This window comes from Malania oleifera, chromosome 11 (genome assembly GCF_029873635.1).
Source record: "Malania oleifera isolate guangnan ecotype guangnan chromosome 11, ASM2987363v1, whole genome shotgun sequence".
NCBI lineage: Eukaryota > Viridiplantae > Streptophyta > Magnoliopsida > Santalales > Ximeniaceae > Malania > Malania oleifera.
In genome coordinates, this window is record NC_080427.1 from 11,005,201 (window position 1) to 11,077,289 (window position 72,089).

General features: G+C 36.3%; 1 protein-coding gene across 4 annotated transcripts; it reads left to right on the plus strand.

Moving 5' to 3' along the window:
- Window positions 1–10,546: 10,546 nt before the first annotated feature.
- On the plus strand, window positions 10,547–57,548 carry LOC131167963 (carotene epsilon-monooxygenase, chloroplastic). 4 transcript variants are annotated; one of them, XM_058127062.1, is made up of 10 exons: window positions 10,547–11,128; window positions 35,020–35,316; window positions 35,396–35,593; window positions 50,299–50,400; window positions 52,710–52,850; window positions 52,965–53,072; window positions 55,261–55,343; window positions 55,529–55,691; window positions 56,396–56,458; window positions 57,270–57,548. In XM_058127062.1, exons 1-9 carry the CDS (start codon window positions 10,625–10,627, stop codon window positions 56,456–56,458), a joined length of 1,659 nt encoding a protein of 552 aa, XP_057983045.1. In that variant the 5' UTR covers window positions 10,547–10,624; the 3' UTR covers window positions 57,270–57,548. The 4 variants fall into 4 exon arrangements, with proteins under 4 accessions (XP_057983045.1, XP_057983046.1, XP_057983047.1 ...); XM_058127063.1 differs by lacking the exons at window positions 50,299–50,400; window positions 57,270–57,548 and having other exon boundaries at window positions 56,396–56,640; XM_058127064.1 differs by lacking the exons at window positions 56,396–56,458; window positions 57,270–57,548 and having other exon boundaries at window positions 52,965–53,047; window positions 55,529–55,686.
- Window positions 57,549–72,089: the final 14,541 nt, after the last annotated feature.

Sequence of the window (72,089 nt, forward strand, 5' to 3'; positions counted from 1 at the left end):
AAGAAAGAAAGAAAGAAAGAAAGAGTATTAAGGAATTACACTGACTTATTCCATGATAACACTGACATATACCCTTCACATACTTGCATATAACCTAAAAATTACACACTCGAGCCATTTATGTGTAGTTTCTCTTTATATGACTTTGTAACTTTATGAAGAATTTATTGGTAGTACACTCGTGTTAATCTGGCTATATAATCTCTTGTATCTACACGGCATTTCATGAGACTGAATAGACACATTCATGTGATTCATTGCACTTAGGGTTCCTTGTAAGCGCTGAGAGAACACCCGTGACGACTATAACACCTTGTGAGATATCCTTGAGCTATTTATCGTCCCTTTAAGTGTTAACATCAAATCAAAGTTCATGAAACTCAATTCTCTTTTCTTCAGGATGATTCTTTGCATACTAGTCTCGGTTTTTTACTTGCTAGCCTAAAGGTGACATCTATTGGGGATATAGAAACCTAAGTCTTGTAGCCTACTCAAGATGTGAAGACTGAACCACCCCTAGAGATAGACTTAGTTCATGGACTACTGTTCGAACTTAATTCTCATTGGTGGTATGAAGATAATGAAAGAAGTGTAATGATTGTCCTAATTGACCAAGAAAAGACAGAAATTGAAGAATGAGTAAAAGAAAGAATAAGAAATAGGAATGCACATGAAATAATGCCTGCTCCATAGAAATACCACAAAAAGTCAAGGACACAACACATGTTCTCCATGTATGAAGATTCTTCAACCGTTTAATGTCTCAAATGTATTCACGTCAAGTTTGTGAATAAGTTGATCTAGGGTGGTCTCAGTTGGACATTGCGAGTAGGTGAGAAGATGTAAGGATGAAGGACCTGACACCTCACAAATAGGCTAGATCTTTTTCAGACTAGTCCACTCCATACATTTAGCGTTTATTCCTTACAATATGTGGGATGTTTAATCGCGACACTCCTCCTCACATATGACGAGCGAACCCATTCCTTTTGAGTGTTTTTGAGGATATACCAGTTAGGTCGAGTCAAAACGAATGTTCTGTAGGTGTCCATTGGTATCCTGGGTGTAATGAGTCATACACATCACACATTTCTTGAGATTTCACCTGTTTATACTCGAACTTATATGACCGCATTAACTCTGGATTGTACCGCTGGTTAACTTCATGTGAGTATATTGTTCTTAAATGCTATATAATGATGAAACTTGCATGAGTGGCGTGCTTCGGAGTTGTGTGCATTGAATATGAACGAGCTTGTGTCTAATTCTGTTATATTCTTGTATGTGAAATGGAATGATTGTGTTGCATGGGTATAAAATTCATTTTTGCTAGAGTTAGTAATTATAGATAACACCCTGCAATTCATTCGCGTTATTTGCTAGAGACTAGCAAAACGTTAGTTGGGTGGTGTGATTACGTGCTTAAACTGCATAATTAGGTGCTTTAATTCGTGCATTGGGGCTTATATTTTTAATTCAATACCTAATTACTCTCAATATTTTAACATGGTGTCCTATTTATAATATTTAGGTTTCATTGAGTAATTTATGAATTTTTGGCATTTTTTTATCGTAGAAAAATTATTAGAAGCTAAAACTGGCACCAACTCATAATTCGTACATAATTTTTCTATCCGAGTTTTGATCGAGATGATTCAAATTTTTGGAGAAATATGAGAAGATTATCTACAACTTCTGTGTTTAGAGTTTGGAGAGAAACGAGCTTCAGAAGGGTCAAAATCACCCTTGTTCGTCAAGAAATAAGAAGAAGGAAAAGAAAAATAATGAAAATCTTACCTTAACGTGACCCGGCTATACAGCCGGGTCAGGTCTCCCTTGTCCGGGTCTCGTGGCTGGGCGTCAGGCATTCCCCCCTCCTTTATAATTTTTTTTCTCATTCAAAGGCAACCCCGGCAGAACCCCTTCTCCTTCCTTTCTATCCTCTTCTCCCTCTTCCCTATCTCCTCTCTGCCATAGCCTCGCACCCCCTATCTTTCTCCCTTTCCCTCTAACTCTCTCCTTCCTTCTTCCCTTCTTCCTTTCCCTTCTCTTCCCTTTCTCCTTCCCATCCTGTTGTCAACCAAAACTTCTCCTTCTCTTCTCCCTCTTCCTCTAGCTCTCTCTTTCTCCTGCAACCAATAGCCACTGCCAGCCACCCCGAGGGTCTTCCCCTGCCGCTGCTAGCCACCCTAGCTGAGAACTCTACTGCTGTGGCTGCTGCACCTGCTGCCGCCGTGAAGAATCCCTCCAGATGCTCCAATGACCTCCTACTATTTTCTTCTCCTTCTTCTTCTTCTTCTTCCATCACTACTGCTACAACGAACTCCCCCTCTTTACCTGTTGCTCTTCTTTTCCCTGTGTGTTGTGCCTACTGGTCCCGACAGGGAAGCCGACCAGAGCCTCCAGCTCAACCGTGCTTAGTGTTGCCGTGAAGACCTTCTATTGGAGGTGCAGCCAGACAACCTGAAGGCCTACTATGGGCTTGCCTCTCTCTCTCTCACTCTCTCTCTTTCTCTCTCTCTCTCTCTCTCTCCCTCTCTCTCTCTCTCTCTCTCTCTCTCTCTCTCTTCTTCTCTTCCTATTCCTTTCTTTCTTCTTTCTTCTTTCTTCTTTCTTCCCTTTTCTTTTTGTCTTATCTGTTCTTGCTTTTAATTGATTGAATAATTGTAATTTTTTTAGGTGGAATTTTATTTAAAGTTTTAATCTTTGAAGTTCGATTGGGTGTTATGTTTATTTAAAGTTTTAATTTCTAAAGTTTTTTTGGGTGCTATTATTTAAATTAGTTATTTTCTTCTTCTTATAAATTAAGATTAGCATTAGATTTAAATTTGTTTACTTGCGTTAATTTTTAATCGATTAGGATTCAGTTTAGTTTATTGAAAAAAAAAAAGAAGAGAAAAATAAGAAAAAGAGGAAAAAAAAAAAGTCTTCTTAGGATTTAAATTTTGCTTGAGTTCGATTTAGTTTAATATTATAAAGTCCTATTTTTTCGTGTTCCGTTTATGGTTTAGTTCTTGAAGTCTTGGATTCCTGTTTCAATTCTTGATTGCACTTAAATTAGTGTTATTCAAAATTGTGATTAATTGCGTTCTCAGTCTTGCATGTTTTAATTAAGTAGGGAAATTCTCGCCTTTAGTTTTTATCTCAAAGTTCAATGCGTGTTTCAATGTCTACTTGATTTGACACAGGATTTCCATTTCTTGTTATTTTATTCAGTTCATGTTAGGGTTTAGAGTTTAAATTGCATGTTTATTTACTTTTTCAAAAGAAAATCTTAAATAAATCCAGAAAACTAGAATCTGAACTAAGTTCAGTAACTTTTTATTTTCGAATGGAAATATGTAAAATTTGATATTAAACCGCATTCCCCGAGGAGAAAATCTGGCCTTTAGGCCGAATATTACATGACAGAACTCCTATACTTGGGATAGCTTTCGAGCTGCTCATTTTTAGAGTGAGTCAGACGAAATCCCTTTATTAGTTTGTCAGTAAATCCCTTGTATTCATCGACGAACCCCTTTACTTAATGAATGTAAACTGTTGGAATTGGTTTGATTCCAAGAGGGGGGGGGGGTGAATTTTGTTTTAAGTATTTTTGCTAAATTAAACATTTACGCTGATTCACCCTATATCATATCTCATTCAATATAATAATGTGTATGAAAAAAATGATTGAGTTATAAGTGTGAACATACACATGCAGCATATCTCATTTAAATAAAAGTGTGCATGTAAATAATTATAACCATAAATGAACAAGTATATACATGCTGAATTTAAAGGGCATAAATTAAATGAGATAAGGAGAGAGCGACACACGATATTTGTTATCGAGGTTCGGCCAAACCAGCCTTTGTCCCCACCTTGGCCATACCCCCTAATGATTCCACTAAACCCGCTCACTTAAATAGGTGGAGCCGAAGCCGTTACAACCTCTCCTTACGGGGCAAGATAAACCCCAGCTCAATTATAAGGCCGAGCCCAACTTGTCTCACTTACAAGACTAAGACTCCCCAGTTCAATTTTTGGGTTGAACCGAACTGGCCTCACTTACAGGACTGAGACTCCCCAGTTCAATTTTGAGTTGAATCCAACTGGTACAATAAAACATTTTTGTACATAAAATATGTTTCTAAAATACAAGCAGAGATGTACACATTAAAGCTCAAATATATGCACTCTCTAATGATAAGCATTATGCTCATTAGAGTAAGGGTGCTATCAAATAATTTTGCACAAATAAAATGTATATGAAAAATGAGTATTATTGTTCTCCTATAAATATTTTTTCAAATAAAAAATATTTGGAGAATCTAAGAATTTAAGCTCAAGAAAATATTTGTGCAGTAAATAATTTTCTCCCCAAAAATATTTATCAAAGAAATAACCAAGAGAAAACCTAAGCAATACTCTCAAAAATAATTTTCAGGAAATAAATAACAAGTGAGAGTATATGTAAATAAAATGCCCTAAATAAAATACTCTCTTCAAAAATTATTTTGAAATAACAACATGAAAGAGAGTCGGAGAGATTTGTGTAAAAGATTTTGCCCCAAAAGAATGATTTTAGCAATAAAAACCGTTTTGGGAGAACTTTGATTAACAATGGTTTAGAGAGAAAATTTGGGTTAATCAAAGTTGCTAATTAGGAGTAATGAGGGGGGTATTTATAGATTTTCCGAAAATTATGACCGTTGGGGACACGCTTGGTGTTTTGAAAAAATTTAATTAAAAGTTAATGATGTTTTAGCACTTTTAAAAAATTCGAACTTGAGAGTTTTGGTCAACTGTGTTTTAAATTTGGTAAACTATATTAATTAGTACGGTCGATCAAGACACTTTTGAACTACAAATATAGTTGACTGAATTAAAGCGATTTTGAAAACGTTCGAGGTTCGGTCGACTATATTTAGATTCGGTCGGCTACTCATTATGTTCAATCGACCCAATCTAAAAATGACCTATGAGTTTGATCAACTAAGTTGTTGGGGGTCAGACACATGCTGGTTTGGTCGATTGTGGAAGATACGTTCATAATACATTCGGTTGACTAAACCTTGGTCAAACTGTTGACCCCTGAATGGTTCGGTCGACTGAGCTGAATATAACCAACCGGGTTCAGTCGACTAAGTGACTTTTAGTTATTATTTTAGGTCATGATTTTGAGTATAGTTTACCCCTGTTTGCATAGTTATGATTTTTGTGTTATAGGGGACTTTTCATGTGATGTTTAGGGACCTAAAGTCAATCTATGACCTTGAGCATTAAGTCCAAAAAATCCGACGTTGGTCGACCGAAGGTGATCCCTAAGGTCAAATTATGGTCAATATGAGCATTTAGACACATCATGCAGATGCATGCATTATTGCAGACCAAAATAATAAAACTTAAATGCATTACAAATAAAAATCAAATATGTCTTCTTCTTTTGCTCTGAAGACTCCATGGAATATGCCAAGTTTTATGCGCTTTAAGTCCTCGCTTGGCATCCACTTCCTATCCCTTATGTGTGTATTGAATAATGACCTGTTCAACTACTAAGTACACACATAAGACACTTGTGTTTGTCAACATCAAAATAGAGATTGGATTCAAAAAGCCAACATAAACACATTCAAGATTGGTTTTCGTTCAAGTAAAGGTTCCATCTTGTCTAGAATTAATTTTTACCAATTTCAAGGTGTCTTGGTTTGATAAAATACGTTTGAAAGCCATTTTGACATCTTATGCAGTTTAAGTGACTCAACATGCATGTGTGAACTCAGAATCATGTTCTAACCTATTATAAACTATATGCATGTGTGATTTGCTCGTCCCTTGCAAGATACTCATGAATATACCATATGTACAGGAGTTACAATATCAATCTGATATGCATAATCCAACACATATATGTAATGTAGAAATCATAAGTGCTTTGCTTGAGTGGTTGAGTTCTGGATGTGCCGCATGTTGGACTTTGTTGATGGTCGTTTGCTCTTTGCTTGTTCAATACATGTTTGACCCTTATGCTTGCCTTGGAATTTTCCTATATATCTGAAGTGAGATTGAGAAAAAATGTTTGCATACTTTAAGAACTACTAATGGGTTGTTGTCATCAAAACAAGTTGGAATGAAAACCCTTAGCCACTAGGGCTAACACTTTTCATTCAGATAATGCCATGGAATACAAGGATAAGTCGTTTCTTAGGCTCTTACAGCTAAATGAGATAGTCTCTCACCATTCTTGTCCATACACCTCACAACAAAATGGTCTAGAAGAACGTAAACATCGTCACATTCTGGATACGGTAAGAGCACTTCTAATCTTTGCTTCTCTTCCATAACATTTTTGGGGTGAAGCTGCTTTTACTGCTGTTTACACCATCAATCGTGTTCCCTCATCTACTATACACAATAAAACTCCGTTTGAGCTTCTTCATGGTAAGGTCCCTAACTATTCATTACTTCGAGTTTTTGGTTGTGTTTGTTTTGTCACTCTTCCTACACACGAACGCACTAAACTTGAACCGTGATCTAGACTCTGTTGTCTTCTTGGTTATGGTCTCACTCAAAAAGGTTATCGTTACTATGATCCCATAGCCAAGCGTCTTCGTATTTCTTGTTATGTGAAGTTTTGGGAACATAAGATGTCTATGAGTATTTCTCCTTTTCCATGATACTCTTCTAGTTATGTTCCTATTTTTATTAACCCATCTATTGCTTTAGCCCCTAACTCTGCAAAGATCCTAAGCTCCTCAGACGTTCCTTCTTCGACTGTTCCTGAGTCATCTAACACGTATGCTGATACTCCTGATACATCAACTACACCCGAGCCCATCCAGATACCTCCACTCCGTCAATCCACTAGGGTAAGAGCCCCTCCTTCTCATTTTCAATGTTATCATTGTTATTATGCCCTTACTACTTTTCACGAACCTCACAGTTATTGTGAGGCTAGTGCTGACCCTCTTTGGCAAAAAGCTATGTCTGATGAACTAGATGCTCTCACTAAAACTCATACTTGGGACCTGGTGGATTTGCCTTCTGGGAAGTCTGTGGTTGGATGTAAGTGGGTCTCAAAAATCAAGACTCGATCAGATGGATCAGTGGAATGATACAAAGTTCACCTTGTTACAAAGGTTTTCTCTCAGGAGTATGGTATTGACTATGAGGAAACTTTTGCTCTTATTGCTCATCTTACCTTTGTTCGATATTTTCTTGCAGTAGTTGTTGTGTGTCATTGGAAACTGTTTCAGATGGATGTCAAAAATGCATTCTTGAACGGTGACCTTGTTGAGGAAGTTTATATTGTTAAGCGTCCCAACCCGAGAGTATATAGAGTCAGAGGGGGGGGTGAATAGACTCTTTTTGTATATTTTTGCTTTCTCTACAAAATAAAACTCTAGAAAAGATTCAAGCAATTAAATCACAATAAATGAAATGTAAATCATGCACAAAACATAAAATAAAAGAGTGAAGGGAAATCTCTCTAGTATTTGCGATCTTCAGCACTTTTTGAGTTAGAATTTTGAGATGAAGGACTTAGGGCAGCTTAACTACTTTCTTGGTCTTGAGGTTACTTCTAGTTTAGATGGTTATTATCTCTCTCAGGCTAAGTATGCATCTAAATTGCTTTCCAAAGCAAGCTTGAGTGATAGCAAAACATGTACTTCTCAACTCGAGCCTAATATTAGGCTTCTTCCTACTAATGGTGAATCTCTTTCAGATGCTACTCTGTATAGACAATTGGTCAGTAGTCTTATCTATCTCACTTGGTCAGCCAGTTTATGAGTGCACCTCGCTTTACTCACTATGCTGCTGTTCTTCGTATCTTACACTATGTCAAGGGGACTTTGTTTCATGGCCTTCAATTTTCTTCGCACTCATCTCTTGAGCTCCGCTCTTATTCTGATGCTGACTGGGTTGGTGACCCTACCGATCGTCACTCCACTATGGGTTATTGTTTCTTACTCGGCACCTCACTCGTTTCTTGGCGTACTAAGAAGCATACTACTGTTGTTGCCTGATCCAGTACTGAGGTTGAGTTTCGTCCCCTTGCTGATACTACAATTGAATTTTTGTGGTTACGATGGCTTTTGACAAATATGGGTGCTCCTCAGGCGACTAGTTCCCCTCTTTATTGTGATAATTGGAGTGCCATCCAAATCGCTCACAATGATGTCTTTCATAAGCACACCAAGCATATTGAAATTGATTGTGACTTCATTACGCACCACCTTCAGCAGGGCACCCTATATCTTCGATCTATCTCCTCCGAAGATCAACTTGCTGATATTTTCATGAAGTCTCATCCCCTTAGTCAGCTACGTGATCTTGTTTCCAAACTCAAGTTGACCTCATCATCTCGAGTTTAAGGGGGGTGTTAGAATATTCTGATTTTATGCTTATTTTTTTTTCTAATTTGATTCTTTGTATTTATTATCTTTCTATTATAGTTTGGCTTCATTCACATATAAATAAACCCTCTATTGTACTGTTTAGATATACAGAAATATACATAATTTCTCTCCACAGTTTCTTTTTTCAATAGAAATTTTTGTGGCCTTATATAGTCTATTTATAAAATCCAAACTAAATGAATATCATAAATTTTAGGAGCATAGAATTAATGGATCTTATGATAAGTTATCATCATATTATGGTTATGAGCCTAAATCACTAGTCCATGAGATTTTAGTATATGTGGAACTTTGCACAAGGAGATGAGTAGGGTTTCCTTGTGATGGTATTTAAGCAACAAGGAGTGATCTTGCCCTTAACCTAATTTAGTCTGGTTATTTATCAAGTCACGCATCAAGAGAAGAGAATAGAAGAGGATAGTAAGCTCTCCTTGGACATCACAGAACCCTTTAAACATTAACAATGAAATTCATGGTGCAAAGTACACATCCAAAAATCCATTTATGTTTCATGTTCATGTGCTTATGATTGATTTGGAAATCATGATTGTTATTTGAGAAATTATTGTATTGTTCTAAAAATTATTTCATCACTTAATGGCAAGTTAATTTGAATAAGCTAGAAATGAACTTGTTAAAATCAATCTAATAGTGGTTTTGGGAATTATGTGTAGGCATGCTTTTGGATTCATGATGTGAGGACAACATTTCTTTATATAGGACTATCCAATATTTAAAAAATGGTAAAGAAAGACCAAAGTATTGATCCGTTGAATTTCAAGGTAATCTTATGCTAATTAGGTGCTATTTATAAAATGGGTGTAAGGAACGCTAGTACCTCCCTTTTACATAATTGTACTCCCAAACTTGACTATGGTAATGCATATCGTAATTATTGGTTCCTTAGCCTTAGGTTTAACTTAGAGACTAATTAATAAGTAGTAATTAAGCGATCTAACCACACTTAGGCAATATAAAAAGTTAGTGGCAAATTCATAGATTTTAGTGGCCCCATTTATAGTCATTATTCCCCATCTGAACTTTGTAATTTTCATATCATATTGTCATTCCTCAAGTTGAGGAGATTGACCCTTCCTTAGGTTTGAATGTTTCGATAGTACTTTGAATGCCACTAGAGCTTAGCATCCCCATTCAATTACATAGGCTTCCTCCAAGTCAGCCTTAATCGCACAAAATATTGCTCCATGTCAAACAACAAGCTCTCCATCTCCCTAGCATCCCAAACACCACTATATGTTCTTGGTTTCAACACCACATCTCTCCCATATTCTACCCCTATAGAACTGGCATTCTTTAGAACATGAGCCAATACGTTCATCTTGTGAGTAAGTTCACACATCTCATGTCATAGTAGTGTACCAAGGAAATCTTCAGATAGTTTATTAATGGAACAACTTTACTATTTTTGGGATTCCTCTAATAAAATAACACACATCATAATATAGGCCACCCTATATAGCCACATGGTTGACAATCAAAATCTGTGCCTTTGCTCTCAGTTCAGTGTATAGCTTGGTTTCTCTTACTGGTGCTTTCCCACAACTAGAATTGAATCATAAAGCAATAATTAACCAAGTTTTAATACTAACCATCACAAGCCGAACACTTCGCTTCGTGTGGAGGGTCATGTGGAGCTAATTGCAACACATAAGTTTAATTAGTTGATGAAAAATAAACTGTAGTTTCACCTTTGGAACAATTTCACAAGTATCGAATACAAATGAAATGGAAATAGTAAGCAAACATGAAAGGAAATGAGAGTTGCGTGAGAAATTATAAAGTAGAGCAATCCATTGATCACATGTCCATATGCAAATGTATATTTAGCGAGAGAGGTAACTAGCCTAAGCATGTTAATAATAGTTAGTGAATTTTTAATATTAATGAACATCCATCCATTTTTCAAAAATTTTCTATACAATTTCTTCTCTAATACTAAGAAATATTTTTTGACTAAGAAACATTTTTGAGTGATAATGCATACTCGTAATTTTTCAGTAAGTCAATATTATATTCAAATAATAAACTTATATTCGTATTTATATTGTTATTACCTAAGCTCAAGACGACGTCGTTCGCGTATTACCGTTATCCGGACTCGCGGGCATCGCGCACGATGCCAGCGCAAGCAGCGGAGTGCTTCTCCTCTGCCTATGGTGGGAAGACACACTGCGCTGTTGTAAGCTTTCATTCCCCCAACAATGGCTTCCTCGCTCTCTATCTCTTCTCTCTCTCTCCTCGCAAAGTCCACCCACCCTCTGAAGCCTACCTCCTTCACTCCAAGAACCCCATCTCACTCTGCCTCCATCAAATCCTCCGTGGACAGAGACTCCACCAGCAAGACCAAACTCACCAACAATGGCAGAACCGGCTCCTGGGTCAGCCCGGACTGGCTCACCTCCGTTGCCCGGTCCCTGAACTCTGGCCGTGACGATTCCGGCATACCCATTGCCAGCGCTAAACTGGAAGACGTGTCTGACCTTTTGGGCGGGGCACTCTTCCTCCCTCTCTTCAAATGGATGAGGGAGTACGGACCCATCTACCGCCTCGCCGCTGGGCCTCGGAATTTCGTGGTGGTCAGCGATCCTGCCATTGCTAAGCATGTTTTGAGGAATTACGGGAAGTATGCTAAGGGTCTGGTGTCTGAGGTTTCTGAGTTCTTGTTTGGTTCAGGTTTCGCCATTGCCGAAGGCCCGCTTTGGACGGTAATGCCTAGGTTCTCGCCTCTGTATTTGTTGAATTAATACGAAAATTTTCTGTTTATTGTCGTGTATGTGTGTGTGTGTGTGTGCGTGTAAATCTTGAAAATATCTTTTGAATTTGATTTGTGGTTCAGGTTGTCCATGGTTAGCTTAATTGAACTTGCTATGGAAATATTGTTTGTAGAATTTAAAAATCCTGCTTTGTTTTAGACTTATTTTGTGTATTTGGGGCTGTGCGCTTGAAATAAAGTTCCAAGTTTGTTGGTAAATTGAAGTGTGTAATTGAAACTGAGGCCTCTTATTCCAGTTAAATGCTCTGATTTCATGCTACCAAACCGAATGTTGCTGAAATGATTGTTGCGAATAAGGTGGGCTATTGCTTTCATTATGCTAGTGATGACTAGTTGAAATTTTAAAAGATCCTCAGAATTGTTCATGCAAAAATGGGATGACAGAAAGGAAAATTCTTAAAGAATGAGTTAGGGCACATCACAATTATCCTCTCAGAATCCCAAGTGGGAGGAAAAACTGTGTCTCCAACTGATGACCATCAATAGAATGATCACAACTGGCCAAGAAATTTGTAGCTCTATTAGCTTCTCCATATCTGTGATTAATTTCAATGGGGTGAAAAATGATGAATAAGCCTCTGATATATCCTAGAAGAGTTGACAACTTTTAAGGAACCTTGCATCTATCATGATGACCAGCTTTGAGTCTCCTTCAATGTGGAGAGTTAAGCCTCTTAACTTTAGCCTCGGGGAAAGTTGCACGTTGCACTTTATGTCTCAGTCTCACATTTCATGGTTCATAACTTGTCTATGAGGCACTGTAGGCACATGATTGAAGCATTGGAAGGGTGCTTAAGCACATAGATGCATTGGATGGATCATGAAAGAGCAATGGATTTGTTCATGGAGGTGTCATAGATGAACCTTGGGTACCAATGTGGCCTAGTAACGTCTCCGTGTCCGTATTTGTATGATATTCTTGCAAGAAACTGAGCATATAGGAGATGTCTTGATTTTTATTCTTTTCAAAGTGTGGATGGCACAAAGAGCTCCATATAGGAGATAACACTGGTGAGCTTCGTGCCATCATGAGGTGGGCACTAAGTGAACACCCTAAGGAGGGCTTGGGGGTGGGCTCTTGGCATTCATGAGGGGTTCTTGGAACTTTCATGATGGATTGGGAACTGTAGGGGGTGTCACAATGGAATATTGTATCATGCTTCACTCTCTGGTGAGCGGTTGATAGTCTGAGACACGTAAATACTATATTCTTGATGATTACACCATGTTCTATCCTTTTGTATTGTTTGGGTTGTCTAGGGAACTCCGGTTCTTCTTATTCCTTTCTCATGTAGTTTAGTGCTTCTTTATGGAGGGCTTTGATGTATGGAAGTTTAATGGTGTATATGCTTAGGGTGGGGATGATAGTGGCCCATAGTGCTTGTTGGGAAAAAAAAAGCGTGACCACTTGATCATTTGGGATTTGTTTCCTCCGAGACCATTTTAGTTGGACAAGAGTTGCTCCATGGATTAAGTTGGATGACTAAGTTGATCCATGAGTGTGTTTATGCATTCGGATGGGTGATGGGGCTGTCTCCCCCCCAAAAAAAAAAATGGTGGGGCTGGACTTGCGTGCTTTCCTTTCGATATCCCCAAGTCCGCTTTCCTTGTGATATCTTTGTAGATCTTGGCAAGTAGAATCCTTATGGCCATTAAATTCTGCCGGCCCGTGACACTTTGTATTAAATTGGGTCACTCCCTTTGATGGTGAAATTAAACACTTATGTTATCAACTCTATGGTTGAAGTTCAAAGGGTGCCATAAAGTGGGAATGATCAATCCTATTTTGGTGTGTATTAGTCATTTTATTCCTCTTATTTGTGTTATTACTTTTGTTTATATTTGGTCGAGATATGCATTTATTGTTGCTACTTTGAGGAAATTAGGATGCTTGAGACTATTTAATATTCGAGACACGGATATGAGATAACATTGCATGATTTGTGCTGTTTTGTTGGCATTTTAGTTGTGATTTGGAGATAAGCATGACATTCATGTTTCATAGATAGATGTTGTGCAAATTAATGCGCAGTAGAAATAAACAATCTCACAATGCAGCACTTAACAATGAAATATACAGAAAACACAATCATGCAGATTATAATGAAAGCAATAAAACAATGACACGAAGAATTATGTAGTTTGGCAATGCCTACATTTACGAGAGCAAATGATAGTGAATTTTTACTATCTTGTATCCAAAGACACCGAGTTATGTCATACAACATGTATATGTAACTTTTCCGGAGGTTTTCCCTTTAAAACCCAACTTATTCAACTTCCCAATTCAAAATTTGAAAACCAACGTTGAGTAACCGAGCCAAACTATCGACAATTTCAGACATACTGTCGACGGTTTGAAGCTGAGACTAAACAATCGATGTAACATCACCAAAAGTAGTTGAATGTTTCTCTGTACCTAGTAAAACCGTCGATGGTTTGCTTCTGCAAACCAACATCTATTGTTTTCTATCATGTTTTCTCTTTGTACATGCATCTCACTCAACATATGAGCCACATATTACAACAATCTCCACCTTGGCAAATATACGCCTCTTAGTAGAAAATCGGAAACATAACCCGTTGCTCCACCTTAGGACAATAGGTTGGGACCGCCTCCCGTCTAGCAACTGGAGACATTCAGTAAGTCCAAGCAATGCTTGAACTTATCCATGGTAATCGACTTTGTCAAGATATCTGTTGCGTTCTCAGAAGTGTCATTTTTCTTAAGCATAAATTCACCTGAAGAAACCAACTCCCGGATCCTGTGGAACCTCACATCTATATGTTTGGTTCTTGCATGTTACACTTGGTTCTTTGCCAAATAGATAGCACTCTGATTGTCACAACACAATTGAACTCCACCTTGCCGTATACCCAGCTCCTTGACTAAACTTGTAAGTCACAACGCTTCCTTGGCAGCTTCGGCGACTGCTATATACTCTGACTCAGTTGTTGATAATGCAACCAAAGATTGTACCATGGACCTCCAACAAATAGGTCATCCCTCAAGGTTGAAAACATACCCTTTTATAGACCTCCTGTCATCCAAATCCCTTGCATAATTTGCATCAACATATCCCACAATTGACGGATCACTCTGTTGCCTGCCGAACATGATGCCATGGTGAGAAGTACCCCGTAAGTATTTGAAAATCCATTTGACGGCATCCCAATGTTGTCTATTTAGATTTGAAAGAAACTTACTTACCACACTGGTAGTTTGTGCCAAGCCCGGTCTTGTATATATCATAGCATACATTAAAGACCCCACTGCACTAGCATAGGGAACCTTTGACATGTGACGGCCGACCTTGGGCACTGAGTAGTAGAAAATTTGAAATGATTCGCTAATGGTGTACTTACCGGTTTCGCATTAACCATGCTAAATCTCTCTAACCACAATCTCCTTGCAATTCTGTCTCAGCGAATCTCCATATTAAGAATTTTCTTGGTTGCACCCAAATCTTTCATTTCAAACTCTTTATTCAATAGAGTTTTCAACTGATTTATCTCAGTCATATCCTTCGCAACAATTAGCACGTCACCAACATAAAGCAACAGAAAAATAAGAGAACCATCATCAAGACTCTTAACATACATGTAGCAATCATACTCGCACCTCTTGTAGCCTATCCGGATCATATAGGAGTCAAAAAGTTTGTACCTTTGCCTAGGAGACTGTTTCATCCCGTAAAGTGACTTCTTCAGTTTAAAAATCAAATGCTTTTGTCTAGGTTGACTGAACCCTTCTGGCCGTACCATGTAATCTGCTCATCCAAATCACCATGGAGAAATGTTGTCTTTACATCCATTTGCTCCAATCACATATCGTAATGCGCCACTAATCCTAACACTACCCTGATGGAAGTGTGCCTTACCACAAGGGAGAAGATCTCATCACAATCTACCCCTTTCTTTTGTGAGTATCCCTTTGCTACTAACCGAGCCTTGAACCTCTCTCCTTCCTTTTTTGATACCGCTTCCTTCTTCCTATACACCCACTTGCAACCTATCGCTCTCTTCCCTTTTGAAAGCTCCACCAAATCTCAAGTTTGGTTCTTATGCAATGACTCTATTTCCTCCACTATAGCACCTATCCATCTACTTTTCTCTTGATTGTGCACCGCCTCTTGAAAAGCAATTGTATCCTTGCAACTGGTAATGAGAGCATAAGACATCCGATCATCAAATCCATACTTGGGTGGTGGCCTAATAGTGCGTCTGGGTTTGCCTATAGTGATACTATCATCTTGCTGGTTTCCCGATCTAGAACTCCCTACATTTTGAACACGGTCATCATTGCCCTGAGTCTTTAACTCTACCTGCATCACATTCTCATCTCTACTCCAGTTTTCTAGCACCTGTTTCTCTTCATCTTCCTCCTGAGTACGCTTCATCATGACTTTCTCATCGAAAACCATGTCTCTACTGATCACACCCTTGTTTGCCATTGGATCCCACAGCTTGAACCCTTTCACACCATTATGATGCCTAGAAAAATGTAACGTTTAGACTTTGCATCAAGCTTTGATCTCTTTTTACTAGAAATGTGCACATAGGTTGGACAACCAAACAATCAAACCGGAGTAGTCTACCGCATTACCTGTCCATACTTCCTTTGCAACTTTCCCCTCTAGTGATGCCCTTGGCGATCGGCTAACCATGAAACCCGCCATACTCATTGCCTCGGCCCAAAAGTTCTTTGCTAGCCCTGCATTCAACCTAAGACACCGAGCTCTTTCAGTTAGAGTTCGGTTCATCATTTCCGCCACACCATTTTGTTGTGGTGTCCAACATACTGTAAAATGTATCCTTATGCCATGTTGCTCGCAAAATTCCATGAACCTCAAATCAGCGTACGCGGTTCCATTGTCTGACCTGAGGCATTTAATTCTCCTCGCAGTTTTCCACCTTTTCCATAATTTAAACCTAGCAAACGTCTTTGACTTGTGCCGCATGAAGTACACCCAGATCTTTCGTGAGTAATCATTGATAAACTCATGAAGTACATATGTTTACTCTGTGATGCTACTCTCATTGACCCTCAAACATTTGAATGAATGTAGTTAAAAATACCCTCCGTCTTGTGAGTGGCTATTTTGAAATGCACCCTGTTATGTTTTCCAAGAACACAATACTTGCAGAAATTCAGCTTGTATGTTTTAATACCCTTCAAAAGATTCCTTTATGAAGTTCCTTCATCCCATGCTCGCTCATATGCCTTAACCGCATATGCTACAAAACAATATTATCTAACTCAGAATCTACGGCTACAGCTCCACCTACAATTGTAATACCCAGCAGTGCATAGATATTTCCCGCTAACTTCTGTCCCTTCATCACCGTTAGAACGCCTTTACACACCTTCATCACCTCACTTTCAGACTTATAACTAAACTCGTTACAATTAAAAGTGTCCAATGAAATTAAATTCTTTTGTAAATTCGGTATGTGCCTTACATCACATAATGTTATTACAACACCATCATGCATTTTAATTCTGACGTTTCCTATTCCAACTATTTTGCATAAAACATCATTTCCCATCATAACAGAACTAGAATTAACTGACCTGTAGGTGTTGAACCATTCTTTATTTGGTGTCACGTGATAAGAGCACGCCGAATCTAGGATCCAAGAACCCGTAAGACGATTTAACCCCGATGAAATAGATAGCATATCACCATTACTGCTTTCTAAGCCTCCTTAAACTACATTTGTTGATTTTGAAGAACCCTCTTGATTTTTAGAATTCCCCTTCTTCCTTTCTGGACACTCTAGTTTTATGTGCCCCTTTTTCATGCACTTAAAACACCTTATGTCCTTCTTCTTCTTGGACTGCGACCGAGACTTATTATAACTTGATCTGCTTCGAAATTTGCTTCTCCCACGTTCCTGATTACCCTTTACGACAAGCCTTTCACCTTGTGAAATCTCATTGCTGGCCTTCTTTCTTTGATGAAAACCCAACAGAGCGCTTGTTGCCTCTTCCAAATTCAGGGTTTCTTTTCCCCATCTCAGAGTAGTAACCAAATTTTCATACGTATGAGACGTTGGTAGGGAATTCAATAGCACCAGCGCCTTGTCTTCTTTCTCGAACTTCACATCAATCTACATCAAATCGCTGATTTTTTGATTGAATACATTGATGTGTTGGTTCAAATCTGAACCCTCCGCCATCTTAAGGCAATACAACTTCTGCTTAAAATACAATTTGTTCATTAGAGACTTAGAATATACCGGCTTTCAAGTTTCTGCCAAACAGCCGTAGGAGATTCCTCATCCATGACGTGATACAACACGTCATCGGCCAGACAAAGCTTGATAGTCGCCACAGTCTTCGTTTCCAATTCCTTTCAACTTGTTTCATCCATGCCTTCTGGTTGACCTCCGTATAAAGCCTTCACCATACCTTGCTGCACTAACAAATCTTTAACCCTTCTCTGCCTTAGTCCAAAGTTTCTCGTTCCATCGAACTTAACAACATCAAACTTTGTAGAAGAAATTCCAGAAGCCATTACAACAATGCTCTGGTACCAATTTGTTGTGCAAATTAGTGCGCAATGTAAATAAACGATCTCACAATGCAGCACTTGACAGTGACATTTACAAAAAACACAATCACGCAGATTATAATGAAAGCAATAAAACAATGACATGAAGAATTACGTGGTTCGGCAATGCCTACATCCACGAGAGAAAACGACAATGAATTTTTACTATCTTGTGTCAAAGACACCGAGCTACATCATACAACATGGATATATAATTTTCCCGGAGGTTTTCCCTCCAAAACCCAACCTATCCAACTTCTCAATTCAAAATTTGAAAACTAACGCTGAGTAACCGAGCCAAATTGTTGACGGTTTGAAGCCGAGACCAAACAATCGATGTAACAACACAAAAAACAGTAGACTGTTTCTTTGTCCATGGCAAAACCGTCAATGGTTTTAGGGAAACCGTCGACGGTTTGCTCCTTCAAATCAACATCTATTGTTTTCTACCATGTTTTATCTTTGTACATGCATCCCACTCAACATATGAGCCACATATTACAACAATAGATATGAAATTCTTGGACCTAGAGAAATTGTTGAAACATGTTGGATATTTTTTTTAATCTTAAGAATTTGTATTTAATAGTTAGAGATGATGTTCTTGGATCTATGTAAAGCGGAAAATTGCTAAAGAATTTTCCAAGGATATCTTCATCAATGAAGTGCCGCACGAAAGGAGCTCAGTGATTATTATTTTGTCATTTGGAATCCTCTAGGATGCTGACTAAAAAGGCCACAGTTGTTCATTCAAACTTGTGTGAACTTTATGATTTATATTCTTGTTTGTATACAATGTAAGAACCTAACTATGAGGAGTTAACAAGACATTTTTCTGTATTATGACTAGGGAGTCCTCAATTATCTTTGCCGAAGGGCATTAGAATCTGGCTTCTAGAGGGCACTAAAATTGTGTTGGTGAAAGGGCCTTGCATTATTTTGATAGGCGGCCACTATACAACTTTTCCACCGGGCACTAGATTCAAAGTTCAATTGAGGACACCTATGTATGGGCTTGGAAATAGTGACTTGTGTGTGAGTTTTGAATATGGGCTTGCAAGTTGAAATTCCTAAGGTTGCTAGATAATTGAGGTGTTGAGTTGATCTTTTAGTTTTTGAGTGTTGTAGATAGAGTTCAATACTTTAATTGGTATATAGGATGGAAGTATTAGCAACAAGTGCATTGGCACAAAGGGGTGAAACTGTCACTAAGATGGTTCTTGAGTACACAGGTGGATTCAGAATTGAGTTCCTTGTGTGGGAATTGAGAGAACCATTCATTTGAGTTGCTAGCGTAGGAGAACAAGATAAAGATTGTGTTATGGTGAGCCATCATTCAAAGGGCATACAAAATGGAGTTCTTAATGGGTTGAAAATTGTGTGATCATGATTGATTTTGTGGGCTTGAGTGCTGCAAATGGGAAGTTGTTTGCTCATTTGAGTTGAAGATTACTTCATGCATGAAATTTCATCTACTTAAGCTTGTTAGGGGAGTCCCCAATATTAATCGGCGTGGAGGAAATAGATATCTGTATTCAAGACTTCCTCTATTGAGATGATGTGAATGTGTTGTAGTTCAAAATTGATTTGGCTAACTTCTTTGAGGAGCATTAGATTCAAGCTATGTTTTTTTAAGGGACATGAGTCTCATTTTGGAAGTTGTTAGGTAATTTTTGAGTTTGGTTTTAGGTTGCTCAAAGGAGTGTCTTTAGAGTTTATCTTCTTTGAGGAACTTCAGTTTAAGCCTGGAAGAGTGATGTTGATAGTGAGTTTGTTTAGAGGAGTTGGAATTGGAGAGCCTTTACGATACGTGCGCACAACTTATTTTGAGAGTATGTACTTAAAGAGCATATGGCTTTCAATCGACTAGGACATTTGAGATGGAGTGGGAGAGAGTATAATGGTCTCACGTTCCCTTGTTGGTGACTCACATGGGAGGCACATGATTCAAGCCTTGATTGGGCATTAGAAAACATGTGGATGTGCCATGGACTGTTGAAGGTTGATTAATGGATTTGGTCATTGGAGGGTGTTATGCATGAACCTTAGTTGCCAATGTAGCCTAGTACTGTTTTCATACATATATCCGAATGGCATTCTTGTAAGTAAGTTGAGTATGACTCCTCAGACATATTAATGTTTCCTCCTATTAGAGTGAGGATTGTGCTGAAAGAAACTACAGGAAGTGGGGGCACACTTACTGCTCCTATTGCAATTGTGGGCACCCCAAGAAGTGTGTCAAGTAGGTTCTTGGCATCCATGAGGGATGCTTGGTTTTCATGAGGGATTGGGAGCCCCATGGACGGCAATGTGTAATATTATGTCATGTGTCATTCTCGAGACATGCATCTGTTATGTCCCTTGGATTATTATTGTATGTTGTCTTTTACTGATTGGGCTATCAATGGACTGCTAGATCTTTGTATGGCTTTCTAACGTACTGTTATGTGTCAGCATTTCAGCCTATGGAAGTGCAGTGGCACATATGCTTACTTAAGGACTGTGTTTTGGGAGTGAGAGCGGCTCTCTGTGCTTCTGGGAAATGAGCACAATCCCTTGATCATTTGAGATATATTTTCTTAGGGTGCATTTATTTTGGTGGCTTGGCTAGATTAGGCTAGGCTAAGCACCCTTAGCCTATGCTTTGGTGCAACAATGGTGTGGGATAGGATTGGCCAAGAGGGAAGGCCTTAAGCCCATTTACATAGTAGAAGGATGGTCAGTCCCTCCCCATGGGCTAGGAGTGGCTAAGCAACAAAAGGATTAGACCGTCTTTATGTTTATTGTGTTTTTTCGTTTATATTATTCTTTCCATTAGTGTTCCATTTAGATCAAGTATATTTTTTGAGGAAAGGAGGAAAGGAAGATAATAAGGAAATTAATTTTCAATTGTATTTTATCTCTATATCAAGCATTCTTAAAAATGAAAATTTGTTCAAATATGATTAAAAATTAAGAAAAGTCAAATGCTAATGATAAGTAAAACCTAAATTTTCTCATTGATTTACTATGTATTATTTTCTTTCTCACTTTTCTCAATAATCAAAAATAGAAAAAAAAAATTCCTTCCTATTTTCCTTTCTTTGAGGAAAGGAGGAAAGGAAAATAATAAGGAAATTAATTTTCAATTGTATTTTATCTCTGTCGCGACGTCCCGGGAGCGCGGGTGCCCCGGGCGGCGAAATTAAAATGTGTTTTAAATTTTCAAGGAAAATATCGAATGTCGGAGTCGCCACTAACCTTTAGTGTGGTTAGAACACGTGATGATTACCCCGTTAGGGGTAAAATAGGTCTACATTACCAGAGTTAGGCTCGAGAGTTCGGTTACGCGAGGGGAAGGTACGAGCACCCCCTACGCGCCCGTTCTTACGAACGGTACCTAATTAATTTGAAATTATCCCTAAGTTAATCTAATAAGTCTTTAAATTACTCCTTTTTATGAATTTATAAATACATATGAAACATAAATAACTAAATAAATAAATAAATATATACATATATATATATATATATATATATATATATATATTCCCTCAGAGCTTAAAGGTACGTGAAGCCCGAAGGCTAATACCCCCCGCAATAATAGCGTAGGGATAAAATCGAAAATAATTTACAAAATACACTTCCAAATTTTAAAAATTTTCTAGGGTTTTTCTGTATTAAAAATACTAGTTTGGGAGGTTTCAATATAGGTTAATGGGATAACCAGCTAAAATATTAAACTACCATAATACGCACAATAATTATAAGAATACATATCTACTACAATATTGTGAATATCATAATAGGTAATAAAATACTATATACCATATATATACATTAAGATACTAAAGATACTAAAAAGTAATACCATAAAAATTAGAATATTAACAAATATCTACTAAATAATAAATATAACCATAATAATAATACGTAACATAGAATGTAATACTAAAAATGACACAATATTAAACTATAACCATATTCTTGATATAGACACTAAATATGAATTACAAGAACCCTAAACTCTAATATTGGATATAACCCTAATGTGAACATTACATATAACATACCTAAATACACAAATATTAGACAATAACCCCCTTTAAGAAAATAAGTTATAATAACAACCATTCTAAATATATAAATATTAAATATGCAATAATAGCAAAAACGACCTTAAATTTGACTATCAAAAATAGTTGTAACAATAATAAAACCTACAACATGAATACTAGACACATGATCGCACATTATAACATTAAGGATTATACAATAATAATTCAATGAATACAAAAGAGTAAACTTTAAACATCAAAACAAATTCTCGCCATAAAAATTCCACAACAACACTAGTAAAACAATTAACCTATATAATAAATGCAACAAAAAAAAAACTTACCCTGACTATTAAATATTAAAATAAATATAACTATAAAAACCCTGCAGTTTGATATAATAAACACAACCTCAACATCAATATTAGACTTACCTGCATATACAATGAAAACCCAAACATCAGAATAAATCAAAACAATAAAATGAAATAATAATAATAATAATAATAATAATACAAATAGTAATAAAAAGGAATCTGTGTGCACGTGTGTGGTGATAGAAAGAGAAGGACTTTACCTGTGGGCTGTGAACGTGGGGGGAAGACGTTGTTATGGTCTGGTGTTGAAGCAGGTTCTGGTATGGCCGGAGTAGCTGTTGGTGGCCGTGGGGAGTGCTGGAGGTCGCAAGAGGAAGAAGCTGGGTTGCTGTATTGCGGCTGGCAGTGGCTGGAGCTGGAGGTATCGGCTGTGGCTGGAGGTCTCGGCCATGGCTGGCCGCAGAGCTAGGCTTCTCAAGTGTGGCTGAACCTTCTCGGGTTGGTCGGAGTTGCGGTGGAGAGGGAGACCGGAGTTGCAGCAGAGTGGGGCTGCTCGTGGTGGCTGGTGGCTCACGAAGAGCAGCAGAGTAAGGTGGAGTCTTGGTGTTGGCCGGAGCTGGGTTGCTGCGGCTATGGCGTGGACTGAGAGACAGAGAGGAGAATGGAGATGGGTGACGGCTGATGGAGAGAAAGAGAGGCCCTTTTTTCTGTAGGTCTGTGCGCGCTCCTCCGGCTCCGTTTGGAGAGAAGCCAAAAGGGTCATTATATAAAAAAAATTTAGAAACCCTAACTCTCTCTTTTCCTTTTTGGTTTATTGTATTTTTATTATATTTTTTCTTTTGGAAACAATATATATGAGTGTAATTACTATCATGGTAATAAGGATATAATAATAATAATAATAATAAATAAATAAATAATAGTGATAGGAAAATAATAAAATAATAGTAATAATGACAAATTACTTATATCAATATAGGAAAATAAATAATAATAATAATAATAAAATAATAGTAGTAATAATAATAACAAAGTAATAATAAAAATATATGAAAATAATAATAATAATAATTGTAGTAATAGAAAATTTAAGAAAAATAATAATAAAGTAATTACAATAATATATGAAAATAATAATAATAATAATAATAATAATAATAATAGTGAAAATAATAGTAGTGATAATAGATAATAATAATAGTAAAAATCATAATAGTAATAATAATAAAGTATTAACACTAATAATATATACGATAGTAATAGTAAAATAAATAAATAAATAAAAATAAAAATAAAAATAAAAATAAAAATAATATATTGGGCATTGGGCAAAAATAGGGTGTCTACAGATGCCCCTCTTTGTAGGCTTTATTGCTTCAAAGTAAAAGTAGGAACTCTCCTACGTTATTTGTAGCAACAAACCTGCAAAGACAAAAGACGCTGATTTTGGACCAGGCCAATGCATCAAAAGAGATCAAAGTGTGACTTCCCAAAAATGTCCAGCGAAGGATCAACATGAGTGAGACCGCAAAAGGGTTAATAGGAGTGGATCGCGAAGGGTCAATAAAAGAGGACCGCAAAGGGTCAATAAAAGTGGACCGTGATGGGTCAATAAAAGTGGGACCGCGAATGGTCAATAAGAGTGGGACCGCAAAGGGTTAATAAGGTGGGACCGCGAAGGGTCAATAAGGTGGGACCGTGACGGGTCAATAAGGTGGGACCACGAAGCGTCAATAAAAGTGGACCGCAATGGGTCAATAAGAGTGGACCGCGATGGGTCAATAAGAGTGGACCGCAAAGAGTCAATAAGAATGGGACCGCGATAGGTCAATAAGAATGGACCGCAATGGGTCAATAAGAGTGGGACCGTGAAGGGCCAATAAGAGTGGACCGCGATGGGTCAATAAGAATGGACCGCGATGGGTCAATAAGAATGGACCGCGATGGGTCAATAAGAGTGAGACCGTGATGGGTCAATAAGAATGGACCGTGATGGGTCAATAAGAGTGGGACCGTGAAAGGTTAATACGAATGGGACCGCGATGGATCAATAAGGTGGGACCGCGAAGGGTCAATAAGAGTGGACCGCGATGGGTCAATAAGAGTGGACTGCAATGGGTCAATAAGAGTGGACCGCGATAGGACAATAAAAGTGGACCGCAATGGGTCAATAAGAGTGGACCGCGATAGGTCAATAAAAGTGGACTGCAATGGGTCAATAAGAGTGGGACCGCGATAGGTCAATAAGAATGGACCGCAATGGGTCAATAAAAGTGGATCGCAATGGGTCAATAAGAGTGAGACCGTGATGGGTCAATAAGAATAGACCGTAATGGGTCAATAAGAGTGGGACCGTGAAAGGTCAATATGAATGGGACCGCGATGGATCAATAAGGTGGGACCGCGAAGGGTCAATAAGAGTGGACCGCGATGGGTCAATAAGAGTGGACCGCGATGGGTCAATAAAAGTGGACCACAATGGGTCAATAAGAGTGGACCGCGATGCGTCAATAAAAGTGGACTGCAATGGGTCAATAAGAGTGGGACCGCGATGGGTCAATAAGAATGGACCGCAATGGGTCAATAAGAGTGGATAAGATGATCAAAACAATTTGGATGAAACTACTCGCATGAACGAGATAATCAAGAAAACTTTGAGGTGATCCAACACCTCGGTGTGATCATGAACAACACCATTTTTGGATATGAGGACCGATGCCTTAATTTCAATGTAGATGGCTCAATTAGGACCAAGGAAATGGTTACCCTGTATGGGTGAGGATGAATCGGGTACGAAGTCTTGAGATTTTCTGGAAAGTGTCCTCAAGCATAAGGTTCTAAGTCCTGAAAATTTGCTCCACTGAGGATGATTAATCGAGTGCAAGATCCCGAGACTCTTTGAAGGATAAGCTCATATGGGTTTTAAGTCCTGAAAAATTCTTCACTAAGGATGATCAATTAGGTGCCAAGTCCTGAGATCTTTTGGACGATCAGTATTTTGGAAAATGGTTACTCTAGTGAGGGTGATCAATCGGGTGCGAGACCGTAAGATTCTTCTGGAAAATGTCCTCAAGTGTAGGGTTCAGAATTATTCTACCGGGGATTATCGATCGGGAACAAAAACCCGAGCTTCTTTGGCTATCCATAGATCACCCTCTTTGAGACTCAACAACCAATGCATCAATTGCTTCCTGGGGTCAACTGCCACAGTTTTAAAGTATGTCAATCTGTGCATGGGGGCCAGCTGCCCCAGTTTCAAAATATGTCTAGATAAGAATGGCTCAGTCAATGATGCAAAAGAATTATTCAGAAGTTTATTCAACCAAGCAAGTATGAGTGAATGGTGCTCTATTGCTATATGTATGCATGTTGCTACCTAAGATGCAAAAATGCAGTGATATGTTGTTATGTGTGCATAATGATGCATGAATGCAAAGATGTATGCATGTTGCATGAGATGTCCTTCGTATTTCCTTTATTATGCATTGCATGGGATGTATGGTAATACATGAATTTTTTCTCCTTCCAACGTGCTTGTAATCAACAACCCAATCTCTGATCTCGAGTGTGCCTTCAAATTCCAAGTTGCCGCTGATTCTGGCCATGCTTCAAATTCCAAAAGGCGCTCAAAATCTGCCTCAGTGTTTACATGCCACTGGTCATGACCCTGCTTTTGACTTTGATTCTGTCTTGAAAGCTCTTGAATTTGCTCCAATGAACTCAAAATTTGCCTAGTTTCGATCCTCATCCACTGATCTTGGCTATGTTTTCATCATGCACTCTGATATGACGGCATCAAAATTAGTCCAAACAAAACTCAACCCAAAATCTGCCCCAGTTACCATCGTTTGTTACTGATATTGGCTTCAAACTTGACTTTGACACGAAGGCACCCCAAATCAGCGTCACTAGAACTCAACACGGAGTTTGCATCAAATTAAGTGCATCTGTAACTATTCTTGACCATTTTACCTGTCTTTCACAAGGATCCTCTTTTGGCGAATGTGTCAGTAATTAAGCCCTTTTGACCATCCGTCCTCCTTTTGGAGCTTTTGAAGAATGGAATTTTTTTATTTTATTTTTCTTTTTTTTTTGGATGGAGGAATGAATGATGAATGATCATGTATTTATGACATCAACTTGCTAAATCAAAAGGTCATATGCACAAAATAGATGTTTTACTGAGTTCACCTGCTATTTCAATGGAAAAAATTCATACCAGTATTCGAGAGCCCTAATGATGATGGTGCTAACTTTTCGAATTGAATAACTGATTTTCTTCTTTCACCAATTGCCCCAGTTTCATTGGGGGACTATTCTTCTACCTTGTTTTGCTGTGAAACCATTGAGAACCTCTTGTTTAATGGTTGCCCCTAGTTCAGCCAAGTCCGACCAATGTTTTGATCTCAAGATGGTCTTTAAGACTCGAGACGAAACGTAGGCTGAGGGATACAGGTTTTCAGAATAAAAGGGAAATTAAGGCTCAAAAAATCCCATCCCATAATGATGTTTTATGCTCCAAGTTTGAATTGAGGCACTTGCAAGATATTGACCGAACTTGTCATTTGGACAAGTTGCCTACGTACCCTTTCAGGATCAGGTCATTACGTAGTTCAGACACAATATTGCGTCTGACAAATCATTTGATACAACAATGTATACCAATCTAGTCAGGACTTTCATTTGGACTGTAATGCAGGCTAGGGTTTGGGTTAAAGAAGAAAAGAGTTAAATAAGGCTCAAAATCGTCGAGTTTATCAAGGGTAATTTGGTCAAAGATCACATGTGTAGTATGTCCCTTATTTTTCTTTCTTCTTCCTTCTCTTTTATCGCAACTTTTGCTTTTCCTTTTATGAAGGAATCTTAACTTCATTTTCATTTGAATTCCCTTTGGGACTGATTTTTTTTTTAAACTGCCCCAGTGTGGGGTGTGATCCTTTGACGGGTTAATCAATAAATGAATTTTTCAGGCTCAAAAGGGCTTGCAAGAGATTTCTTCTTTGAATTTCTTTTGGGTAGCAGAAAAAGGGCCTGCCATCATTTCGATAGCCCATTGTTGTCTCATATGACTTGTCAAACGCTAGGAGACCCAACCCAGGTTAACTTTTTGGTGAACTGGTTTTTAAGAAAAGACTAGTTTAACATTCAGGCTCAACTTGGTTAACAATTGGTAAATCAATATTTGGTTCTTTTTAGGGATAACTGGTCGGCCAAAGATGGCCATCTATCATTCGATCAAAACTTGATTAGCGGACTGACATGAGATTCATGGAACCAACATATATTTTACTGAGGCTTTTAGAACTTCTTCGCAGTATTTGAACTCATCAAGTGACGAACATTGTTTCATCTTCCTTTATTTTCGTCTTGTAGCTTGAATTTTTCATAACTAACACTTGCTTTTGGTTCATGAATATTGGTATTTTATTTTCCTTATCTTAGCAAGAAACACGAGTAAACAAAATTTTGGACATTGAACTCTCGATGCAAGTGATATACGAAAATGCATAATTTCATTTCTTTGATAGAAAAGGAAATTTCAGAGACAAAACCTTTAATAAATTGCAACAAAAGAAAGAAGAAAACAAAATAAAATAAAAGCATCCCTGAGGGGGCGAACAATCAAAAGCTTGCCACTTGTATTTCTCTGTTTCCATGGTCAATAAGTAAACCGATTTATTCAGACTATATGCGGAATATCTCTGGTTCAAAACTTGTTGTACTTCTCTGACTGATCTGAACTTCAAAATATTCTTTTAATGTTGCACAACAAGCTCCTCCACATCAATTGCCAATAGACCCAAATCTCTTAAGGTTTGTACTTTATGCTTGAAATGCCAACATTTTTCGATTGAATGACCTATTGCCCCAGAATGATACTCGCATCGAGCATTTGGGTCGTACCACCTTGGGAAAGGGGATTGTAGCAACAATCCTGGTATTGGTGCAACCATTTGGATTTCCACCAATTGCGGGAACAATTCTGCATAAGTCATCGGAATAGGTTGAACTTCTTTTGTCTTTCTTTCCATTAGGGGGCTCCCTCCCGTGTCCTGAACATTCAGCTGCCTTGAAATAGGCTTAGGTCCGAAGGAAACTACTTGGGGTTGCGCACCTGAATGCACTATCTGGTGGACTGTGGACTTGTAAGCAAAATTTTTATTTGTCCACCGGGTTTTACCCTCTTGGTAATGATGCCCCTGAATCATCTGTGCTTCCTCATCTTTCTTCCTCTTACTCGGGTCAGTTTCTGCATCACCACTTTTGGTTCTTCAGACTTTGATGGCCGTTTCAATTCTCTCTCCAGTAGAAACAATATCCATAAAGTCATGTGGGGTTGCCCCTAGGAGATGTCCGAAGTAGGGATCTTTCAATGTATTCACGAATAGGGAGATAGCCTCCCTATCTTCCACTGAAGGGCTCACTTGGATGGACATGTCCCTCCATCTATATGCATATTCTCTGAATGTTTCGTTAGGTTTCATTTGCATGCTTTGTAGGGTTATGCGATCAGGTGTCATTTCTATCACGTGGCGGTACTGAGCTATGAAGGAATTTGCCAGATCTTTCCAAGTACGGATTCGAGCTTGATCCTGCTGAATGTACCATCTGATAGCTGCTCCAGTCAAACTATCTTGAAAGCAATGCATCATCAACCTCTCATCATCGGTGTGTGCAGCCATTTTCTGGCAATAAAGGCGCAAATGGGTTCGAGGACAGTGGGTTCCATCAAATTTTTCAAAATCTGGCATCTTGAATTTTGGCGGCAGAGTGACTTTTGGCACCAGGCAAAGGTCATTAGGATCAACGGAGTCAAATGTATTATACCCTTCAATTGCTTTCAAACGCTCCTCCAATACGTCACAACGACGCTCAGACTCAAATCTATTTATCCCCATATCAGGAGTTGCTAAGGGGGAAGTCTCTGCCACTGGAAACCCCTGTGTTGGCACAGTTGGGATGAACGGAGGTATATTTGGCATTGGATCCCCCATGACGCCCGGTGGTGGAGCTGATGTTTGTCCATGATTTAGGGTGAACCCTGGAGGGTGAATAGGGTCCGTATCTGTCTTAGGATCATTCTGTACCGCTTTTCCTTTGTTCACCAACAATTCCATAATTTTGCTCATTTTTTTCAATCAATTCTTCTTGTCCTTGTTCTATGCCCAGGACCCTATTTTCTAACTGTTCGCTCATTTCTCTTGCCTTTCTTCGGGTATTGTACCGATGTGTAGTGGTCTCAATTATTGCTTTTTGCTACTCAAACGACTTCTTTCCTTGAGAGAGTTGTGGACCAAAACTTCCTTTTTAGAACTGAATGCATGATTATGTAAAGCATAAATGTGTGAGTATTTAATGCATGACCATGGGATGCAATAAATGTTTGTGCATGGATGTAACTAGTGCAATTACTCATACAAATAGAGATATGAACATGCATGTGACCTATCGTGGATGATTATGTGTGAAATTATGCATGAAAGCATGGATGCAATGAATGTTTGTGCATGGATGTAACTAGTGCAATTACACATACAAATAGAGATATGACCATGCATGTGACCTATCGTGCATGATTATGTGTGAAATTATGCATGAATGCATGGATGCAATGTAATCTAACTAACTACTTTGTCAGCATTCTAGGAAAAGTCCCACTAATGAGAGATTTCAAGATTAAGACAATCATTGATGGGCCACAATTTCAATTCAATTCTTCCCTCAATCATTCTTTTCCTTGACGACGGTCCATGTACCTTAGATTCTATAAAAGGTCAAATTATGATATGAGGTTGGGGTTGACCCAGGTTAGTCAACCCACTGGATTTGTTCAATACGAGCTTGTGGACTTTAGTGTGCACTAGAGCCTCAAGTATATTAAAATATGGGCTCTAATATATTTCATGATGGGATCAAGCCCTAATTTTAAAAGGACTTGGGCTTGGATTGCTTATAAAATATCGGCTCGGATCTTGGGGTAACAGGGCTGAAGTCCGTTTTTGGAAATCGGGGTTTGACCCTTTTTGAAAATCAGGCTTGGGCCGAATTTTTACTTAGGAAAAGGTCGGGCCTTAGTTTGTTTTTGAAGAATCGGGCCGGAATTATTTGAAAAGGGTTGGGCCGACCCATATTTTAAAAATGCTTAGGCCAAGTTCTTCATTCTTTGAAAGGATGGGCCATGGTCTCATTATTGGGCTTTTCCAAAATACTGGCTAAGTAGTATGTATGTTTAAAATGGATGTCAAATGCATGATATAATTCAAAGTCTCTCACATATATACAACATATTATACATGGAGAAGGATGTGGATCCTGTCTCGACCTAGGGTAGGTATGTATATATAAGGTTTTTCATGGCTCTATCCTAGTTAAGGGAAAACTATGGACAAGTGCGTGTGGGTAGGCTCTAATTCCTATTAACAAAAAGGTCCCCAATTTGAAATTTCATCCTCCCCCATAGGGGTCCGGACAAAACTCGCATTGAGCGGGGTGGTTCGCGGGTCCCATTAAGCTTAAGCTACGAAGGGACAAACGCTATTACACCCCTATCTAATCTTAGCAGGTAAAGCTCGGGTATAGAGCGTGAAAGTGTATGAATTTAAATTTAACCTAATCCCACTATCCCCACATTTATTCACATGCTATAAACAATATGGAAACAAGATATCTACAATTAATATATATATTCAAAAGATAAGGAAACACAATATATGCAATTAATATGTTCATTCAAAAAATTTGGAAATAAGGAAACAAAATATTTACGATTAGTATACAAAATATCTATAATTAATATACTTATTCAAAATATCTTACAATTAATATGCTTTATTCAGAATAGTTGGAAACAAAATACCTACAATTAATATTCACAAAATTAGGAAACAAAATATTTTTAATTAATTTTGGTTATTTACAAATTATGGAAGTAAAATATTTTCAATTAATCAAAATTATTTACAAATTACAACATTCACAAAATAAGGAGTAATTAAAAGATTTAATAAATTTAAACTTGGGATAATTTCTAATTAATTAATGGCTCGACTCTCTAAGGTCCCCAGCGGAGTCGCCAAGCTGTTGCGACGTCCCGGGAGCGCGGGTGCCATGGGCGGCGAAATTAAAATGTATTTTAAATTTTCAAGGAAAATATCGAATGTCGGAGTCGCCACTAACCTTTAGTGTGGTTAGAACACGTGATGATTGCCCCGTTAGGGGTAAAATAGGTCTACATTACCAGAGTTAGGTTCGGGAGTTCGGTTACGCGAGGGGAAGGTACGAGCACCCCCTACGCGCCCGTTCTTACGAACGGTACCTAATTAATTTGAAATTATCCCTAAGTTAATCTAATAAGTCTTTAAATTACTCCTTTTTATGAATTTATAAATACATATGAAACATAAATAACTAAATAAATAAATAAATATATACATATATATATATATATATATATATATATATATATTCCCTCAGAGCTTAAAGGTACGTGAAGCCCGAAGGCTAATACCCCCCGCAATAAAATCGTAGGGATAAAATCGAAAATAATTTACAAAATACACTTCCAAATTTTGAAAATTTTCTAGGGTTTTTCTGTATTAAAAATACTAGTTTGGGAGGTTTCAATATAGGTTAATGGGATAATAAGCTAAAATATTAAACTACCATAATACGCACAATAATTATAAGAATACATATCTACTACAATATTGTGAATATCATAATAGGTAATAAAATACTATATACCATATATATACATTAAGATACTAAAGATACTAAAAATTTATACCATAAAAATTAGAATATTAACAAATATCTACTAAATAATAAATATAACCATAATAATAATACGTAACATAGAATGTAATACTAAAAATGACACAATATTAAACTATAACCATATTCTCAATATAGACACTAAATATGAATTACAAGAACCCTAAACTCTAATATTGGATATAACCCTAATGTGAACATTACATATAACATACCTAAATACACAAATATTAGACAATAACCCCCTTTAAGAAAATAAGTTATAATAACAACCATTCTAAATATATAAATATTAAATATGCAATAATAGCAAAAACGACCTTAAATTTGACTATTGAACATCAAAAATAGTTGTAACAATAATAAAACCTACAACATGAATACTAGACACATGATCGCACATTATAACATTAAGGATTATACAATAATAATTCAATGAATACAAAAGAGTAAACTTTAAATATCAAAACAAATTCTCGCCATAAAAATTCCACAACAACACTAGTAAAACAATTAACCTATATAATAAATGCAACAAAAAAAAAACTTACCCTGACTATTAAATATTAAAATAAATATAATAACTATAAAAACCCTGCAGTTTGATATAATAAACACAACCTCAACATCAATATTAGACTTACCTGCATATACAATGAAAACCCAAACATCAGAATAAATCATAACAATAAAATGAAAAAATAATAATAATAATAATAATAATACAAATAGTAATAAAAAGGAATCTGTGTGCACGTGTGTGGTGATAGAAAGAGAAGGACTTTACCTGTGGGCTGTGAACGTGGGGGGAAGACGTTGTTATGGTCTGGTGTTGAAGCAGGTTCTGGTATGGCCGGAGTAGCTGTTGGTGGCCGTGGGGAGTGCTGGAGGTCGCAAGAGGAAGAAGCTGGGTTGCTGTACTGCGGCTGGCAGTGGCTGGAGCTGGAGGTATCGGCTGTGGCTGGAGGTCTCGGCCATGGCTGGCCGCAGAGCTGGGCTTCTCAGGTGTGGCTGAACCTTCTCGGGTTGGTCGGAGTTGCGGTGGAGAGGGAGACCGGAGTTGCAGCAGAGTGGGGCTGCTCGTGGTGGCTGGTGGCTCACGAAGAGCAGCAGAGTAAGGTGGAGTCTTGGTGTTGGCCGGAGCTGGGTTGCTGCGGCTATGGCGTGGACTGAGAGACAGAGAGGAGAATGGAGATGGGTGACGGCTGATGGAGAGAAAGAGAGGCCCTTTTTTCTATAGGTCTATGCGCGCTCCTCCGGCTCCGTTTGGAGAGAAGCCAAAAGGGTCATTATATAAAAAAAATTTAGAAACCCTAACTCTCTCTTTTCCTTTTTGGTTTATTGTATTTTTATTATATTTTTTCTTTTGGAAACAATATATATGAGTATAATTACTATCATGGTAATAAGGATATAATAATAATAATAATAATAATAATAAATAAATAAATAATAGTGATAGGAAAATAATAAAATAATAGTAATAATGACAAATTACTTATATCAATATAGGAAAATAAATAATAATAATAATAATAATAATAAAATAATAATAACAAAGTAATAATAAAAATATATGAAAATAATAATAATAATAATTGTAATAATAGAAAATTAATAAAAATAATAATAAAGTAATTACAATAATATATGAAAATAATAATAATAATAATAATAATAATAGTGAAAATAATAGTAGTGATAATAGATAATAATAACAATAAAAATCATAATAGTAATAATAATAAAGTATTAACACTAATAATATATACGATAGTAATAGTAAAATAAATAAATAAATAAAAATAAAAATAAAAATAAAAATAAAAATAATATAATGGGCATTGGGCAAAAATAGGGTGTCTACAATCTCTATGTCAAGCATTCGTAAAAATGAAAATTTGTTCAAATATGATTAAAAATTAAGAAAAGTCAAATGCTAATGATAAGTAAAACCTAAATTTTGCTCATTGATTTACTATGTATTATTTTCTTTCTCACTTTTCTCAATAATCAAAAATAGAAATAAAAGATTCCTTCATATTTTCCTTTCTTTTGCCCAATGGTTTCCAAGTTCCAAATGGGGCCGAAGGAGTATTTTGGTGTTTTAAATGAATAGGATAACTATTATCGCCAGTCCCATCCAATCTCATAAACCTCAGCCATAAAAAAAAAAAGCGCACCCTTAGGGCCCCATTCTAGTTGGTACAAGAGTCACCATGTCAATTTGACTTGGTCCACTGAATGGATCCATGAGTATTACATTTCATACGAGCATGGCTGGACAGGACTTGGTGAAGTCATGATGCCTTACTGGCATGCTTCTGTTGCTACATCTAGGCAGACAGGCAAAATGGGATCCTTTTGGCTATGGATTTCTGTCACCCCATGACACTTTGCACTCCATTGCACGACCGAAGCATTAACTGCTTTCCAAGAACCTGCGCAAATGACCTACCTGTGCCGACTCTAATAATAAAAGCCATCACCATATAAGAACTGCCAGATTTCACTGTACCATAAAAATTAATTTTAATAGGGGAATTGAGAGAAGGTTTCCAATTTCGCTTGTAGTATTATTATTAATATCATTGCCAACAACACTGCCACTACAAGGCCCTGAACTATCATTCTGAAGAAATCCATGAAAAACTTTGGCCAGCTTCTTGGAAGATTTTTTCAGAATAAAGGATCTGGAGCACAATCCTGAAAACCACGATATTCATCTGTCTGCAAATATACCTTAACAAAACCACAACTTTCTCTAAGAAACAGTACATCCATATTTGATATTTCTTTATACCATTAATCTAATCAACAATCTTATTAATATTGGGAACTGGAACTGGACACACCTCAATAATCAACTTACAAATAACTTTGTTAAAAGGACAGTGATTTATTTAATCTTTTTTTTTTCTTTCCTAATTTTGAAGTTCAAGATTCAGTTTAACCCAATTTAATTCAATGCTGAGCTTTGCCTGTTGATTGTTGACTGCGTGCATTTTGTAGCCTTTGTCTTGGTAATAAAATTTTTACGTTTGTTTGTGAATATTAATGTGTGATAATTATTCTTGTCTTATTCTAATCCATTTAATTTTGCCATTGACTTGTGTAAAATTTTCTAAATTGTTATAGGTGAGACGCAGAGCTGTGGTTCCATCTCTTCACAAGAAGTACTTGTCTTTGATAGTTGACAGGGTATTTTGCAAATGTGCTCAGAGATTGGTGGAAAAGCTTATACCTGATGCACTCAATGGCACTGCTGTAAACATGGAGGAAAAATTTTCTCAATTAACTCTGGATGTTATTGGTCTATCGGTTTTCAATTATAATTTTGATTCTCTAACTGCCGATAGTCCTGTTATTGATGCAGTTTACACTGCATTGAAAGAAGCAGAGGCTCGTTCAACTGATCTTTTACCATATTGGAAGGCAGGTTCTAACATGTAGCTTTTGTTGTATTTGTTTCTTTATTTTGATGATAACTACATCTCCGACTCTTGTTTTGCAGGTTAAAGCCTTGTGTAAGATAATCCCAAGACAAGTAAAAGCTGAAAAAGCAGTTTCAGTTATCAGAAGAACTGTTGAAGAGCTTATTTCTAAGTGCAAAGAGATTGTAGAGTGTGAGGGTGAGAGGATTGATGAGGAGGAATATATAAATGACACAGATCCAAGCATACTACGTTTTCTTCTTGCTAGCAGAGAAAAGGTATGTTAGAACTATTGTTATTTACTTTTTAATCTGGTGATTTTTTGGCTGTTGTATTGTGCTGTGACATTAATATCTTGAAAGCACATACTTATTTATGTGGAATAATGGATGTAATGTGTCATTTATTCATAGAGTTAGGCATTACCACGTGAGAATGTTTTCACAGAAACATGATGACAGAGATCTGAACTAAGTAAGTTGCTTTCACTTCGCTTGTTTTCACTTGTGGAAGTACTAGTATATGTCAAATATACCACTTTATGTAGTTGCACCTGCTATGTACACAAATGGTTACCTACTAAAACTTGAGACATGTCCTGCATCCCCGACACGCTGGATGACGGAATGCCTGCCTATGGATAATTCTAGGCAACCATCTTCTTCTCAGAGATTTAGAAACCAGGGATCTGTCTTTGGGAAATTTGACATTTTAGGAATTTTAGTTAATATAGGATTTTATTTATTTTGGCTTTTAATTTTGACATTTAATTACTTTGGGGCTATTTTTATAATTTTTTACTCCTTTGGGGATATTTTGTAACTTTTGATTATTTTATATTTTGGGTAAGGCTTCTTATTTTCGTAAAAGTAAATCTTCGGAATGTAAAAAATGGAACCCTGAATCTCCACCATCAGCATTTTATTGTCCTAAAGTTCAATTTCAATTTGAACAAAAGAAAAAGAGTTCATTGTTGCTGTGACCGGAAAGAAAGAATAGCAGAGGCAAAATAAAATAAAATAAAAAAATATGAAAAAACATTACTGATATTGGTTCCTGAAATTAGGATGTATTCCCAAGAGGGGGGTTGAATTGGGTTCTTTAAAAAATATTTTCGGAATTTATTATTTACTTTTACCATTTCCAATACAAATCCTATTTCTATTAGCTATTGTACTATATCAATGGGAAGTATTAAATGTGAATGTAAGATCAACACAAGATCTGAATTTACAATATTAACACATTCAGTTAACCACTTAGTCAAAATATAACGTACAGTTTGAATAAATAAAATTGCAACAATATAATCAAGAAGAATGAATTCAGTGATTCAGCATATATCTCAATGAAATGATCAATATTAAGTTCAGATTCTCAGCAAGGATAATATTTCCCTTCAAAAACAATTTCAAAAAAAAAAAAAAACTCTTGATTAACTTCAGCACTTAAGCTTTCCTTTGAAGATTAATTAACAACTAATTAATCTCAGATAATTTACTAATGAAATCAAAGTTGTAATCTTTTCTGAGTTTTCAAATCAGCTCCTTGATCAAATAATCTGATATATATTTTATCACAAAAGTATGTTCAGCAAGTTCACAACTTTCAGCACTATTTTCCTTTTCAACAAATTCTTAAACACAATTTTAAATATCCAACAAAGTTTAGTATTCAGCAAGACATGATATTCAGCAAGTTCTTATGAAAATAAACATCAAGCACGCAGGTTATATCTTGCAGAAAATAAAAGTGTAGGGAAGAAGAAGCTGTACACCGTTGTTTTTACAAGGTTCGGCCGCAGCCTACGTCCTTGCCCCAAGTAACCCACTGTGAGGATTTCCTTTACCAACTTCGTTACCAGGTGAAGTTACAACCTCTCTCCCTCAAAGGTGGAGTTCGCCTCTCTAACGAGAATCCCCCTTCGCTAGGCAACGATTCAATCCTTGACCCGTCAAAAATACAACAAACAGCAAAAGCATGCTTGTACAATAAAAAGCTCCTCAAACGAGCATATTAGTACACGTTAGATTCAAAAATAATACTTCAAAATAACAATATGAAAGTTGAAGCTCGAAGTATTATCACCAGAACTGATTAAAGATGTGAGTTTTCAAAGATCAAATCAGTTTCTCGAAGTGAAACAACCAAGAACACGGCAGTCGCCTATCAGACAAGAGTATACAGAAGTATGTGCGTGCCGTTTACTTTTTCAATCGGTGTTCTTTCCCTAATGTGCGAGAGTAATACATTTAAATAGCGCACTAGGGTTTCAAAAACTTTCCTTTTAATTTTCTCTCAATTTGGAAACCATTCACGCAAGATTTGGAAACAAGATCAGCGCTGTTAAATGTTTAATCACACACATCAGTCGCCTGCCCTCAAAGGGTCAGTCGCCTGTGCTCTTTTAAAATCAGCTTATTTTGAAAGTTAGAATGGGGTTTGTCGACTGTGCCCGATAGGTCAGTCGCCTGTGCCTATTCTGTTTGAATATTTTCAAACACAGAAGCACCACAGTTGCCTGATGACTTAACATCAGTCGCCTGCCTTTCAGCAAAGCTTGTTTTTCCATATTTTTGGTTCCAAACTTGATTCTTATATTTGAAAACTCAATTTGGACTTTGAGAAAATATTTTCCATGATTAAAATCAGGTATCTAAGTCCAATGACATATCCTAGGAGCTTTAGTCAATCAATATTGAGTTTTGAAGTACTTACATGAGACTTTCTTATGATTTTCCTATCTTAGTGTCTAGGTCTTCATGTTGTGAAACTTCCACTAAGAAGCCGCCCTTCACTAAGCTTCTCATTTGGTTTTAGGTATGTTTGTGAGAGGGAACTGGTTTGTTCATGAGAGAGACCTACAGTAGTTTCAGATAATTGATTGCAGCTCAAGCGCTCACGTCATTTGAGTCCACTAGTCAATGCTCCCCAACCACCCATCATCATATCACTAAGCTTCTCATTTGATTTTAGGTCTATTTGTGAAAGAGAACTGGTTTATTTTCAAGAGAGATCCACAGTTGTTTCAGATAATTGATTGTGTCTCTGCAAGTTCCTAAACCACTTTATTTCCTGAAGCAACCCAATTGCTATACCCAATTAACCTAATATCCATGTCTACCCTGCCTGTTTACCCATATGCTTGCCCAACCTCAGTTTCTTTTTTTTTTTTTTTCAATAATCAGAGGGGATTTAGACTAGACACTGGGGAGGTTCAAATCAAGCCAGAGAATTGGGTTCTGTCTTTGATCTTTTGACCCTGAGCCATGATATTCAGATCCTGAGAGCAGTATTTTGGCTGCTTCTGTGATATTTTAACTGCATCAAAGGAGAATTGGATGCTGCTGTGAGACTACGAAGATAACTGAAAAGAAAGTGCATCTGTTCAGTGAGAATTTGAATTTTTGTTGTGATATTTTTAGAATTCGAAAGAGAAATAAGTCCTACCAGCATCCACTTCAGTTTTCTCCCTTGAAAATTAGAATACTATTACAAGAAATTTTTTTTGCTGCAATAGTTTCAAAATGCATAAGAGTTGTTCCTGTCAATATATTTTCAGGTTTTCTGTTGCAATTTTTTGGAGTTCTCTACGAGAAATTGACTGTTAGCTATGCAAAATTGGATGGATTTCTGAAATTTTTTTGAAAAGATGACCTAGAGTTGAAAGCATACATCTATGCACTAGGTAATGCTACAAGGATCTGAGCTTTGTGCTTCTACTCTTTTGGGAATTAATTTACTGTTGCTTATCTAATTGGTATGCTTGTTAATTTTCACGTCTGTACTTTTCAGTGTTCCCCATTATTGTTCTCATAAAAATATCTAACTAATAAAAAAATTGTTGCCTTGCTCACATGCATCATATCTAAATTTTGTTTTCTTCATTCGTATGCTTACAAACCCATCCTTCATTTATTCCAACAGAAAACAAAATGGGTCATTTTGACGCATATCAAGTAGTTAGCAGTTCCTAACAATTGAATAAACATACACGCCCTTCTGGTTTTTATAGTTGTGCAAACCCTTGCTATTTTTTACATTGGTTAGTTGACCTAGAGAGCTATTTTGATTGGGATAGATTTTATGATTGGTGGTGTATCCAATTCACTAAATCTAGACTTATTGAATTGGCTAAAGAATGTTGACAAAATATTGAAAGATGCAGAATATTTTGGAGCACCACATTTTACCACTTGGTCTAAAGTAAATACCTTTTGAGAGAGAAATATGTTCCTCCTTGTTATTGGGGATAATTATTAGACGAATTGTACTACATTAAGCAATTGTCTTCTAAAGCATCTAAATATTTTACTAAGTTTAACTAAGTTTTTAGGTGTGTAAAGAAATAGAAGAGAGAAAGTGTTTGAAAGATTTCTATATTTCTCATTGATTTGTTTGTCTCTTACATGCGGTATATATACACACATTTACAACTGATTTCCTAATATTCAAATTCAAATTCAAATCCAAATCCAAATTCAAATTCAAATTTGAAGTCCTCAGAATCTTATCTCCTCACCCTAAACTTCAGCAAGTATTTTGGTATTCATTTACTGCATCATTATCGGTTACATCGATCAATTCTCCCAATCTTCAGCAGTGATTTCAGTTGAAATCACTTGATCTTCTACACACCCCCTCAATCTGAAAGGGAGATCACAAACATTCATATTGGATTGAACATCTCGGAACTTATTTGGTGGTAATGGTTTTGTTAGTGCATCTACTAGCTAATCACGACTAGAGATGAACAAAACTATTAATTATTTGTGGTGGACTTAATCTTGAACAAAATGAAAGTCAATTTCCATGTGCTTCGTTCTTGCATGAAACACAAGATTGGATGTAAGATAAGTGGCACCAATGTTGTCGCACCAAAAACAGGTGGTTGTCGAATAGAAATTCCGAGTTTAGTTAGAATTGACTTGATCCACATTAGCTCAGCTGCTGTGTTTGCCAGTGCCTTGTATTCAGCCTCAGTGCTGCTACGAGCCACTGTTGGCTGCTATTTACAGCTCCAGGAGATCAAGTTAGGACCCTGATAAATAAAATAAGCACCCATAGATCTTCTATCATCCCTATCTGCTGCCCAATTTGAGTATGAGAATGCATGAAGTTTGAAGCCTGCAGCTTTAGAGATTAGCAAGCCTGTTGAAACCGAATGTTTAAGATAACGAGGTATTCTCTTTACGACTAGCCAGTGTGATTCAAGAGGATTATGCATAAACTTGCTGACTTTGTGGACTGCAAAAGCCAAATCAGGCCGTGTAAAGGCAAGGTATTGCATGCTGCCAACAATACTTCTGTAAAGGCTTGCATCAGCACACGGTTTGCCATCTGTTGAAGTGAGATTTCTAGTGGAAGCCATCAGGCTACTATATGGTTTTCCCTGATCCATGTCAGTCTTTTTGAGCAAATCGACTATATATTTGTGTAGAGTAAGATAAAGACCTTCACTGCATCTAAGTGCTTCTACACCAAGGAAAAAGTGAAGAGGGCCCAAGTTTTTGATAGCAAATGCTTCTTTTAAGCAATGAATTACTCGGTTGATGGTAGCTGAACTTGATCCAGTGATTAATATGTCATCCACATATATTAAAACATAAACAACTGCTGTTTTGTTTTAAGAACAAATAGTGAAGTATTGGCTTTGCTTTCATGGAAGTGTAATGACTTTAGCTTGTCTGAAAGTTTAGAAAACCAAGCTCAGGGAGCTTGTCGCAGACCATATAGTGATTTATGTTACATACATGACTTGGAAATTGAGGATGAATGTAATTTTGTGGTTGAGTCATAAAAACTTCTTCTTGAAGATCACTGTGCAAAAATGCATTTTGCATATCAATTTGGTGAATGGGCCGATCATGGGAAACTGCAATTCAAAGAACCAATCTAATTGTGGCATGCTTAATAAATGGGCTAAATGTTTATGAAAAACCAATTCTTTCTTGTTGATGGAAGCCTTTGGCGACTAGTCGAGCTTTATGATGCTGAATAGTCCCATCAACTTTTCTTTTGATTTGGTAAACCCAATGACATCCCACAATATTTGTACCTAGTGAGTGTGGAACTAAGGACTTTGCAGCAATCCGTTAAATTCTTTGTTCATAGCTTCTCACCAAAGAATTGGTTTTGATGCTTCAGTATAAGAGCTTGGTTCTACAGTTTTGATGGATTTTTTGGCTGGCAATGCTCAAGGTAGTGAATGTCTAACATAGTCATCTGATTGCTTGCGAGGTTTATGAATATTGTTCTTTTATCTTGTTGTCATGGGATGACTGTTTGTCACAAGACTTGAAACACTGCTATGAGATGGCAAAACCGAGAGGAGCTCTGTGATTTGAAGATGATCTATAGTATCTTGTGGATTGATATCCTCATATGGACCTGGAGAAAGAGACAAGCAAGGTGCAGCTGCTGTTCTAATAGGAATATGGTTAGATTGCAAATCTATGGAGCTTAGTGGAAGTGAGACATTGATATTGGAAGGAAGGGGAACAAATTGCGGCTGAGAGGGGTTGGAAGTATTTTCTTTGGTGTATGGAAATAGTGTCACATCAAAAACCACATGTCGTGAGACATAAATCTTGCCAATAGAAAGATCAAGGCACTTGTACCCTTTATAACAAAGACTATAGCCAATGAATATGCATGTTTTTAAGCAGAAATTGAGTTTGTTTGTATTGTAAGATCTTAGGTTAGGCCAACATGCACAGCCAAAAACACGCATAAAAGAGAAATCAGGCATGTGGTTATATAGAATTTCATGGGAGATTTTTGCTTCAAAATAGGTGTTGGTAGTCTATTAATAACAAATGTAGCTGTTTGAAAAGCATCTTCCCAGTAAAGCAATGGTAAGTTTGAGTGTGCTAACATGCTTAATCCAACTTCGACAATGTGTCGATGTTTACACTCAATAGAACCATTTTGTTGATGAGTATGTGGGCATGCTAGTCAATGATTAATTCCAGTTTGTGTAAAATAAGTGTTCAAGCGTCAAAATTCTCCACCCCAGTCAGACTAACATAATATTTGGCACCAATGGTAGGAGCCACGGATGCTGGTCCCCATACACCACTAAAAATTAAATCTAGAGGATATGAAGAAACATGAGTAGAGTACTTAAATGGCAAGTCATGGCTTTTGGCTATCTGACATTCAGGACACATAGAGTGCTTTTTATTACTTTCTATTGGAAAATTGATGCATGAAAGAACTTTCTTGACAATGGGTGTGGATGCATGTCCAAGTCAACGATGCCATTCACGAAGAGAGACACGTACAGTTGAGAGAGTCTGTGGACAACGTGATTTGGATGTAAATTGATAGAGTCCATCACTAAGATGTCCTTGATGATGGACCTTCCCCAAATAATCCTTGACAAGAAAGAATTTGTCATGAAATTCGAAATAAACATGGTTGTCAACACAAAAGTTTTGAACATATAATAAATTCTTTTGAATTTATGGGACAATAAGAACTTGATTAAGAACAAAGGTAGAGTTGGCAGTGGAAAGTTTAGTGGAACCAATTTTAGAGATTTGCAGACCTTGGCCATTTCCGACTTGAACATGATTTGTACCATGATAGTCATCATTTCTGAGGTTCAGATTGTTGAGAACATTGGTCACATGGTGCGTTGCACCGGTATCTGCATGCCATTCAGTTTCCCAATTTCCAGCAGAAGCAGCGACCATGGCTTGTTTATTTTCTGGTTTTGATTCCTGATAAGAAAGATCAAAATGATGATAGCATTTGTGTGCCGAGTGGCTTGTTTTATTACAAACCTGACATATTAAGTAGTTCTGATAAGTGTTACGAGAAGTATTATTGAAACCACCACGATTTCCATGCCCTCTCCCTCGAGGACCACCTCTTCCTCGATTTGTAGAGTGTTGATATTGCCTTTGTGCAATATTGACAGACGTTGGTGGAACTGGAGATGAAAGTTGATGTCGAGAAATACAAGCCTCTGTTGTTAGCAAAAGAGAATAAATTTCTTCCATTCTAACATTGTTGGTACGAGCAGAAATTAAGGCTACAAAGCTATCATATTCGTAACTTAATCCTGCTAGCACATAAGTGATAACATCTTCACAAGTCAGTTTGTCCTGCAATAGCTAAATCATCAATGAGTTTCTTAATGAAAAGAAAATATTTGGTGGCAGACTTGCTGCCTTTAGTTGCAACTGCAATCTGTGTTCAAATTTGCAGTCCTTGCACGAGACCTTGAGGGGAAATTTTTGTCTAGTGCATGCCAAACAGCATAGGAAATAGTATTATTTACTACCTGAGCAAGTACCCCTTCAGTGAGGGAGGACATTAGTGTACTGAGAATAAGATTATCCTGGTGCATCCAGTGAGAGTAGGCAGGATTTGGTGTTTCAGATATAACACCACTATCAGGATGAGATACAGATCAAGGTATCCGAAGAGGTCTTGACCACAAAAGTAAGACACCATTTGTGCTTTCCAAAGAATGTAATTATCGGGATTTAGTTTGACAGTGACCACATTGGACATAGTGATGAAAGAGGGAGATTGTGAGTGTTGTTGGTGGTAGTAGACGAAATTGGAGATGAGGAAGACATGACTTAGACGTTGGTCTTTTTTGCGGCTAATCTAATACCCTGTAAAGAAATAGAAGAGAGAAAGTGTTTGAAAGATTTCTATATTTCTCATTGATTTGCTTGTAGCTTACATGCAGTATATATACACACATTTTCACTTGATTTCCTAATATTCAAATTCAAATTCAAGTTTAAAGTCCTCAGAATCATATCTCCTCATCCCTAAACTTCAACAAGTATTTCGGTATTCATTAATTGCATCATTATCGGTTACAGTAGGATCAATTCTCCTGATGTTCAACAGTGATTTCAGTTGAAATCAATACATGGCGTGACTTGAATATGAGCACCATGATTCTCATCCTGTTCAACAAATGGTGAAGACCATGGTTGTTAGAATCATATGATTCTCGATATGAATCATATGATTCATGTTGTTTAAGGGTGAAACCTATTTGATTGCAAGGTTAAATTGCATATGGCCCTGAATCATTTGTGAATGGAATGATTTACCTATTGGATCATGTCCAGAACTTGATTGGCTTTGACTGCTTTAAAACCCATTAAAAGGCCTTTCAAACTTTTTTTTTTTTTTTTCCTTTTTTTTTTCTTCTGTTGCACTATACAATTCCATATTCTCTTTTCGTAAGTTCTATCCTTGCACAAGAAACTGTTGGGCTTCTCCAATCTTATTCTACACCTCTATGTTCTGTTGAGGCTGCCATTGAGAAGAAAATAAGACTATCAGAGTACTTGGAGTGGAGAAGAAAACCGGTCTACAAATTGGTTTTTTTTTGGCTTTTTATTCTTGTTTTAGTTTGAGACGGCCCATGCATTGAATATGATTTTTTTAATTAAACACCATAAAATTGAAATTTTTTATTATTTTTTGTTGATTCCTTTCTTTAAACACCATAAAGTTCAATTTTTTTATTCCTCATTTTTTTTATTATATATATACTTAAAGAAAGCATACGATTGGGCAAAAGACACTTATCTCCCTTGAGGTTTGGCAGAAAGAAAGGGACCTCCCTTGAGGTTCCAAAAATTTCATTGACCTCCCCTAAGGTTTCAAAAATACCATAAACCTCCTTTGAGGATTTTCAGAAAGACACAAAACTCCCCTCAAAAGACTTGTTTTTTTGCAAAATACAAGGGGAGATTTGTGTCTTTTTGAAAATCCTCAGTGGAGGTCTCTAGATTTCATAAAACCTCAAGGAAGGTCCTTGGAATTTTTGAAATATCAAGGGAGGTCAGTATCTTTTTGCCAACCTTAGGGGAGGTTTGTTGAAAGAAAGCATACAATTGGACAAAAGACACTTACCTCCCTTGAGGTAAGGTAAAAAGACAGGGACCTCCCCTTAGGTTCCAAAAATTTCATTGACCTCCCCTAAGTTTCAAAAATGTCATAGACCTCCCTTGAAGTTTGCCAAAAAGACACAAACCTCCCCTCAAAAGACTTGTCTTTTTGCAAAATAAAAGGAGAGGTTTGTGTCTTTTTGGCAATCCAAAGAGAAGGTCCTTAGAATTCTTAAAACCTCAAGTGGGGTCTTTGGAATTTTTGAAATCTCAAGGGAGTTCAGTATCTTTTTGCCAACCTTGAGGGAGGTCAATGTCTTCTGTTCTAGATTTTATATTGTTAAACATGTTACACTTAAACCATAAGCATAAAGTTTAATTTTAAAGAATCTTTTTTTTTTTTTTTTTCAGTCCTTAATTCCTTCTTTTCTTTTTTAGTAGCGTATCTTAGCTCTTAGGCTAAGTGCTTTTAGTTTTGATTCTTAAGATTTTAGATTTTAATAATATTATTATTTTCTTGTATCAATATGTGTTAAATTATTAATGTCTATAGATTTTATTCCTTATACTCTATGTACTATGTTAGTATAGTATAATACTATAATGCTATAATTACTATTATGAATCTTATTATTATTTAATATTTACAATTTTATATATTTGTGCATTGTTGCCCATGAGCACTTGTATATTATAATTTTTATTGTATGATTTTATAATTTTTATTGTATTATTATGCTATTAGACTTTATCTTTTATGCTCTATCATTCTAGGATCTTGTTTCTTACTCTTTGAATATTTTGTTCATTTTTCTTTGTAGGTTGAAATTAGAATTTGAAAGTTGGTGCTTATTCAAGTGTTGAATTGTTGGTATATGGATACTAGTCCAAGTGCTAAAGTCTAAAAGAAAAAGAAAAAGGTTCCAACACAATGAGTGCAGATCCTATGTAAGAGCATTGGTCTTGAATCAATGATAAAGAATGCACTTGAAGTGCAATTATCATGGGCTTGAAAGATGGGTGCTAATTAGATGAAGCATCGTGTTTTGGGGGGGGGGGGGGGGGTTTCATGACAATGTAGCCCGTTACAAGAAATGCTTGGTCAATAAATTCAAATTATAAAGGGCAAAGAGAAGGTTCCATAGATGCTTTTGTGACTAAGAGCACAAGACTCGAGGAAAAGGGTGCAAACAACAAACTTTGAATGTGATGGTTAAAAGCAATGTTTTAAAAGGCTTAATTGTCTTGAGGCTCACCTCAAGGCTAGGCATGATCTAAAATACTCATTGTTTCAAGAGGATGAATTAAGGCTTGTTTTGAGGCTTGTCTCAAGGCAAGGCATGCCTAAAATGCCTTTAGTCTTGATCTAAAATACCAAATCCCAAAAAGGCTAACGGATTACATGCTGAGGCTTACGTATTTATCCAAAAAACATGCCTTTTGCGCCTTCTTGGTTGAGGTTTACACATTTTGGATCTATGATTTTCAAGTTAGATTTGGCTAGAAATTTAAACTCCAATGTTTATATTAAAGGATAATGTAGTATATGTTAAAAGAGTAGGGGATAGCATCATTAAAATCAAGATAGCTCTAGCCTTGGGGATAGCAAACGTCATTAGTGCGTATGCTTCCCAAATAGGCTTAGTAGAAATCTTAAAAGACAATTTTGTGAAGATATGGATAGTGTTTTACAAGAGATACCAACATCTGAAAAGACGTCTATAATAGATGATTTGAATGGACACATTAGAAAGGGTAATATATGCTATGAGATGATACATGGAGACCATGAATATGGGGGATAAAAGTGAGTCCGGTGATACAATTTAAGATTTTTCCATGTTTTACGATTTGGCTATATTGAATAGTGGGGGTAAGGTAGATGCAAATACTATTTGGAATAAAATGACCAACTCTATAGTAAGGATAGCAAGAGAGATTTTAGGTGAGTCCAAAGGAAGATATTCGGGTAGTAAAGAAAGTTGGTAGTGGGATCAAGAAGTCTAAAAAGATGTTAAGACAAAAAGAAACTAGTATAAAATATGACAACATTATAGAAATTTAGAAAATCTTGAAAAGTATAAAGAAGCAAATAAAAATGCCAAAAAGACTACTAATGAAGCTAAACATAGAGCTTATGATACTTTATATACTAGAATAGATACAAAAGAAAGAGAGAGTGAAATTTATAAACTTACTAGAGTTAGAGAAAGAAAATGCAAAGATTTAGGTGATGTAAAATGTATAAAGGATGAGAATGATAATGTATTAACTAGAGAGAAGACATAAAAGAGACATGGCGAAGATACTTTGATAAGTTGTTGAACAAAACCACAATGGAAGTTTGAACTTGGAAGTGAAAAATGAGGAGAAGACTAAAAATAGGAGATTTATTTGCAAAATTAGAGTCCTTGAAGTTAAGATGACGTTAAAAAGGATGTAAAGTGGGAAATCTATAGAATTAGATAACATACCAATTGAAGTTTGGAAATGTTTAGGGAATAAAGGAAATATTTGGTCATCTAATGTATTCAAACCAAGAAAATGTTGGAGGAACAGAAGCACATGAATACCTTTATACAACAACAAAGGCAATACTCAAAATTGTAGTAACTATCGCGGAATTAAGATTATGAGCCATATGATGAAATTATTGGGAAGGGTTATTAATAAAGAATGAGATTATAAATGAGGATTTTAAAGAATCAATTTGGTTTTATGCTTGGGAAATCGATAATAGAAGCTATTTATCTTATAAGAAAACTAATGGAAAAGTTTAGGGAAAAGAAATGAGAGACTTGCATATGGTTTTTATTGATCTAGAGAAAGCATATGATAGAGTACCTAGGAAAGTTCTTTGGTGGGTCTTAGAAAAGGAGGTATGCAATAGATATACTGAGGTAATTAAGAGTACGTATAATAGAATAGTGACTAGTTTTAATGCTGTAGGAGGGGAATCTAGAGATTTTCCAATCATAATATGTGTATATTAAGGTTCTACTTTGAGTCCTTATCTTTTTACTTTAGTCATCGAAGAACTTACTAGGAATATCCAAAATGAGATCCCTTGATGTATGTTGTTTGCAGATGATATTGTGTTGATTGATGAAATTAGGACCAGAGTGGAATTTAAGTTAGAATTTTGAAGAATTGCATTATAGTCTAAAGGTTTTAGGATAAGTAGGAACAAGACAAAATATATAAAATGTAATTTCAGTAAAGTAAGGAGTAGTGGAGAGAAGATTAAACTTGTTAATTTAAAATTAATTGCTCTAATAGATTTTAATATCATGGATCTACTCTGCAATCGGAAGGGAAAATTGAAGATGTAATATATAGAATTATAGCAGGTTGAGTAAAATGGAGGAGTGGGTTAGTCTTGTCGTGTGCTTGTAAAATATCCTTAAAATTGAAGAAAGTTTTATAAGATGACTATTATACTGATTATGCTTTATAGTTCAGAATGTTGGGCAACTAAGAAACATGTATAGAAGTAAAATTTGCGAAAATGCAAATATTAAGGTAGATGAGTGGTATAACATTAAAAGATAAACTATGGAACGAGCATATACGCAATAATTTAGGCATAGTATTGGTCGAAGACAAGATAAAGGAGGGGTGACTTGGATGGTTTGAACATTTAAAATGCAAGCATAGTAGAGAACTTGTGAGGAGTCAGTTAGTTATTGTTTTTGGCATGAAAAGCGGAAAGGATAGGCCTAAAATAACTTTTAATGAGGTAGTGGGGAAGGATTTAGTAGCTTTTAATCTAGTAGAGGAGAATGCTCTTGATCCGGTGAATTAGCTAATAAGAATTCAATGGGTCCATCGTCGACCCCACCTATTGGGAATTAAGGCTTCTTGTTTGTTGTTGTTGTTGTTGTTGTTTATATGAAAGGAATGTCATAATATGAATTGATTCATAAAACTCTTGAACTTCAAGCTTTCCAAAATAATTGAGACTTGCGAGTTGTATCTTAGATCTTAATTTTGAACTTTGTGATGTTATAACTGCCCCTTCTCATGATTTATATAATGAATTCAAGTTAGCAAATTTTGAATGACCAACAAGTAGTTTGCAACTCTCACACACACACACACACACACACTATATTTGTGATTTTCCTCATTTTTTCTTTATTTTAAAAATATGTGTAATTTATTTACATTGTTTAATCTAAAAACAAAATTCTTAAAAGGCTTACGACCCAATGTCTTAAGGCTTAAGCCTTGCCTCTTAAGTTTAAAACGCCTCCCTTATGCCTTCACCTTTTAATACATTGGTTAAAAGTAAGGAGCTGCCGAGCTGGTGGTCCAAAGCATTTTGTTGGCTTTTAGATGAACATGTTTTGACGTCAAAGATAGGTACAGAGATTATCCCTTGCTTACTTCTCTTTTTATGTCAGCTGAGATGAAAACACTGATCCCAACCCTAAGCCCTAAACCATATATACTGGCGTAGCCGTTTTTGATACTAGGTTAAGGGACATGTCCACCAGGCATTGGAAATTCCTTCATTACAAAGGGATAGAGAGAGTTCACATCGTAGTAGTATAGGCCCTTGCCATATGGCTTGTATGTATCTGTATGACCACCATAGTAGGCACTCCTTATACGGAAAAAAAAAAAAACAATGAAGAGGCAAGCACAACACTAAAACCTGCAGCATGAAGAGGAGGCAAGCACAACACTGAAACCTGCAGCTGCATTCAAAACCCATTCATGGGTTTAAGCAGCATAGTTCTTAGAAAAAGGTTATTCATTTTTACTAGTTAGAGTTGGTTCAAGGTATGCTTGCTGCTGCCTATTTCTACATTTTCAGAGAAGAGCTGTGTCCAGAATCCTATTTCCATTCCAAAATGCTAAATTAAGAAAGAACTAGACCAATTGTTTGATTTTCATATAATCCTCCACTATAATTAAGGCTGTTCATTAGTCAAGTGTGTAACTCTCCTCTCTCTCTCTCTTGAAGATCTATAATGTGTGGAGCTTTTTTTTTTTTTTCTTTGACAGCATGAGATCAAACCCTTTTTTCTGATACTTAATATATCTGGTATCCTATTTCTACCTTGATTATTCAATATCTTTGGTTTGATGTGTCTCTGTTTTAGGTTTCAAGTGTTCAGCTGAGAGATGACCTTCTGTCAATGTTAGTGGCTGGCCATGAGACCACAGGATCAGTCTTGACATGGACATTATATCTTCTCAGTAAGGTATATTAAATTAGGAACATGTCTACTTAATATGTCTGCTTCTTCCCCCATTTTTTCGAACTAAATTCGCTATTTTTGTGATAACTTGCAAAGCTGAGCTCTTGAGTAGCCGGGATAAAACATGGAATCTGAACTATGAAAAATTTTCTGATCATTTATTTATATATATATATATATATATATATATATATATATTTTTGGGGGGGGTGGGGGGGTGGTGTGGGACAAAATATTTGTGATTCTTACCATACGAAATTTGTTGTAGTCATCTAGTTACAGTATGTACCAATGCCTTAAAATCTGGACCAGCCATTAATCTGAAAAGAGGAGGCAAACTGGTTTATTTGTCCGACCATATATCTTACGCGTACAATATGAATTGGTCCTTAAAAATGAGGCCAGCTGGTTAATTTTCCTTCAACCAAGGATCCTAATAGCTGACTTGTTAAATATTTATGAGGGTGCAACTTGATAAATACACATAGAAGACATAGGAGTATGAGAATTGTTATTGAAAAGCCTGAATATGCAGGCTCCAGTTCAACCCCCTTGAGCTGTTCTTGCCAAATCAGGCTTCCATTTTTAGGTTTCCTGGATCTCGATATTTTTTTTTAAATTCAATCTGACTTCCTAGGAGGCGTCAATGTGAGGTCAACTGCCTTGAGCAGACAAAAGCATTAGCCTATACTTTGTATGGCCCATGAAGTCATATAGCCATTGTGAATTCAGTTAGTAATGGCAGAGGAAGTGAATATTGAATATAATATTGCAGCAAGAAGTGCAGTGTTTTAAAAATTGAATGCATAATGTGAGGTGTTTTACCGCTGATGAGGCGAGGCATAAGTTTTTTGAGAATTTAATTTATATATAAAACAGCTTAGAGGTAATACGAACTCACACCAGCCTGTGGGTTGCCTTCCACAGCCATCTGATGAGACAAAAATACCAGTCAGTTGCCTTCTATAACCAGTAAAAAGGAAATGGTCATCTCTTTTGAATCCCTCCTATAGCTTCTCAAAAATCTCCTTGGGAGAAATCAAATGCAGGTTGCTGGTTGTTCAAGAGATTGAGGGTACTGGTTGATCAATTGCTTCTTCCTTGAGATAATCTGGTAGCTCCTTGTAGCAATTAAATATCTTCACCTTCTAATGAATCCAAACAATTTTCACTGCTTGAAAAATCAGCTTTCAATCAAAGCAGTTTCCAAAGTGAGTCTAAGTCTCTAAGGGGAGAAAAGAGTCTAACAGGGGAGATATTGTCGAAGAGAGAGAGAGAGAGAGATTGCTGAGAGTCAGCCGATCACTCCACTTGCAGCTTTCTGGTGTGAAAGCAAGGTCAAAAGAGGTCATTAAAGAGGATAGAGATGCTATCGTGGTGTAACCATAGGCTGTCTGAGAGTGAAGATGATGTCTTTTGCTCGGCTCTGTAATGAAAATGTAAGAAACTACTGTTTTGCCCTTGATGTTGAAACTAACTCAGAATTTACATTTTCAGAATTATGAATTAATTGTTAACTACCTGATATTGCACCCTTGCAAGAGGTCAAGCCAGCAGTTTGCACCCAGGATTTGTCATGGAGACTGGTAGCCTCTTTCTACTAATTCTGGTCATGGGATCTTCTGGTGAGTCTTGTCTTGTTGGCTCAACTATGTATTCATGATCATTTCTTAGGTTGCTTAAGCGTCTGCCACATTTGTGTGACTTGTCCTCCTTTTAGGGTTCACACATTTTTTACAGCACCTCGATTTGTTTCACCTCCAAGCCTCAAAACGCCTATTAAAACACTGGCAGAACCTGTTCTGTGTGTTTTCATGTTATTATCCATCTAATCTTGTACATCATGGCAGAAAGCATTCTTTGTTTACCATGTTTGTGAAACGGAAATCTTTGCAGGGTAGTGCTGTATTGAGAAAGCACCAACCCCAACATATTCTATCCTAATTTTATGTTTTTGGCATGCAAATGTGTGGTGTAATTGTCGTTACTGGGACCAGGGCCTTGCTCTGTAGGTGTTAACGAAATCTTGTTCTGTTTTAAACTTATCTAGACCCACATTTTTTCTGGTTGCATTTATTTTATATCTATTTATTTATCCAAATTATCTCCACACTGACTTTGCCCCTGTTAATCAATCCTCACATTTGTACTTCAAGAACCTTTTTGGTCCACATACTTTAAGACGTGTCAGATGACTACATTAGCATTTTACATTGTTAAACCTGTTATAATACCACTGAGTGTGATGTCAGAAATCATTTCCATTGAGCACAATCAGAGTTATATCAACGCCCTTCTAAATTATTACACAGGACAGCTCTTCATTAAAGAAAGCTCAAGAGGAAGTTGACAGTGTGTTGCAGGGACGGCCTCCTAACTATGAAGATGTAAAGAATCTCAAATTCCTAATGCGTTGCATAAATGAATCACTGCGTTTGTACCCACATCCTCCTGTATGTTTCGATTCTTTCTATTTTGACTTAAAACGAATTGTAGCACATTTCCTTTTCCTTTTAAATGTTCAAGCATCTCCTTCATGGTTTAGATAATCCCAAATTCCTTTTTAGGTCTTGATTAGAAGAGCTCAAGTTGCTGATGTGCTTCCTGGAAATTACAAAGTTAATGCTGGACAAGATATAATGATTTCAGTGTACAATATCCATCATTCCTCCCAGGTTTTGTCTTATGCTTTACGGCTGCTCAACTTTTCTTCTCCATGAATCAAGTGTAGTTCCTCCAATTGAATACTTGTTGTAACACTTGTTGGGAAGTAGTTTCTTCATCTGCATTTCAGAATTCAGATTGAACATTGGCTACCTCACGAACTCACCACAACCAAGAACTTAACTTACCGATAAAAGCCTCCTTAGGTGTCGTTTGGTATCGTTGCCAAAAATTATGAAAATAAAAACCAAAAATGAAAATTTAAAACTATAAACAAAAACTAAAAACTGAAAACTAGCAACTTATTTAGTTAATATTTCTAAAACTAAAACAAATTAAAAACTTGATCAAACAAATGCTCATTCTGTTCCTTGAATCAAATAACAATTACAAAAATATGATTAAAATAATAAAAGTACAAAGTAATATAAATTATAAATATTATAAAAAAAATAAAATTATTATAATTATTTTACTTAATTATTATATTTCAAAATTCACTTTACAAGAACAATCTTATTATATGACAATTGAAATATAGTAAATATTTTGTAATGGCTTTTATTATTTTTATTTTTTAAACATTTTAATGAGCATTTTTTATTTGAATTATATTCTATATTTATATAATAGTTTTATTTTAATAGTATTGATAATATTAATGATTTAATTAAAAATAAATAATTCTGGATACTACAATATTCTAGAAATAGGTTTCCAAGACAATTGAAAATCATAAAATTTGATTTTCAGTTTTTTGTTTGCAGACAGTTGAAAACTGTTGAAAAAAACAAAAAAAAAAAACTAGCAACATAAAAAAAATGTGTTTTAATAATACGTTTCTTCACTCTATAGAAATGAAAAATAGAAAACTGAAAACAACAACAATTTCAAATGTATCCTTAATTTATTAAGCTGCCTTGGTCATTCAATCGGTTTTTTATTTCCAATATTTCGTTGTTTGAAGGACAAAGACCTCAATCACCATGCTTTCATTCAAAGTCCTATTCTGCATATAATCTTTTTCTTGACATTGTCGTTTTGGTCCACGATGTCAAAATTAGCCACTTTGAATGAAGATTTTCTTTTCAACACTAGGTGGAGTATTCCTTCATGATTTTAAATCTTAAAACATGATTTAAAATCGACATGCAATTTTCAATAACTGTTTGCTTGCTGTGACAAATGGTAAAAAAAGATTAAATACTTGGATCGTCTCATTTTCCATTATTTGGGTTTTGTGCAAATTATGTAATATGTGACATACTCAGAATCCCTATTACGTGTGCATATTTGTTGGGAAATTTCATTTAGACTAATCTGTATGTGTTGTTTGCAATAAAATCAATACAGATAATATAAATGAATAAATAAATTAGTATGGACAGGCCTGTAATGACACTTTGATTAATCTGTATATGCTATCCTCCTAATTGGTATTACCTCCCAACTTCTGAGGGATACTGGTGAACACTGTTTCCAAAATCAGACCCAAGTTTGCTTGCAGCAGTCTTATTCTATGACACCATGTCAATAGAAAGAGGGTGAATAGCCCATATTGATGCCCAAATAATAATAGTATAAAAATATGAAAATAATTGAGAGAAAGAATGATGGATTACAAATTAGAGAGAAAGAAAGAAGGGAGATTATGATGCTGTTATTTATCCCTTTATGTAAAAAGATAATTCTTAAAAGATAGCTATTACAAATAGAATGTATAAAAGAAAAGAAATTGTAAATTTTCAACAGTTATTATGCAAAGCTGTGAAATATTACTTCTTAAATGAATGTAACACCTAGTGCACAAGGCTTCATGCCATCGCGTATTTTGGGAGGGCATGATGTATGCAATCATACCTTTAGAGAAACTATTTCATTGATTTGAACCTTTGAGTCAAGGCTCGCCCTCAAAATACTATACCTGATGGACAAAGTTCCTATGCCATATTGAGGGTCTACAGAGAGAGCATGATGCATGACACCTTACCTTCACAATTGGAGAGGCTATTTTCATGACTTGAGCCGGAGACCTTTTGACATCATATGCTAAATGCTGAACAAGTCATTTTCTATCTGTATGCATTATGACATTTTAAATAAGATGCTAGAAATCTTCTTGTTTCCTTCACATTTTTCATCAACAAAATGTGATGGTGATTTGGGAAACGTTCATTCTTCTATGACTGAATATACAAGGTTTGGGAAAGGGCAGAAGAGTTTGTGCCAGAAAGATTTGAATTGGAAGGTCCGGTGCCTAATGAAACAAATACTGATTTCAGGTATTCAATTTTCCCGTTTCATTATGAAGATACAGCAAGCTCTCTCTCTGTCTCTCTTTCTCTCTCTCTCTCTCTCTCTCTCTCTCTCTCCACAAATATATTTCACCACTTGAAGAAATCTGTGCTACATTTATATGCATGTTTTAATGGGATTTTGACTATTTATTATAAAATATTCTCTGTAGATTCATTCCATTTAGTGGAGGACCCCGGAAATGTGTTGGTGATCAGTTTGCTCTTCTGGAGGCCATCGCTGCACTTGCAATATTTCTGCAGCACTTGGATTTTGAGCTGGTCCCTGATCAGAGCATTAGCATGACCACTGGAGCGACAATCCATACAACAAATGTAATATTCTGCATCTGTGATCCATGCATATACGCTTGAATACTTGTGGCACAGCCTGACTAAATTCCTATATTGAATTAGAAGCTCAGCACCCAACTAGTGTCGTATATTTATACTATGAAAGAAATTTGGTTGGGGGTTGTATTACGATAGTAGCTACATATCAGATTATGATCCCAACCCTAATCCAAAACACCAAAGTAGGAATTATTTTTATCATTACTGGTATCTGAATCCAGTAGTCAGATAATTTTCAACCCAAACCTGATAAATCTGAATCTGGTAATTGGATAAATGTTCTAGTAACAAAAATCGGTACGACAAGTTGTAGGTAGGCATGAAAGTGCCCAAATCCAGTAAGATAAGTTGTTGAACACACAAAACACACCAAAACCTGTGCATAGAAAAAAAAAAAACTGAAAAAAGAAATGAGAAAGTAAATGCCTCGCTTAATCTGATTTATTCCTCATCTGTGGTCAAGCTTAATATTCAAAATGTATTTATGATATTCTGTGATTTTAAGTTTGGATGTAAATGTGGGGGAAGTTGAATGTTAGATCATATACGTCATCTATAGGGCTACATCTGGCTTCCCAAAAGAAATAGAAAATAAAATAATTATGCTAGTGCTAAATGAAGAATTGTGGTTGGCCTTACTCTTGTATTTGAACTTGATATATCTTAAATTTTTGGTTTTGATGCAGGGATTGTACATGAAATTGGCACAACGAAATACTAACTCTGCAGCTTTTTCCTTACCCCTCTAGGTGAGCAGTGAACTAGCATGTATATGTTTGACATATCCAAGTGTAACTTTTATGTATATAGTTGAAGAACCAAAAGCCATTAATGTTATTATTCTTCAATTCATTGCTAGGAAAATGAAGATTACATTTTTTAACAGCATGATGGACCAATAGAAATTCAATTTTAGAAATGATTAAGGAAATATACATGGTATACCATCATGTTGTGTCTTGTTGGCAGTTTGAATGTGCAATAGGTTTCATTCTTCAACCAACACACTTTGATTATGTTATCTTGTATTCAGTGCTGTTTTACACAGATCTTATACCAGTTCATCTCTTTACAACATATTTTGAACCCAAATTGACTTCATTTGCATCAAACTGGATTCAGTAGGATTTGATTTTCAATTGTATGCAAGTGATGGTTTTATTTTCTGTAGTGGTTCCATTCCCAAGGGGTACTAGATGGTTCAGAATTGCTGCTATATGAAATTTTCTGTGTTATCAGTCCAGTAACCCTTATGGCATTCGAAGTTCTGCTACATTTTGATGTTTCTTATATCTTCTGGTGATGGCTTCATTTTTTAAATTATTCTGGTTGAGGGTGAAGTATTGTTATGATCCCATCATGCTTCCATTTGAGCCAAAAATAACCCATTGACTACTACTTTTTTGCACTACTCAATTGCATTTAGCAATACAAACTTAGGTCATACAAAATGGAGATAGGAATGGAATGAAATAAAAATTTAAATGGAGAGCATGACGAAATCAAGTGATAAATTTGATTTCACTATGTTCTGTTGAAAATATAAACTTGACAATGCAGGAGAGTCAAATTTGGATGTGGCTATCTCCACCACCCGCAACCATTTATGTTGAAATTGTTGAGCTGCGGCAACTACCTCCACCAATCAGCCTACATCGTTGAATTAATATCCACCTACCATCCCATCCTTTGCTATATATATATATATATATATAGTTATATGTGTATGTAATACGTGGTGTAGAGAGGGACATTAACCACTGAGAGAATATATTTTGTATTTTGAGAATTCTTCTGTAGTTTTTTCAAATTGAAATCAATTAAGTATTTTGTGGGCAATGTGCAATTCCTTACTGAGTCCAATTACAACCAATGATTGAGTGAGTTTCCTCCACCCATCAGTGGTATCAGAGCACGCAGGTTCGTTGAAATTTGCCAAATAGAGGTGAATTTAAGAGAAATTTGAATTTTTTTCCCTGATTTAAAGTTGATCAAAATCAATGTCTAAGCATACCATCACGAAGAACGCGTTGAGACGAGTCCACAAGTGAATATCGTGTCTCAAACAGAGTCTAGAAACCTCTACAAGCGCTCACATGCGCCACCAGTCGATTCGGCGTCATCCTTACGCACTTCACGCGCTGGCGAGACTATTTACTGGCGATGTCACACACCGCACGTGCCTTCACGCGTCTTCTTCGCCCGACTGATGTGATTCGACCTGGAAACCTGATCCATAATTTGGCCCTACAACCAGCAACTAAAACTTGTGACCCGCGAGCAAGAACCGACCCGACCCAGCTGAGTGACCCGCATATAGTCACCGACACGCGGCACGCCCAGAAGCCGCCACATGGCGTAACAGTAATCACTAACGCCGTTAATCTCTGCTAAGTCAAATCGACCCAATCAAACCGGTCTAAAATTGTTTTTTTAGCCGGTTCAGTGTTATTTTAATCGATTCTTTGCAACCCAAAATCGGTTCCTAAAGTTTTTCGACCTTCTAAACACATTGGTGGCATCAAATTTGCCAAAATCGATCCCTATCACTCTATTTTTTGATATATTAAATCCGATGGCGAATGCTATTACACAAGTGGTCATTCCAAAGCAGACAAAGGAGAATTACGACAACTGGTGCATTCAAATGAGAGCCCTACTAGGTGCTCAAGATGTCATAGACATCGTTGAAGATGAGTACAGAGAAGCCCCATCAAAAGAAGCTGAAACATCTATATCTAATGCTCAAAGAACGATCTTGTGAGCCGATCGAAAGAAGGATTGCCAAGCGAACTCTGTAATCTACCAAGGCCTTGATGAGGCCACGTTCGAAATCATCGCCTCCGCCAAGACATCCAAAGAAGTTTGGGACTCTTTATTGAACACACAAAGATGCAGATAAAGTGAAGAAGATTCATCTTCAAACATTGTGAGGTGATTTCAAATATTTAAGAATGAAATCTACTGAATCTATTGTTGATTACTATACACGAGTTATGGTAGTATCAAATCAATTGAAAAGAAATGGAGAGACTCTCAAAGATGAGAGAATTTGTGAGAAGATTTTGTGATCTTTGGATTCAAAATTTGATTATATAGTTGTGACCATGGAAGAAACAAAAGATCTGAAAATCATGTCCGTAGAAGAACTTGTTCACTCCAAGCCCATGAGTAAAAAGTCAATAGAAGAAGTGATGATAAAGAACTGGAGCAAGCCCTCAAAATGAAGTTGTCCCTCACTACAGATATATACGACAAAGGGGGGACGTCACAGCAAGGAAAAGGATGAGGTCGAAGATCTCGTGGAAGAAATTTTGGAAATTTTGAATCCAGAGAAGGTGACTGAGGCAAAAGAGGTCTCACTAGAGGAGGACACAATCAACAAAATTATGTCCCACGAGGCAGAGAACAAGTAAGAAGAGGGGGATACAATAATCGCCCGAATATAGACAAGAGAAACGTTTAGTGCTACAACTGCCACAAGTACGGACACTGCAGAGGTAATTCCCAAAATCACGAAGTAAATGAAAATGCTAACTTTGCAAAAAAGGAGAAAGTCAAAGAAGAATCGTTAATGCTGATGGCACACAATTCAATCCACCAGGACCAAAGTGTTTGATACCTTAAGTTTGGAGCCAACAACCATATGACTGACAAAAAGAACTTATTCTTTGAATTTGATGAGAAAGTTCAGAGGGAGATCTTTTTTAACGATAATTCTAAAGTCATAGTCTGAGGAAGAGGAGATGTTCTGATCAAGCAGAAGTACGGAGATCATGCTTACATCTCCAACGTCTATTACGTGCCAGACATGAAGACTAACATCTTGAGTCTCAAACAGCTTGTGGAGAAAGACTACTGTATTAGCCTTAGAGATAAGCAGATGGTGATAACAGATGCTTAAGGAAAGTTGGTTACTCAAGTACAAATGGCAAATAATCGAATGTTTCCGCTCACCATTCAACATGATACACCAAGGTGTTTAAGTGCTATCATCACACACAAAGATTGGCTATGACATCTCAGGTACGTACATCTTAACTTTGACAGTTTGAAACAGTTGGAAAGCAAGAATACGGTGAAAGGCTTACCCAACATCCACCGCCCAAATGAGATATGCGAGAGTTGTGTTCTTAGCAAACAACACAGGAATAGCTTCGGAAAGCAAGCCGACTGGAGATCTACCATGCCGCTTCAGCTAGTACACATAGACGTGGCTATTTTCCAATGGACAGAACCGATACTTCCTCACCTTCATTGACGATTATAGCATGAAGACTTGGGTCTACAACCTTAAAAGGAAGTAAGAAGTGTTCGACAAGTTCAAAGAGTACAAACCTCTTGTGGAGAAACAAAGTGGCTATTGCATCAAGTCACTCCGATCAGACCAATAAGGAGTGCAAGGACGAAGCTTTCGTGGAATTCCTTAGGCAACAAGGGATTCAAAAACAATTCAAACCCTCATACACTCCTTAGTTGAATGGTGTAGTTGAGAGGAAGAACCGCACGATCCTTAACATGGCCAAATGCATGTTAAATGATAAGAATATGCCAAAAAGTTTTTGAGCAGAAGTAGTGTCATATGCACTCTATCTGCTTAACAGGTGTCCTACGAAGAGTTTTGATATGAAGACATCACATGTAGACCGAAGTACTCACAAGCTCAGTGTGAGTCATCTTAAAGTGTTTGGTTCCATAGCCTACGCCAAGACCCCAAAGGCAAAAAGGACAAAGTTGGAAGATAAAAAAAGAGAAGTGTATCCTTGTTGGATACGACGATAACACCATGGGATATCGACTCTACAATCTCATAAACAAGAAAGTTATTCACAGTTGGGATGTCATTTTTAAAGAAAATGAATCCTGAAAATGGGACTAGGCTGAATCTTCCAAAGATACAGAATTGACACTTGAAAGAGAAGAACCCACATAGACAAGAGAAGTGGCTACGGAGTCGCAAGTTCTCGAACTACAGACACCTCCACATGGTTCACCACAGAGGAATGAAGTTCCATCACCACTTGAGCGTGAAATCTCAGACATGAGGTCTAGAGGAACCCGTAATTTAGCTGATCTATATGAAACTACATAACCTATCGAAGAGTATGTTACATTATACTATCTATTGTTGACCAACGACTCAGTTAGTTTTGAGGAGGCTAATGAAGAAAACAAATGGAGAAAAGCGATGGACAAGGAGATTCAACCCATCGAGAAGAAAAATACTTGGGAGTTGACAAATCTCTCGAAGTGCCGCAAAACTATTGGTGTGAAATGGGTCTGTAAGACCAAGAAGAACACTCAAGGAGAAGTCCAGAGATACAAAGCAAGACTTATCGCTAAGGGCTATAAGAAGAAAGAAGGGATTGATTATGGAGAAATCTTTGCCCCAGTTGCTAGGCTAGAGACTATCAGATTACTAATTTCACTCTCTGCACAAAATGGATGGAAGATTTACCAGATGGACGTGAAATCAACATTTCTGAACGGTTTTCTAGAAGAAGAGATCTATATCAATCAGCCACCTAGATATGTAAAGAAGGGCAAAGAAAATAGAGTGGACAAGTTGAAGAAAGTACTCTATGACTTGAAGCAGGCACCTCGTGCGTGGAATATGAGGATTGATGATTACTTCCAAAAGAATAGATTTGAGAAATGTCTCTACAAGCATACATACACTATGCATAAAGATGGAGATAGACGGAAGGATGTTGATTGCCTGCCTATATATTGATGATATGATCTTCACTGGCAACAATTCAGAGATGTTTGCCGTTTTCAAGAGGAGCATGGTTAAAGAATTTGAAATAACAGATATTGGTCAGATGACTTATTTCCTTGGCATAGAAGTCGTGCAAAGCGAGAAGGGAATCTTCATCTCCCAAAGCCACTATGCAAAAGAAGTGTTGAAGAAATTTGGGATGGACAAATGCAATTCTATGACAACTCCATTTGAAATAGGATTGGAGTTGAGAAAAAATGAGGAAGGAGATGTTGACCCCACATATTTTAAGAGTAGTTGGAAGCTTGAGGTATTTGGCGTGCACTAGACCAAACATACTCTATAGAGTTGGACTTGTTAGCAAGTATATGGAGACTTTTGACTAGTCCCATCTGAATGCAATAAAGAGGATACTCCGCTATGTCAAGGGTACCATCACTGATGGTATGTTTTATTTATTAAGAGGTAATTCCAAACTTATTGGCTATTTAGATAGCGATTGGGGAAGAGATCTTGATGAAAGAAAAAGTATGACTGGATTCACATTCTTTATGGGAGATACAACTTTTACATGGTCATCAAAGGAGCAACCCATCATAACGTTGTCATCATGTGAAACTGAGTATATTGCTGCCAACTCAGTTGTTTGTTGTTATATATGGATCAAGAATGTACTGAAGTATTTGAGATTTCTTCAAGATAACTCCACAGAAGTCTATATTGATAATCGATCAGCGATTGTACTTGCACAGAATCTAGTATTCCATGAAAGAAGCAAGCATATTGATACTCGGTATCATTTTATTAGGGAACATGTCAAGAAGAAAGAAGTGGAGCTGGTATCTTACAGAACATATGATCAGATTGCTGACATTTTTACGAAGCCACTCAAACATGTTATTTTTGCAAGACTGAAGACGATACTTGGAATGATAAAGTCAGGAGAGTCAAGTTTAAGGGGGATGTTGAAAATATAAACTTGACAAAGGCAGGTGAGTCAAATTTGGATGCAGCTATTGCCACCAACCACAGCCATTTTTGTTGAAATTGTTGAGTTGCAGCAACTACCTCCACCAACCAGCCTGCATAGTTGAATTAATATCCACCCACCATCCCATCCTTTGCTATATATATATATATGTAGTTATATGTGTGTGTAATATGTGGCGTAAAGAGGGACATTAACTAGTGAGAGAATAGATTTTGTATTTTGAGAATTCTTCTATAATTTTTTCAGATTAAAATCAATTGAGTATTTTGTGTGCAATTATGCAATTCCTCACTGAGTTCAATCACAACCAGTGATTGAGTGAGTTCCCTCCACCCATCATGTTCAATTTTGTTCCATTCCTATGTAAGAAGTATATAATTAAGATTTTGGTAAAATGTTGTCCAATTTATCCTTCATAGTTTTACTCATTTCCAATCCTTCCATGGTTTGTTGGAATAACAAATTGCATAACTCATTTTTTATGTCATCTATTTGTGAAAAAAATAATAATAATAAAGTATGCAATTTTTTTTTGCTAGTTTTAAATTAATCATTTCTAGAAGTCATTCATTTATGATGAAAAATTTAAGGGTCTATATAGTTGTGGAAAATAATTTTTATTTTAAAGTTTTTTTTTTTAATTTTTTTTTAAAAATTTATCTAATTTATTTACAACATTTTTATAAAATAAAGAAACCATAACAAAAAAAAACTTGGCATTATTTGCTTGTGAAAATAGCTTTATTTTTTTTTTTTTTTCATTTTTTAAAATGATTACAACAATGCCACCTTGTTTTCAATTATTCAAATTTATAAAGTAAAATTGAAAAATTGAATGGTGCCCTTTTTTTAAAAATTGTTTTTTTTGTTTTTTGTTTTAACTTACTACATCCTAGAAACAAAATGTAACATGAGGTTGATTTTGACCAATGGTTTATTTAATATTGAATGGAAAGATGAAAGAAAAAATTATACGGCACTTGTAATAAATAAGCTACATAAAAATCCCTTGGTGAATTATTGGTTCTAAGCTATCTTTGGCGATTAATCAACAATTCAAAGTGTTTTTCTTGCGTATTCTTGATTTATATATAGATGTAGGAGGATCTATTTGGGAAGTACGAAATCCCTTTGACATCTCTTCATCTGCAAAGAATTCTCGATGTGAAAATGTAGATACAAAGGGCTGATCATCCATTCTATTTTCTTCTCACTTTTGGATGAATTGATTTTGAGAGTAAAGACCTTTCGCCATTTTTTTTTTAAATCTTTTTTGTTTTCACAATATCACAGGAGGGAAATATTTACTCAGTTTGCTCATCGTCCTTTCCTTCTTTGTTTTCTATTTTCAAACACAGCATAAATATACAAATTTGATTTGTAAGTTTCTGCAGCTATTTGTGCAATCTTTGTGCGCTTCCCTAAAATGCTACATGAAGACTCAATAATTGTTTATGCGGCATTAAGGTCTTGATTGGTTAGAAATCAAAGAATGAATTTTTTCTAGCTAATGCCTAGAAGTTTGCCCACAACTTGAACATGTGACATTGCTTAGGTTTACTAAGTTAGATGTCGCTAGGGCAAAACTATCATCCATTCATTACAATAATTGAAACCAACTTAGATTTGGTTACAAAAATTACACTAATGTTTGGGAGGCCTATAAATAGCAAGTGCCAAAATCAAGTAGAGATTACATTGGACTTCATGCAAGATTACAAGATTGAGAGAACTTGTAACATTTGAGGTTTTAATTTGTGGCAAAATCTTTAGAATTTGGTCAATGGAAAAAATAGTAGGTTTGAATTTTAATTAGTAAAGATACGAAAATATCACCATAAATGTGAAAATTAGTTAGATGGTTGACCTAGTTGCCAATAAATAAGAAGCAAACTCGCATATCTTGATATACATACAATAGTATCTAGTTTCGGCCCATGTATTTTCTCTTCCCTATCTCTAATTGCCTCTACTCTCTCTCTCTCTCTCTCTGCTTATCTCTTTTAATTTATTTCCAATCACCTCCCTCTTTTTCTATCCCTTTTCATGATTTTTATAGTTCTATGATTCCACATTCGTTTTTCCTTATCTTTGTGTGATACCCTCACATTTGTAGGAATCTTTACACCACTTTCGCATTGAAAAATTCCCAATTCGCTTTATAAGAAACAAATATATCAAAAACAATAAATTGGCACAATCGGCTAGACCCTTCATGTCGTCAATTGCTAGAGATGTAGGACAAATTATCAATAGAGACATTATGTTGTCGGTGCCAATTAGACTTGTAGATGGTGAGTCGATAGTGATTTGAGAACAACTTGTTGAAGAAAATCTTCCTTTAGTTTCTCACATCTCTTATAAGGATTGTTTATGAACTAAAGGGTGAGATAATGGAGCATATGCAAAAAGACATTTTTAATGTCGCATGGTCCACAATAGAGACTTCCTCACTATAGCTCCACATCATCTTTCCATGAATGTGGCTAAACCATCGCTTATAGTTAATGTGATTTAAAGGGGTTCAACTAACCTACTCTTTGTTAGGTAGACATTAAAGGGTAGAGGTCAAGTACATCATGCAATCCCCAAAAATCTGATAAAATTGTTTGTTTAACCACTCTATTCTTTATAGAGCAAACATTGGAGGAAAAATGTCGTGCACACTATGGCCTATATAAGAATTTTTCTAAACCATTGCTCACAATTGTAGGATCTACTTGGGTTTGGTGGTTCAACTCTTCATCAAGCAAACACTATGGGGCAAGTATCACTCACTTTACAATTTCCTCATAGTCAAACCATTGCTTATAATGATTTTGGAAAAAACTTAAATGCATAAGAGGCAGCTCAATTTTCCTACATATATTGTCAATTATAAAGATTATATGAATCTTTTGTTAGCTGATTATATAAAAGAGAACAAAGAGTCTTGTCCTACTATTAACAAAAATTATAGGGACTCTTTAGTGTTCAATTGCACTAAAAAACGGGAGGATTCCTAACTAGAGTATGAAGAAATTGAAGACTCTTTGCTGGACAAGGAATTGAAGCTTGCTAATGATGAAGTTTCCTATGATCTTAAGGGGAAAAATTATCTCAAAGGTCACAAGGATCTTAAGCAAGCCAATCGCACAAGCTTTAGTCCTCTCTTAAGGCTCAAGGATTAAAGAAGAACCTAACTTGGATGTAGATAAATTAATCTGCGGAACTTTCGATTTGAGCAAGAATCACTCCTTGGCTTAGCCCAAGGCGGGTATAGGATGAGCAAACTATATCCTTAATTCATGATTTTTCAAATGTGCTCCAAGGAATCTAACTGATGAAGATGTCATTTGGCCTAAAAAAATTAAATTAAATATTGTTCAAGTTCGAAAATAGAATTATTGGCATTTGGCCAAAATGGTTGAAACTCCATCCATCAACCATCCAAACTACAATAATATCATGGTTGCCGATCATTAATGGCATATATCCATACACACACATGTTATATTCCTTTTTTTTTTTTTTTTTTTTAACAAAATATGGGTTGATCATCTTAGGCTTAAGTATGATAATCACATGGCCAAGGACTTGGTCTTGGATGTATAGTCATGGTTGTCCTATTTTACAAATAATAATTGACCTCAAAGTAGGTAACTATGGATAGGTGGCATTATTTGTACAATCTTGTGCACTTCCCTAAAATGTTACGTGAAGGCTTGATAATCAGTCATGTAAAATTAATAAGGTCTTAATTGGTTACAAATAAAGGAACAAGTATCGTCCAACTGACACCTAAAATCTCGGCCACTATTCGAACATGTGAAACTGTCAGGTTTAATAAGTTAGATGTTGCCCAAGGCAAAATCCTCATCCAAGCATTGTAATTATAGAAACAACTAAGACTTGATTATAAAGATTACATTGATGTCTAAGAGGACCTATAAGTAGCAAGTTTTAGAATGAAGTAGAGATTACATTAGACTTTATGCAAGATTGAAAGATTAAAAGTCAACTCGTGCCATATGAGGTTTTAATTTGTAAGAATAGCAAATATTTGGAATTTGGCCACTTAGGAAATGTGTAGATTTGAATCTTAATTAGTAAGATAAGAGAATATCACCATAAATGCTGCAATTAGGAATATAATTGACTTACTTGCTTATATATAGGCATGCAATGAAAAAATCACACATCTCTTGACATACACAAAATCTGACAAATTGTCTAGTTTTGGCCCTTACACTATTTTATCTCTCTCATCCCTATCTATAAATGACCTACTTCTATATCATTCTTTCTCCTCTCGTTCTCTTCTAATCTATTTCTGTCACCTCCCTCCTTTTGTCCCCCTATTCTATGATTTCTATAATTCTACGATTCCGAATTCTTCGTTCCCTATCTTTGTGTGATACCCTTGCATTGGTAGGAATCTTGCACTCCAGAAGGGAATAGATTGATTTCCCACACCACTTCCACAAAATTTTAAAACTCGGATTGGATAGCTACTTGGTTTTTAATTCACATGATTCAACCAATTTAATCAATTTGAGTCAATGTACAGCAATGTATGTACTGCCATTATGTATACTTTTAGCTAATTTATTTCGTAAGCCAATCTTTGGTCTAGTGGTCAAAACTCTTATTTTTCCACTCACCACCATAGGTTCGATTCCCATTAACAATCTCTAGCTCTGCTTACTTCTATTTAAAGTTGTACTATCCCATTAATAGCTTTTATACTCCCAAGTCCCAACAACTCTATAATATATATACAAAATATGTTTTAAACTTTGTCTTGACTATTGTGCGAGTCATATTTCCATCACATCCACTAAGTCCCAACAATTCTAATTATTATTATTATTATTAAAACTATAGCTTAGGTAGGAGGAGTCTAATAAGAAGGGAAGGCAACATCTAATATTGGCACGAGCCTAAGGCACATTTATGAATTTTTTTTTCCAGATATAATTCATATTCTATTAAAAACGAAAGGACAAAAGATCATATAAAGTTCAATTTCTTGCTCTAAGTTTCTATCAAAATAGTTTTAAATTTGTTTTTTATATGCCCTTTTATAGTTGTTGGTGTTGAATAACGAACCACCTCTCTCAAATGCCTAAGTTACTGGATGGGTAAGAGAAGTAAAAGGGATTTAAGTGCTAAGGAAGATTTCTGTATTGATTTGGGTTATGAATGTTTGCCTTTTGGAGGATGTCTCTTTCAAATTTTTTTTTAATGGCTCGAAGCAACAAAATGTCAAGCTTACCTTGGCGAGGTGCAACCACCCTCACTTATTCTTCTTTCACATGTTGCATGAGTGGTTGCAATATATCGCGGCTTAATTTCCCATTTCCCTTGTGTGCAAGTTTGCTGGTGTTGATAAAACTCCCCTAATTGTTGGTTAGGGGTGATTATTAAGTTTCTATCTTGTAGGAGTGCTTGTTTATGTTACATTACTTTCACATTGTCGAGATGACCGAGTGCCTAACGTTTACTTAGCTAAGGAGCCCATGTATATTGTGTAATTTACACATGGCCAAGGTAATCAAACATATGTTATAAACTTGGTAAATGTGCACAAGTTTGCCATGTCACCTTTATGTGGTCCAAGTTAAGCAAATGCATGTCTTGCACTTGGTTGAGATACCTAGGTATGCCATGTTATTTGCACACAACCATAGGAACTAGACGCATATCTTGCACTTTGTCAAGGTACCTGAAATTGGAATAACTTTCCCAAGAGGGGGGTGAATTGAGTTTTTAAAAATTTTATTTTCCTTTTTTAATACTTCTATGTTATAAAAATAAGCACACCTCAAACACAATCACAAAATTAATTCAAATCAACCACAACCAAAACAAAATAACCAATCACTTGATTCTTAACAATAACCCTGTAGCAATATGTAATGCTTCTTGAATATGTATAAGCCCTGTGTTACAATCACACTCCTTCCCAATGTTCAGCTTTTAAATAAACTTTCAGTTTAATAAGTTAAGGATGATCAACCAATGTAGTCCCATTCGGTTTTTGCAATCAATGCTGATCAAACCAAAACAAATTATCTTCCAGTCTATTTAATAACCAAACACTCAGAATTCAGAGTTTTGTAAAGCATCCACACAGTTTGTAAATTTTGCCGAAAAGTAAAGAGTAAGGAAGAGAGAGAGAAACACAAGGTTTTACAAGGTTCGACTTCAACAAAGCCTCTGTCCTTGCCCTTCGCAATCCACCAAAGGATTCACTATCGTAGTTCCTTTACCGGGCGGAACAACACCAATTACAACACTCCTTTGTTAAGGCTAGAGCCCGCCTCTCCAAACAATATTCCCTTATTTGATCCAATGATTCAACACTCAAACCGTCAATCAATCTGCTAAAAAGATTTGAAATAATACGTACAAGAATTGCTCCTCAATCAGCTGATTAGTACAGATAAAAAACTATATACTTCAATAAAATTCACAATATGAAATTCAGATTGAAGCTTTAGAAGTTTTTCACCATATGATTCTTTCAATTGATGAAAGAATTAGTAGTTGTAGCATAATATCAGTGAGAAAATCAAAAAAACTTCAGTAAACTTCGTGCAAGTTGTGAGCAAGAGAGAGCTTTGAGAATTTCAGAATACTTAAGAGAGATTTTGAATGCTGAATTGAATTCTTAGTATTGAATCAATATAAATTGGGTGTATTTATAGATGTCGAAGAGTATCTAACTTGTTCCCTAAGTTTACTTGGAGTAGGGTGCAAGTTTTAAATGAGTTTGAGCCCCAAGCAATTTACAATTTCAAAATATGTCCATTGTGTTTTTAAAATTTACCACGTGATGGTTGACTGTAAGAACCCTGGCAGTCAGTTGTCAGTGTTTTTCACGTTTAAAATGCACAATCAGAAAGGTGGCAATCGCCTGTCAACAGGCAGTCAAGCATATGTCACTAAACAACTTGGTTTTTTTAAAACGACCAGAAGGGTGATAAGCGACTGGCAAAACACACGCAGTCGTCTCATTGACAATCGCTTGTCAACACTAGACAGTTGACTATCATGCTTCTATTTGCATCATGCTTCTATTTGCTTACTTAAGGTTATTTAACATGGCAGTTGATTGTCCATTGGCAATCAGTCATCTATCAACCAATTGTTTCTTATTTTAAAACATTTTTTATCTCTCTCTTCTTTGCTTATTTAATCTTGGAATATCAATTTGTTTTTCATTGAACAATATGTTCCAAGACTTAAAACTAAGGTCTCTAAGTCTCGTTTTGCCTAATGAGCTTCAAAATGAAAAATCATACTTGAAGTACTTACAAAGCTTGTTCTAAAAACTAATTTGACTCCTCTTTGCTTTGAATTTTCTTTGTCGCTAATCTTTGATCTTTCAAACTTCTTTGAGCTTTCATTATGGATCATTTATTTGATATAGAGCCTTCCATGTTCCTTGATCCTTGTGAGCTTTCAAGATATGTCATTTGAGGTCTAAGCTTCATTTGATGCTTTCAGAATTGTCCCTTTTATCATTCGAAATCTACTTTGCCTTCATTGACTGAAATATCATCACTTTGAAGCAAATTAGATAGCCTTACTTTGTTATCATCAAAATCAAGATTCATAAGCCTAGCTAGGCCAACAGTACCCATGTATGCCACATGACCTGCACGCAGCTGAGGTGAACAAGTGTATGACCTCAAAGGGATTGAGGTGATCTAGGTGGGGGGGGGGGGGGTGTCCTGCACTTGGCCAAGGTGCCAAAGTCTGCACAGTGACCTGGATATGGCTTGTGCGCAAGTCTACCCCACTTCAGTGGTTTTTGTTAGCCTAATTTTGTTCCATTCCTAATAGGTGACACTTCTCCTCCACCTTTAAATATTGTCATGGTTGGGGGAGGTTCAACCTAATTTCTTGGGGTATTTTTAGCTGAGGTGTGAATTCATATTTTCACAAGTTTTCTATTTTCCTAAGTACCTTTCATACTTCCAAGGATGTGATGTTTATGAAACATCATTAGGGTTCCCAAAAATCATTTTTTGGCTTCCCAAGGAGCTTTTATAACACCTCTTATTAAGCTATATGTTTTCTTTTTTCTTGGAAGTTTTTGATGCTAACCTTCCTACCAAAATGGAAGGGGATGGGGGGAGGGAGGGAGGGGGCTATATACACCTCTCTCATTTATTTACACTTTGCCTTATGTCCATCCTTTCTCTTTCCTTTGAGAGATTTTTACCATATATTTTGTGTGTTTATAGCACGATTTTGACTACTACTGAGGTGTGTCTGTTCTCCCTTTAACTATCTATAGGTGCTTACTAGACTAAGTGGGTGAGGAGGTAGAAAGCCTAACCAAGGATCACTTCAAGTAAAGTGGACCGAGTCACCCCGAGGTAGGCCAAGATCTTCTAACTAGAGAGAGGCTTGTGGTAGTTCAAATCTTTTTAATTTGTCCTCGATGTCTCCTTAAAGTGCGAGTGTCAATGTCTAGTCTCTTAAAAAATGTTATCTTAAAAGATTTCAATAAAGATTATTATATCTCTTAGAGTGTTGCTTTATGTCTACCTAGAGCAAAGAACTAAGATCACATGTATTGAGTAAAGGAGCTATGCTTATCTTAGGACTTCTTCAGGGCTAGTGTTTAAGGCTCCCATTGCACATATTTTAGTGGAGGTGCGCCAATACTATGGTATTGCTCTAGGGCAACTCATACGTTTTCTTACTTTTTTAGGTTATTAAGTTATAGTCTTGCTCTAAATTTGGTATGTGCTTCCTTCTATTAAAAGGTATACCCTTCTAAACTAGTGTTATGTTATCTTATTTATTCCCTAGAAGTAGATTCACTTCTACTGGGCTAAATTCCATTCATGAATGGAATAATTGGTTCCTTTATGCATCTAATGGTCATGGTTGGAGAGGTGATACAAGGTTAAGGGATCTTGAGTTGGCTCCTTTAAAGAATGCATGTACTACTCTCTCCTTTATGGACTCTAAGGTGTTAGGGCACCAAAAGGCTCTTTCTGCAATTTTGTGTGATCTACCCAAAAGAGTTGCTAAGGCAGTTTATTCTTTCTCAGACTAGTTTGAACCTTAATGTGATGATTCCTATTAGTGGCAATACATTTTTTTTGCTAGTTTTCTCCGTTGCTTTTATTTTAAAAATTTGATGTTCTATGCCGAGTTGGAGACTCACAAGACTTATTTGCATTTAAAGAACAAATAAAGCAAGCATAAAACTAAAGAATAGAAAGAGATTCATTGAGTGCTTTGTTGAGCCCACCCCATCATGAGTAGAAGAGTCTCTTAGGTTAGTTTTTGGCTCTTTGACAACTCAAGAGATCCCTATACAGGTGGATGAGTCAACCACTCTTTTCTCCCTGCCAACTTCTAAACATCCACTTGACCAAACTTCAACCTCTAGTAGTTTGATAAGGAGTTTTCACCACAAGATGCCTCCTAGAGGTTTAGTGCTTAATGATCCATCCATTTTTCGATCACTTTTGAAGTGCGTTGTGCTCTTCAAAGATTGTTAGGAGGTGAAGGGTATGTTACCTAAGGTGCTTGCTACTTGTTGAATGGTCTCTAAACTAATTTTAGGCCAAGAAACTAGTAGTCTCGATCTGTTTTTACTAGAATTGGGACTGGAAGTTCAATTATGTGAATGGAAGGTATCAGCACCTCCTACACA

Excerpts from the sequence above, each read along its gene's own strand:
- LOC131167963 (XM_058127062.1), top strand. The coding sequence starts at position 10,625 with ATGGCTTCCTCGCTCTCTATCTCTTCTCTCTCTCTCCTCGCAAAGTCC. Across the intron at positions 11,129-35,019 it reads CCGAAGGCCCGCTTTGGACG|GTGAGACGCAGAGCTGTGGT; the intron begins GTAATGCCTAGG and ends AAATTGTTATAG. Across the intron at positions 50,401-52,709 it reads CATTATATCTTCTCAGTAAG|GACAGCTCTTCATTAAAGAA; the intron begins GTATATTAAATT and ends ATTATTACACAG.